Below are 60948 nucleotides of genomic sequence, written 5' to 3' on the forward strand. Positions count from 1 at the left end.
AAATCCTGGAGCTCCCGATTGCTAGGTAAGTCAAGATAGGACCTTGGATAATGGCTCTTACAGGAATCTTTATCATAGAAATGCAAAGTAGTTCATTAAAAATTCAAATTACATGGGGTGCCTGGGTGGCTCAGTGGGTTAAGCCTCTGGCTCTTGACTTCAGCTCAGGTCCGGATCTCATGGTTGGTAAGTTCGAGCTCCACATCGGGTGCTGTGCTGACAGTGTGGAGCCTGCCTGGGATTCTCTGTCTCCCTAGCTCTCTGCCCCTGCCCCGCTCTCACTCTTTCTCTCAAAAATAAATAAACACTAAGAAATAAATAAATTAAGGGTGCCTGGGTGGCTCAGTCCGTTAAGCATCGGACTTGGGCTCAGGTCATAATCTCACGGTTTGTGAGTTCAATCCCAAAATTGGGCTTTGTGCTGACATCTCAGAGCTTGGAGCCTGCTTCAGATTCTGTATCTCCCTCTCTCTGTGCCTTTCCCCCACTTGCACTCTCTCTCTCTCTCTCTCTCAAAAATAAACATTAAAAAATTTTTAAAAAGGGGGTTGCCTGGGTGGCTTAGTTGGTTAAGTGTCCGACTTCAGCCCAGGTCATGATCTCGCAGTCTGGTGGGTGAGTTCAAGCCCCGCATTGGGCTCTGTGCTGACAGCCCAGAGCCTGGAGCCTGCTTCGGATTCTGTGTCTCCCTCTCTCTCTCTGCCCCTCTCCCGCTCATGCTCTGTCTCTCAAAAAAGAATAAACGCTAAAAAAAATTTTTTTTAATTAAAAAAAGAAAGAAAGGAAGGAAGAAAGAAAGAAATTGAAAACATTCGAATTACATCCAATGCCTTAGTACTGGAATTTTCTTAAGCCTTGAGACACACACAGCATCCTTTCTGCTCTTCAAACAAGGAAAAGGCTGACGAAACTTGTTGGCAATGGAAAGATCATTTGGAATTTGTTCCAACGTGAGCGAGAAGAAGGCTGTTGAGGAGGCTTTCATGGCTAGTGGGGTGGTGGTCCCATGCACACAGATGGGCAAAGAGAGAGGGGGTCCAGGTTCACGGGAGAAAATCTCTTGAGCTTTGGACACAGAGTATAAGGTGCCTTTCAAACTCCAACAGAAGGTGTGGAAGAAGCGGCTGGTCACACGGTCTCTGCAACTGGAGACCCACATGTCACGTGCGCTGGGATGTGGACATGAGAGCCACACGAAAGGAGTCAGCTTAGAAAGGAGCACCAGAGTGAAGAGCCTGGACCCCAACCTCGGGGAGCTTGCGTGTTGAAGCACCAAACAGAAAATAAACTTGCGCAAAAAGCCCGAGAAGATGCGGCAAAGAGGTAGGATGAGAACCAGCGGGGTGTGGGGGGCAGGGAATTCAAGACAACACCATATTGTGAGAAGGAGGGTCTAGTTATCACCCGCAAATTCTGCAGAGTAGGGTGGAGGCTGCAAAGCGCCCTTGGCCTTGGAGTCTGGAAGCACAGATGGCCTCTTAGGCGGTGGGTAGGCTGTGTGAACGTGCAGAAAGTGGAGGCACCACGTGGGAGAAGCCGGTCTGCAGAGGGTTGGAGCTCGAGGGTGCTTGCTGGAGGGAGAAGCAGAGTAGGGGAGGGCACTTGGAAAAATTAAGTTGGGAAAAATGCCTGTGCTTAAAAAATGGGAAAGAATCCACAAGAGAAGGGGAGATGTTGCTTTCTTAGCAGTGGGAGGGAGGAACCCAGGGGAAGGCGACCGTGATACAGGCAGGTTTGTTGTGAATGTTTTGCTTTAGGTTTATTTATTTATTTGAGAGAGACAGAGACCGTGCAAGTCGGGGGAGGGACAGAGAGAGGGAGAGGGAGAATCCCAAGCAGGCTCCGCGCTGTCAGCACAGAGCCTGAGGCCGGGCTGGAACTCACGAAACTGTGAAGTCATGACCTGAGCCAAAACCAAGAGTGGGACGCTTAACCGACTGAGCCACCCAGGCGCCCCGGATACAGGTAAGTTTGGGGTTGGGAAAATAAGAGTGTGCCTGTGTGAGGGCTTCTAATTCCTATGTGATGCTGGAGGTGGGGTCATCTGCTGACAAGGATGGGAGGCAGGGGGTTGCTGGTCTGTAGGGAGCGGAGGTCTGGAAAAGCGCCTTGTAAGGGTAAGATCACACACTGAGTTGTGAACCTTTTGGGGTTGCCGGCGGTGGTAAGGATTGGACTGAGAAATGAAGGTTAGAACCCAGATCAGCTCTGTGATCAGCCACGTGGGCCTTTTTGGAAAAAGCCCAGATGACCCTCCCTTGCTTTGTTTTCTACCATTCTTTGTTTTCAGGCTTTAGTAGGTGGAATGGTTCCCCTCCCCGCCCCCAACACACACACTCAAAGCTAGACTCACATCTTAACCTCAGAACCCCTGATGTGACCTTATTTAGGAAAAGGGTCTTTGCAGATGCAGAGATCTTGAGGTGAGATCATCCTGGATTACCCGGGTGGGCCCCAAATCCGGTGACAAGTGTCCTAATAAGAGACGCAAGGAAGAGAAACACATAGAAGGAGAAAGCCCTGTGGCAGCAGAGGCGGAGACATGAGGGACACAGCCACAAGCCAGAGACACCTGCAGCCACCAGAGGCTGGAAGAGGCAAGGAAGGATCCTCACCTGGAGCTCTGGATGAAATGTGGCCCTGCCTTTCAGACTCCCGGTCTCCAGAAGAGTGAGAGAACACATTTCTGTTGCTTATGCCCCTAAAGTCATGGTACTGTGTCATAGAAACCACTGGAAACTGAGACACAGGCTTTTCTTTCCCCAGCGGAGCCAGTCAAAACCTTTTTCCAGCACTCCTCCGTAAAGTTGGTTTAGACTTTCTCCTCTAAACTCCAAGCTACTCCAGACTCTCCCCTGCCGTTGTCTTTCCTGGGTGTCTTACAGCTCAGATGTGCTGCGGGGGACTTTCTCGGGTCACCCTGGTTCTGGGTGCTCGGCACAGCATCCCTGGGGCTGTCAGCGTCTTCAGTGAGGGCGTCCTTTTAGAAAACACAACGCAGGACAGTCCATTGCCCGGTGTCTCCCCAGGACAGGGCTTTGCCTCAGGGCCAGTGTTCTCCCACAAAGGGGACGAGGGGTGGATTTGACTTCTCATTGATGTGTCTCCCGGCCTCTCCAACTCCAGGACACTTAACTCTCTCTGCCCCGAGACAACCGAGGATGCTTCGTGCTCAGCTTTGTGCTTTAAATCTTGGGACCCGGAGCAAAGCTTTCAGAATTCCCTAGCTCACGTACATGGACGGGGTCAACGTACGCCTGGAGATTTGAGCCCTTTGGCCGCTGCGGTGACCAGCGTGGCCTGGTTGGCCTGGGACTATCCTGGCTCAGCACTCAGTGCAGGCAAAGTGGCCCGTGTGCCATGGAAGGCATCGTTTCCTGTGTGCTCTGTGGTGCGGGGAGGAAAAGCCCAACCTTAACCTTAACCTATATCCCCCTTTTAATTTCAAAAGAGGCACATTTCCGTTGGCGAGGAGGCCCCTTTCCTTTGTGTCATTCCTCTCCTGGCTCATCTCTAGGACTCTGGAAGGCAGCTGTGAAGTCCTTTCTTTCTTTAAAAAAAAAAGGTTTGGCTTTTCTCATTGTAGTAACAGTCCATCATCATGGCAGCCATTCCAGACAACAAAGGAAAGAAATTAAATTCACCAAGAATTCTGCCCCCCAGTGATGATGGGGATGGTGATTGTGGTAATCAGCAGTTACGGGGAGCTTACGGGTCCGGTGCTCTTCTAAGCTTTTTACATATATTAGCACGTTTCTTCAAAACATCTTCAAAATAATCCCTCTTTACAGATGAGGCAAACAGAGGCACTGGGTGTTTGAAATGAGTTGCCTATGGCCTCAAAAGTGCTGTTTGATTTTTTCGGGTTCACATTTCCCCTTCTAATGTTTAGTTATTTTGAGAGAGCGCACAGCTGCAAGTGGGGGAAGGGCAGGGAGAGAGAGAGAGAGAGAGAGAGAGAGAGAGAATCCCCAGGAGGTTCCACACTGTCAGCGTAGAGCCCGATGCAGGGCTTGAACTCACGAACTGCAAGACCATGACCTGAGCTGAAGTCGGACGCTTAACCGACTGAGCCACCCAGGCGCCCCCAGGTACATATCTTAAAATACTGCATAAAGCAGCAGGGATCCGCCTTGGGTCTTAGCCTTCAGCAGCTCCTAGATCGCATCCCCTCAGGGCACTGGTGTCCTTTGGGCTACCTTTGAGTGTCCCAAGGAAGAATGAACGCCAGGGGTCCTTTGCCCCCGACTCACTGCCACTTGGGCAAGTGGAGAGCACTTTTTCTCTTGTTCAGTTTTCCATTTCCACCCTCTGGTTTCCTTCGTCAATCTTTGCCACATTTACATGCTCCAATACGACATTAAGTGGTATCGAATTTGGTGCACATAGCGTGTGGAGTACTTGAAGGTTTCACGAAAGTTGTGTTTCACGGGGTTCCAGGCAGCACACCCCAACTTCCCAGCGTGGTCCATTCCCCCAGGAGGGGGCTCACGGGTGGGGCCTCATCCCGAAGCCCGGAGGAGTGTCCCTGGGCTGGTCCTCCCGATTCCTCTGTCCTTTCAGGCCACCCTGTCACCTGTGGGGCCTGGGGAACGAATGAGAGTGGTGAGCCTCCCGGCAGAGCTGTGGAGGGAGGCCCAAGCATCCTCCCTGCCTTGTCCCTCTGGCTCCTACGGAACACTTTGTGCCCCTCCCCCACCCGGCATCCCGGGCCCCAGGCCGAGGTTAAGATCCTGCCCCTGTTCTGTTGTTCTCCAAGAGCGGCCTGTCTCTGGGCCCCCTCCCCCGCCCAGATGACGGTACTTTAGTGACCTTTCACATGAGTACTTCAGGCCTTTGTGCGGAGCGATGGGTCCTCCTGCTCCTTCTGTGGGAGGACACAGACGAGGGCATTACGACTCTCAGCCCGCACGGCGCAGCACGGGTGATGAGCCATCGGGGACCCTCGCAGCTCCCAGGAGAGGGTCACAGCAAGAGGGGGGGCCACGACGGGGGTCCCCTTCTTCCCAACCTTCAGGGTGACCACAACCTTCCACTGTGTGTGTGTGTGTGTGTGTGTGTGTGTGTGGTATTACCTGCCTCTGTGTGTGTGTGTGTGTGTGTGTGTGTGTGTGTGTGGTATTATCTGCCTCTGTGTGTGTGTGTGTGGTGTATTACCTGCCCGTGTCCAGGGTAAGGCCCTGCTTCCCCAACTACAGAGTGGAGATTGCGGTCTGCTTCTGCTTCTGATTATGACTTGACCGTGTGACTCCAAGAAGTCATCCTATTTCCTTACACAGTCTCAGCTCTGCATTTTCCCTTTTCTCCAGGTCCATTAAGAAAGTGAGTTAAAAATACTCTCAGCTCCCTGGAGAAAAGTCCCGTGCACAATCCAGACTGTAAAAAAATGCAAACTGTAACACCATCACGAACTGTGTTACAACCATTACTGTTCCTAGATCTTCTTGGAGCACTCTATCTCCTCATGCTTTGATAGACTATTAAAATAAAAAGAGACTGGACACCTGGGTGGCTCAGTCAGTTAAGCGTCCTACTAAGGCTCAGGTCATGATCTCACGGCTAGTGAGTTTGAGCCCCAGGCGGGGCTCTGTGCTGTCAGCTCGGAGCCTGGAACCTGCTACCGATTACGTGTCTCTGCCTGTCTCTGCCCCTCCCCCACTAGTGCTCTGTGTGTGTGTGTATATCTCAAAAACAAACATTAAAAAAATTAAACATAGAGGTTCTTCAAAAAATTAAAAATAGAACTACCCTATGACCCAGGATTGCACTACTAGCCATTCATCCACAGAATACAGGTGTGCTGCTTCAAAGGGGCACATGCCCCCCAATGTTTATAGCAACGCTATCGACAATAGCCAAAGTATGGGAAGCACCCAAATGTCCATCGATGGATGAATGGATAAAGAAGATGTGGTATGTATATACAACGGAGTATTACTTGGCCATCAAAAAGGATGGAATCTTGCCATTTGCAACTATGTGGATGGAACTGGAGGGTATTATGCTAAGCGAAATTAGTCAGAGACCGGCAAATATCATACGACTTCATTCATATGGGGAATCTAAGATACCAAGCTGATGAACAGAAGGGAAGGGAAGCAAAAACACCAAAAAAACAGGGAGGGGGACAAAACATAAGACACTCTTGAATACAGAGGACAAACGGGGTTGCTGGAGGCATGGTTGGGGGTTGGGCTAAATGGGTGAGGGGCATTCAGGAAGACACTTGTTGGGATGAGCACTGCGAGTTATACATCGGGGATGAATCACGGGAATCTACTCCTGAAATCATTGTCGCACTATATGCTAACTAGCTTGGATGTAAATTAAAACAATAAATGATAAAAAACAAACACAACTCATTATGTTAGACACTTGAAACCAACAAAAATTAAATATAAAATAATAAAAGAGAGGACACGAAATAATGCCAACCACATGATCCCAGCTTTGTAAGAAATAAAAGTATATGTTCTAATTATGTATACACAGAGAAACCAACTGGAAGGAAACAATTGTCAATGTGAACAGGTTATCTCTGGGAGGTGGGATTACTCATGCTATACATTTTCTTCTTCTCTCTAGTTCAGCGTTTGTTTGAACTTAACACGAACCTGCATCATCAGGTTAGAATCAAAAAGAAACACTAATTACTGTTTTTTAAAAATGCTCATCTATAGTCTGCGTGAGTTCTAAAAGACCCTGGAAATGTTCTCTCCTCCTATTCTGTTTGAAAAGGAAACAGTCACTGCTTTCCTGGAAACCCGGGATGGATTGTCTGAGAAGGCGTTTCTGACCTGACATCCCCTCGGCCTTCAGGTGACCGCAGAAAGGGACTGGAGTTTGCTGTCCCACCACCTGAGGCGATCAAAGGGAGAAAGGGCACGTTCTCTTTGCCTCATTCTTCTGCCTCTGAACAATCTGGCAAGTTTGTTTTGGCTTGCCACTCGGGGCTCTGTGCTAGAGAATGGGCAGAGGAGGTCTCCAGCTGAGTGTGGCTGCTGCAACTTTGTGACACCTTTTGTTGTCATTCCCTTACTCCCAAGTCGGCTTGGTCCACTGGTACCATGGCCAGAACCTCACCTTTGCCCAAAGGCACACAGTAAAGGGGGGCATCTGGTTAAGGTTGACTCTTCCACGTCTGGTAAATAGGTGACATCCGCCCAGCCCGCTGTCGCAAGCAGCCCTTGGAAACCTGAAGTGTGCTGTGTTCGTGTCCATCTGGTACAATCTCCTCCTCCGTCCAAACAGACGGAGCTCATATTATAAGCTCATATTATAAGCTCATATTATACACAAATTCTACAAACTGCCCAGCAACCTGTTACAGCATCTTTCTCTGACTCTCTCCTTCTCTCTCTGATCAACTAAAGCTTCAGATTATAAGGATGAGAATTTTGGTCAATTCCTATTTGGTTTTAATATTAAAAGCAACTTTGTGATGAACGTCTTGATACGTAGATCCTTAAGCCCTTGTGCTATGCCTATTTAGAGTAAATTCTTTGAAAAAGATTTGCTGGCTCAAGGGTGAGATCATTAATCATTCATATAAGAGCATATAACATATACGTTATATAATATACAATACACTATACAATATACAATATGCAGCATCATAATGATGTATGTAATTTTTAAACATGTGTATTTATTTATTTTGAGAGACAGAGAGAGCGTACAGGTGGAGGAGGGGCAGAGAGAGATAGGGAGAGAGAGAATCCCAAGCAGGCTCTGCACTGTCAGCACGGAGCCTGATGCGGGGCTGGAACTCACCAACTGTGAGATCATGACCTGAGCCGAAATCCAGAGTCTGATGCTTATCTGACAGCCACTCAGGTGCTGCTGATATATGTAATTATAAATTATAAATTATTATTTTTTTCATATAAATTTTTATATGTAATTATTTTGCAAACATTCAAAATTTTATATTTACTATATTATGTATATTATATTTATTACACTATATATATGTTATACATAATTAAACATAATAATATAATATAATAAAATAGAAATTATATATATAATTGTATATTATATATATGTATATGTATAATTTGCTAGGGACTTTTATGAACCAAAAGTTTAGATGTACTCAATCCTTGGGCATTGAACAGAGGTAATCCTGTCTTTTAGACACTACACTTAATTTTTTCACTCAGGTCACGGATACTTCTCCCAGGAATTCACTGAATGAAAAGTGCCTCTAAAACCTGCAACAGGTTTATAGCCCCCACACTTCTTATGAGAACTTTCTTTCTTTCTTTCTTTTAAATTTTTTTATGTTGATTTTTGAGAGCGAGAGAAACAGAGCATGAGCAGGGGAGGGGCAGAGAGAGAGGGAGACACAGAATCCCAAGCAGACTCCAGGCCCTGAGCCATCAGCACAGAGCCCGACGCAGGGCTCGAACTCACAGACTGTGAGATCGTGACCTGAGCCAAAGTTGGAGGCTTAACCCACTGAGCCACCCAGGCGCCCCGAGAACTTTCTTTAAGACGGGGATCGAGAAAGCAAGCAAGCCTTCCAAAACAAAGAAGGAAGGAGGGACTAGCCTATATTGAAAACTAATTGGCTTGGAGTCCACGATGGTAACACAGATCTGGACCTGAGTAGGGAGGAGGTTGCCTTTCACAGGAGTGAAGTTTGGACTTCAGGTGCTGAGCTCCCACAAGAAGCACAGATGAGAAAGTAAGACACTGGATTATTCCGTCCGACACTATTTTGTTTTGTTTCTTCTTCTCCTTCTTTTCCTCCTCCCCTTCCTCCTCCTCCTTCTTACTTTGACGCCAATCTGATTGTAACTACTCCGTTCTTGTGACCTTTTGCACCTTTTCCTCCTGTAATTCGAAAGAATAAAAAAATTCTAGCGTCCCGGAATAAAGATAACTCCTCGCTCCTTCTTGCTACCTAAATGCGATTGGGGAATAAATACAGTGCACGTTCACAAGAACAGTGAAGAATAGAAAATTGTTTAAGTGGCCAAAGAAACTTTATCCTATTGTGTTGCAGGCCAAGCTATGCCAGCTATATGTAAATGTAAGCAGTGGTCTGTGTTCATGTGTCCACTGTGAAATTGCCATCTGAATTTAATTCTGCCTTTGTGATTAAATCAGGCCATTACGTTTAATCTCACTTAATAGTAAGAAACGTCCTTTGTTGTTTTCTATAGGCAACATATTCTGCCCCTAACATATACAGCTTGGCATTCACACTTTGCTATTAATCCCCGATGGCTGATAATTGCTTCAACTCCAAGCCCTCTGTCCAATTCACAAGGGGCTGATTGCAACTATTCTTTCCCTATACATTAATGCACTGTTTGGGTCTTGCTTCTTTGGCTCAGTGAACCCCATCAAGCTGTCCACATTTTCTGGGCATGTGGGCGTATTGTGCGATGTTAAATTAAATTCTGTGTTGACCCCCCTACACGCCAGAATCTATTAGACCCTGCAACTTAGCTGATTGACAAGCGGACTACTTTTGCAGGAGCGATTGCATTATTGCCGCGATGCTGTTTCATTGATCCTCCGTTTGTCTGTTTCGTGATTTCTCCGGGAAAAATTATCAGACCCCAGGGGAGCACCATTCATTGCTTCAGGGTTTGAAATGACTTTCACCTTGATTTATTTCCCCCCAAATGTTGTTTTAGGTGATGAGAGCTAGGGCTCCCTCCACCTGCTATGGGGTCCCATGAATTGCTCAGGCATAGATCTCTGAGGGCAGAGCACCGGTTGGTGGAACAGCCTTCTCTCTTTCCTTTTTTGCAGCTAAGGTAACAGATACGGCTAATTTCAATGTTAAGCTTTACAAAGAAAAGAGGCTTTCTTTTCTGTCACCCATTCATTAGATGGGCGATAGTTGCTAAGCTTTTTATTGTGCTAATTTAGGAATACTGTCATTATCAATTGACTTTGTGGTTCCAAAAGTATCATTAGCTGCTTGTGTTTCATTCAGATGAACCAAAATAGAGTACCTGGAATTTGGACAGTGGCTGCAGCACATACATAACCATCTGGTTCGGCCAATAGTTTGCCTGGCTTTATCCAATTTCAGCCTCCCTGCTGCTCCGGGGGCTCTTGGGAAATCCATATCCCTATTGAAAACTTTGCTTTCTGATTACGAAAGCAACCTCATGAAAGTACTTTTATTCTTGTCTAGTACCTAAGTATGATCTACACGATATATACTTACGTAAGTAATCATCACATCCAGGGAATTACTCACGGACAAATCTTAAAAGTTCAGAAAAACTAAAGAAAAAAGAAAAACCATTCCAAATCCCACAGATAGGGCTGCTGTTCTCATTTTGGTGTATTTTCGAGATACGCTTTCCATCCCGTAACTTACATGTATTCGAATAGACTCAGTGTATACAAAAATACATACACGTAACTTTAAAAAATTTCCAAAGGATTTTATCATGGTAAATGTCCAATAATTGAGGCACCGAAGCACATGTGCCACAGGGTGAAGACGTTATCTTATTTGTTAAATAAACTTTTCATTTTGGGGGCGCCTGGGTGGCTCAGTCGGTTAAGTGGCCGACTTCGGCTCAGGTCATGATCTCACGGTTTGTGAGTTCGAGCCCCACATCGGGCTCTGGGCTGCCGGCTCAGAGCCTGACACCTGCTTCAAATTCTGTGTCTGCCTCTCTCTCTGTCCCTCCCCCGCTCTCACTCTGTCTCTGTCTCTCTCTCAAAAATAAATATTAAAAGAAATAATAAAATAAATATTCTCCTACATCATTAAACGTTCCTGTAAAATGTCATTTTAATGTTATCTTTTTTAAAAAAATGTTTAGTTTTATTGATTTTGAGAGAGAGAGAGAGAGTAGGGGAGGGGCAGAGAGAGAGGGAGAGAGAGAATCCCAAGCAGGCTCCCCTCTATCAGCACAGAGCCCCATGTAGGAGATCATGCCCTGAGCTGAAATCAGGAGTTGAACCCTTAACTGATTGAGTGACCCAGGCGCCCCTAATGTCATCTTTTTTTAAAAGAGGCAGCTAAAGTAACAAGTATGATTGCTCAATGAGTTAGGTTCTAACTTTTGATAGTGTACAATCGGAAAGCTGCTTCCAGAAAAGCTCCGGTGACAGGGCAGGGTGTGGGGGGCATCCCAGGAGCATCCCTACCCTCCAACCTCAAATCTGCTGTGGCCATGCGATGCCTGGGGGGGCATCGGCAGCGGGGCCTAGGCGGGCCTCTGCAAAGGAGATTCTGTGCGTGAGCAAAAGGAGTCCAGGTGTTATCATTTCTAACCTTTATGGGGTTTTTTAAGTTTATTTATTTATTTTGAGAGAGACAGAGAGAGCGGGAGTGGGGGAGGGGCAGAGAGAGAGGGAAAGAGAGAGAGAATCCCAAGCAGGCTCAGCTCCGTCCGCAAAGAGCCTGACATGGGGCTCGAACTCACGAAACCTCAAGATCATGACCTGAGCCGAAATCAGGAGCCGGGTGCCCAACCGACTGAGCCACCAGATGCCCCAATATTTAATATTCTTATAAAAAATTTCCCCCAATGACTTCATGAAATTGTATCCTATAACTTTGTTGTAATTATTTAACCCCATCTCACATTTTTGGACATTTAGGGTGTTTCCAGCTTTTTCTTATTCTGAAAGGGCCAGAGATAGTTTTTATTATAACATTTTTTCCTATTCTCGCCTATTTATATTTTCCTATTGTATTTTTTCTAGAATATAATATAATACAATACCATATACTTTAATGTAATGATTAAGTGTAACTGAGTGACATGTCGTATTCTTTCCTCGGGAAAAATCATCAAAAACAGAATTAAGTAGTGAGATCAAGGTTGCCCTGTTATACCTTTCCCAAGTGGTGTTTTGCAAAAGCTACAAAAAAAAAAAAATCACATTTCACTGCTTTTGGTAGGGAAACCTCTGTGGAAGTATAATTCTCAGAAGAAAAGAGGAATCCTACCACGGTTTTGGGGATTCACTGATTAGAAGTTTCTGTTTAGTCAGCTGGGTAGCTACCCAAGGGCTCCCACACAAGGAGATAGGTACGTGCACGCCTGAGGTGCGGAACATGAACGCCGGTTCCCAAGGAACCGCCAAAAGGACTTGGCCAAAAGGAGATCAAAATACAAGCAAGGAGGTCAAGAGGGTTAATCATAAATTGTCATTTGGCAGGTCAGCCATCACATTGCTAGAACGGGTTATCAAACAGGTTCAGAAAACACGAGCAAGTAGCACCTGGGGGGCTCAGTCGGTTAAGCGACCGACTTCAGCTCAGGTCATGATCTTGCGGTCCGTGAGTTCGAGCCCCGCGTCGGGCTCTGTGCCGGCAGCCCGGAGCCTGGAGCCTGCTTCGGCTTCTGTGTCCCCTTCTCTCTCTGCCCCTCCCCCGCTCGCTCTCTCTCAAAAATAAATAAAACAGGGAAAAAGAGAGAGAGAGAAACCATAAGCAAGGTAAAGCAGTTAGAAGTAACATCATACTGTTCGCGTCCTCATGCGGTCCTGGGATTCGACATCGCAGATAATACCGCTGTGGTGTCAGCTCTCAGTTTCAATAGTTTTGAGCTTGATGCCTGTGTGAGTTCACTCTCATTGATCTTAACTGCATTACCTCTAATCGATGATGACACCTGCTATCGTATTGAGTAGGAGCCGGTGTTTTTAGTTCTAGTTTACTTTACGCTAAGATGTGGGGTTAGACATATGATTAAAAAAAAAAAGACTCCTAAAGCATTTACCGGGTATAAAAAAAGACTTTGAGAAATCCTCACATTTCTTTATTTCAGAACATAAAATCGGTAGCCAGAGGAGCTATTGGTATGGGGCTCGATATTTAAATTCCATCAGAGAGATTCCTTAGAAAACTGGGAAATTGTTTCATTTCTGGCAGGATTTTCTTTTCAGGTGCGCACCCGAACGGAGCGTTCGATTACGACTGCTTTTCACTCCTCGACTCTAAGAGCGCCCCTTCCTCTCTTTCTCCACCCACCTCGGTCCTGTTTTCCCTTCCTTCTCCCTCTCACATTTCTTTCAGGGTTTGCGTAACGTTCAGGCACAGAGGAGGCCAAGAGGTAGGTTTAGATCCGATCGCTGTGCAGGAGGAATTATGAAGGGGGGAGAGAGAGAGACAGGCAGTCGCCGGTGCCTGAGTGATCGAGAGAGGTGTCTGGGAGGAAGCCACACCTGAGCCAAGCCCTGAAGGGTTTGTAGGGTTGTGGCAGATGGAGGAGGACAGAGATGCTGAGGTTGACAGGCCGGTGGGAGGAAGTGGCCAGGATGCGGGCTGCGGGGAAGGGAGGGGTTGGCAAGAATGTTACCTAAAGGTGAGAGAGGACTTGGGGAATAGCGGGGCCAAGGAGCTGGGAATTCTGTGTGTTTGGCACTGCAGCCTGCAGGGATGGGGCTCATCGGCCTGACAAATGTTAATGAAAAGCTCTCAGCAGAACGCCAGGCGTGTATTGGCCAATATGTTGGCGTGTCGGAGGCACTCCCGAGCTTTCTGTGACAGATGGAGAAACCCCCAACCAGGTGTAAGCGTCAGCCGCCCGTGTCACCCAAACACAGTCTCACAAAACACCCGGCTAAGGCACTTGCTTCCACCCAGCTGGAAGATCATTTTGCCAAGATAAACTTTGTCTATCGTGAGCCTGTTCATATCATTGAAATGACATGGCGTGATCTGGTCTGCTTTTGTGATGTAAATAATACCTGCTTTAAAAAAAAAAAAAAAAAAAAGCCTTGCAGGGCTCTATACCCCACCCCCCCCAGTCTCTGAGAAGCGGTGTGAACAGACCCCAAGTGATGGCTGGGGGTGGAATCTGAAGCCCCCGGCCCCGCCCCTGCCCCCGCAGGCCTGTGGGGAGCCCTTTGAGCCCCCCTTCCCTCCCACCTCTGCAGGCCTGCGGGGAGCCCTGTGAGCCCCTCTCACACCGGGCCTGAGTGAGATCAGTCATCAAAATAAACGTGTGTATGTTTAGGGACCCACAGACCAACTGGGAGCGTTGTACCCACCCCAGGAAACCAAGTGAGAGGTTCGAGGCTCGCTGGGTCATGAAGCACTTACAGCTCATGCAAGTGCTGTACCCACAACCTCAGCTTTGTACCCACAAATTGCAGCGACTTATCGTGGTCTCCGTAATCCCTGCCAATCTCCAGGCAGGAGAGGAAGGCAGCGCTGGGCTCTCCTGGTAAAGGGAGATGGATGAAAAACAGGGGCGCCTGGGGGGGCTCAGTCAGTTGAACGTCCGACTCCAGCTCAGGGCACGATCTCGCAGTTATGGGTTCGAGCCGGGCTTCGGACTCTGCGCTGACAGCTCGGAGCCTGGAACCCGCTTCAGATTCTGTGTTTCCCTCTCTTTCTCTGCCCCTCCCCACTTGCGCTCTCCCTCTCTCTCAAAAATAAATAAACATTAAAATTAAAAATAAAAAAAAAATAAAAGGGAGATGGCTAAAAAATAAAAATTAGAAAATTGGCATTAACTTTCTCCTTCTTTTTTAGTTTACAAATGCTAAGGTGAGGCATTGTGGGTCCCTACCCCTCCAGGGAGCATATCAGCTATTGTTGGCTGAACCTGTTATGGCTATTCCCAGGGTAACTCCTTGCATACACACAGGCTCCTGACTCCTTGCACTGACTCCTTGCATACAGACAGGCTCCTGACTCTGCATACACACAGGGTCCACCCTTCTGCACGGAGCTGGGGTCATTGCATAGGGGTTTGGAGGAGCCCCAAGACCCCAGGTTTTGCTTTGTGAAAAAGAAGTATCCATAATTTTTATACCCATTGTCTTAACCATCCCCCCCATTCCCCGATCTGGTCACTTCCTGCAGGCCACAAGACAGCTGTGCACCCCAGGTTACTTTGAAATGGATGCCTCCATAAATAAGACCCAAGATTGAGTTTAAGAATTTGGTTCAACTGAAAAATGTTAAGTCGGGAAGGAAGAAAGAAAGAGAGAAAGAAAAAAGAAAGAAAGAAAGAAAAGAAAGAAAGAAGGAAAGAAAGAAAGGGTGAAGGAAGGGAGGAAGGAAGAGAAAGAAAATAGAAAAAGAAAGAAAGGAAGAAAGAAAGGAAGAAAGAAAGAAAGAAAGAAAGAAAGAAAGAGGAGGGGTGGAGGAAGGAAAGAAGGAAGAGAAAGAAAATAGAAAGAAATAAAAAGAAAAAGAAAGAAGGGAAGAAAGAAAAGACAAACCGAGTTTAAATGTTGGAAAGACAGCCCAAGTTTACAGTTTAGCAAACCAGTGTTGTCCCAGAGCATCAGTAAGGAAGTTATAGCAAGGACTGAGCCTTGGTATTTGTCATGATCACTTGGGCTTATGCGACTAGTACCACCTATTTATCCATCAACCTGGGGAAGATTTGTGAACTGAAGACAGAGGCACAGTTTAAAGGGATTGCAGCTCTCAGCTGCTGTCAGCCTGCACATTTAGAGTGCGGGTCGTAAGCCCAGAGACCTCAAAGACCAGATGAGGGGCTGGGGTCGCTGGAAGGGATTTGGAGACTGTGGCCTGACCTCTAACTCCTGGGGCCATGCAGAAACTCGGCTAGTGTGACCATATCTGCCAGTCTTTTTCTGGATGTAACAAACTGATTTTCATATGCTGGCAACTACTAATTCATCTAAAACAGACAAACAACACATCCCTCCAGCTGCCTTCGCCCTACGGGCCACCTGTGGTTTGGAATGACCGTGACCCAGTCATTCTCAACCAGGTGCGCTCATCTGTGGAGTTTTAGAAGCCACACACATGGGGCTCTGGGGTGGCTCAGTTGGCTAAGTGTCCACGACTCTTGATTTTGGCTCAGGTCATGATCTCACAGTCATGAGATCAAGCCCTGTATCGGGCTCCACACTGAGTGTAAAGTCTGTTTGGGATTCTCTCTCTCTCTCTCTCTCTCTCTCTCTCTCTGCCCCTCCCCAACTCATGTGCAAGCTCTCTCTCTCTCTCTCTCTCTCTCAAAAAAAAAAAAAAAAAGATAGATAGATGATAGATAGATAGATAGATAGATAAAAGAAACCATTTATATGCCCAGCATATACCCACACTAAAATTCTTTGGGAAGGAAAACTAGACATGTGCCTGGTGTTTTTAACACATTAATTTTATTGTGGGAAAATACCCGTAACATAAAATTTACTATCGTAACTATTTTGAAGTGTCGAGTTCAGGGGCGGTAAGTTCATTCACACTGTTGTGCAACCCTCACCATTGTCCACCTCCAGACTTTTTCATCTTCCCAAACCGAAACTCTGTCCCCATTACACACGAACTCCCCCTCCCCCTCCCCCCAGCCCCGCCCCCCCCATCCTGCTTTCTATCTCTATGAATTTGACCCCTATAGGTACCTCATGTTAAGTAGAAGTACAATATTGTGTCTGGTTTCTTTCACTAAGTGTAACGTCTCCAGGTTCATCTGTGTTGTTGTATGTATCGGAATTTCCTTCTTTTTTTTTTTTTTGGGTGAAAAATACATTGCATTTCATTTATCCATTTAGCTGCGGATGGACATCTGGGCTGCTTCTACCGCTTGGCCATCGCGAACAGTACTGCTACGGGCAAGGATATATAAATGTGGGTTGGAGTCCCTGCGTTCAATTCTGGACAGGCCAGAGGATGACAAAGCCCCCTGATGATTCAGAACTCAGGTGCTCTTTTAGAAGCTCTCTCATAACTGGTCCCATATCTGCCCTGTGTTTCAGCCATATGACCTGTCACATCACACTACCTGACTGTTATAGGTGAACAGCGAGTCTGGGTGCTAGACTCCGCTTAACCAGACAGATAAGGAATTAGCCAAGGGAGATTGGCTAGCTCATCAAATCAATGCGGAGGCTGAGGAACATCCCGGGCAGGGGCATCTGATTGACGTTGCTTAGACCACAAGCCCAAGCTCTGGGTGCCCGGGGCCGGGTAGAGGGAATATACTCGACCTGGGGCTTCCAGAGTGGCAGTGGCTGGAGACGCAGCCCCAACAGGAAGGGGATTCATGGTCATTGCTAAGCTGGAGCCAGCTGTACAGGCTTACCCAAACGCCTGTGTGAGCCTCTTCCCAGCTCTGGCTTCAGGGACATCTCAGCGGTGGCTTGGACTGAGCCATGGTGGGAGCCTTTACACCAGGGGAAGGAGCAAACACAACAAATCAGGGCTCGGTTTTCTTTCTTTTTTTCTTTCTTCTTTTCCCAGAGAGCCAGAGCGCACCGATGGCTCATATACCAGACAGCCAAGTGACATGTGTCAACTATCCAGGGGAAATAATTAGTGATTTCTGCAAAAGAGGTTACTGAGCTGAGTTGAAGGAAGGACAGAGAGAGAGAGAGAGAGAGAGCATGAGCAGGAGTGCGAGTGCCCATGAAGTCTGGATGTATATTCGCAGGGGTAAAGACAGCTGAGAACGGTACCATCCAATAGAAGTATAATTCAAGCCACATACGTATATGGAATCTTTTCTTTCATTTCTTATTTTATTTATTTATTTATTTATTTATTATTTATTTGTGCTTATTTGTTTATTTATTTTTAAGAAAGAGATGCAGGGCTGGCACATGAGGAAAAAAAAGAAAAGCTCAAAAGCACATCACGTGTCCTCATTCGTTTTACTTTCCAAGTGTCTCTTGTGCATTTAAGCATCGTCTTTTAGGGTGTTTGGGTGGCTCCGTCGGTGAAGCTCCAACTTTGACTCAGGTCACGATCTCACGGTTCGTGTACTCAAGCCCCGCGTCGGGCTCTGTGCTGATGGCTCAGAGCCTGGAGCCTGCTTGGGATTCTGCGTCTCCCAATCTCTCTGTCCCTCCCCTGCTCATGCTCCGTGTCTTTCTCTCTCTCAAAAATGAATAAACATTAGAATGTTTTGAAAATAATGAACATTGTCTTTTCATGCCCAGACCTAACTTTATACTTTTTATATTTTCAAATACCCAAACTTAATCTTATATTTTCCACTTTCTTCTCTACACATATAGGTGTGTACAATGTTAAATTTTCTGGTAGCCATGTTAAAAATGAAAAGAAACAGGTAAACTTAATTTTAATAATACATTTTATTTAACCAGTGTGTTCAGAATATTTCCACATCAGCGTATAATCAATATAAACGTCTTAGTGGAACAGTTTACATTTTTTTCTTTACACTAAGTGCTCAGAATGCATGTGTGCCTTTTACGCCTACAGCACACTTCCATTCGTGGCTTTACATCAATAGCCACGTTTCAACTGCTCAACAGCTATGTGTGTCCAGTGGTTGCCACACTGGACATTAGAGGCTTAGAGCAGCTCAGGAATGGTGAACTGGGGTCTTCAGACCATCCCCCAGTGGTGGGTTATGAAGGACAGATGTGTTCCTCTCTTATAGATGTGGATATCAGAAATCCCAAAGTCGCATAAAAGTGAGTTATGTATGCGTGGGCCATTCTCTGGTTGATTCAGGCAGAAGGTGGGTCATTTAGTACAGATCCTATGTTACGAACGAACCATAAATATTGCTGGGGATGTTGAACATAACCTTAAAAACATGAGCATGCGTGGAGTGAGACAAGAGGGAGAGAGGAGACAGGACAGCTGAGTCCCCTGTGTGAGTGCAGGTGGCAAAGAATTCTTACAACCTTGCCAGACTGGTTCTCCCCTCTTTCCAGAAGACATATCTACAATGTACATCTGCCCGGTGAACGACTAGACCCTGTTTACGCTCGTGGAAACAGGTGCTGTCTATATTGTCACTCGGGAGGTTTCCTTGGGAGGCTAATTTGACTATGGCTGGAAGAGTTTTTCTAGGAACAATCTTAGGAAAGTCCTGTACACGTGCAAAGATATATAAGCAAGGAAATTCATTCGAATAATGAAAACAAAGAGAGTGCTCGGCCGGGAGGAACTGGTGCAGTGATTTACCGTACGTCCATCCTGTGGAACACTCGGCAGCCACTAAAAATGAGACCTGTGTGTGTTGATAGATAGATGATAGATACATAGATAGATAGGTAGGTAGATGGATAGATAATAAGGGACATAAAAAGAAAGCCACAGTATATCTATAGTCACAGAAAGAAAAAAGCAAGTTGCAAAACCAACTGAATCAAACACCACTGGGGCACCCGGGTGGCTCAGTTGGTTGAGCATCCGACTTTGGCTCAGGTCATGATCTCATAGTTCATGAGTTCAAGCCCCGCGTCAGGCTTACTGCTGTCATCACAGAGCCTGCTTTGGATCCTCTGTCCCCCTCTCTCTCTCTCTGCCCCTCCCCTACATTCTTTCCCTCTCAAAAATAAACAAACATTTAAAAAAAGAAAAAAAAACGAAAGAAAAAATAAACAAAACACCCTGAATAAAACACCATCTTCGTAAGAAGGCAAAAAATGGTTTGTTTGTTTTTTTCTGCCTAGGCATCGAAAAGAAAATTTCAAAAAAATACCACCGGGTTACCCGAGGGTGCGAGGCTATAAGGGGAGGCTTTAGGGAGGGCGGTTTGCCTTTTTTACTTTATATACATTGATGATGTTTGAAATTTTACAGTGAGCATGGGTTGTTTCTAGAGTCATAAGAGGACATAAAATAACAAGTAGACATACTATATTTTACAAAAAAAATACCCAGTGCCGTGGAGGCTATCAGGACACACGTTCTTAGGCCCTGAGGGTAAGAGTGTAAATCACTCCTATCTTCCTGGAGGGACCTACTTGCCAACACGCCTTATCGACGTGATGGCCTTCGGGGTGTGACCCCACCTCTAGGGATCTTCCTGGGATAAACCAACAGAAGGCCTGCAGACGTGCGCACAAGGATGTTCATTACTTCGGGACTTACAGCGAGGGGAGAAATTCACGTTCACTCACAGGGAGTTACTTGGGTCAGTCTCAGAATAGACGACGACACAATCCAGGCCAAAATGGTGATGCACCAATGTGTTTGTTGGCAGAGAAAGCTGTCCAGGGTCTATTGTCAAGGGAAGAAAGCAGGTTACAAGACAGTTTGTATATTTCAATTCTGATGTGTATCATGCATTGGCCTATGTGTATAATACTTCTGTTGAGAAGAAAATCTATAACAATATATAGCAGGGTATTGCTTTCTCGGAGTGGTGAGATTATAGACAATTCCGATTTTCTTCTGCATTCTTTGTGAAATGGTCTAATTTACGTGCCTCATCTAATCCTTTTATTATTTCAAAAAGTCACGAAGAGCTCGCTTAATTTTTCTTCCAGCCAGTTTCAAAATTTCCCTGTTTCTCTCAGAAGTATTCTGAGGTATATGGAGCGCCTGGGTGGCTCAGTCGGTTAAGCGTCTGACTGCGGCTCGGGTCGTGATCTCACGGTTCGTGAGTTCGAGCCCCGCATCAGGCTCTGTGCTGACAGCTCACAGCCCGGAGCTTGCTTCTGATTCTGTGTCTTCCTCTCTCTCTGACCCTCCCCCTCTCATGCTTCGTCTCTCTCTTTCTCTCTCAAAAAGAAATAAGCGTTTAAAAAATTTAAAAAGGAAGAAAAGAAATATTCTGAGGTAGAAATCGTGTATTAGCCACCTTGGCACCTGTGAGCTATTATCGTGCTGTGTGGGGCAGGGGCTGGGACCCACTGCCTGTGAATCTTGTTTCAAAGGCTTTTAATACTGTTGCAGTTGCTGTGAACCAGGGGAGGTCGTCTGACCTAGGATGGCCAAGTATAATTCACAAAGTCTCATAAGGGCTCTTTTCAAATTTTGTGTGTGTGTGTGTGTGTGTGTGTGTGTGTGTGTGTGTGTGTGTTCTAATTTAAAAAATGAACTTAAACCAGTTTTTTCTTGGGTGGGGGTGGTCATTCCATTGGAAGAGGCTACTTGTGCCCACATTAGAACCAAGCATGGCAAACATTTTCAAATGCATGTGTTGATTTTAAAAATCTGACCCGTGTAACATTGACTGCATTCAAAGACTCGCAGACAACCACGACATCAAGGATTGGCTGTCTATCCCTTGTCCTGCTGAACCATCTCCCAGCGTTGAGGGTTTGGGCCGGAGTGTGTAAGGATCAGGCATTGATTGCTCGGAAGACAAAACACCTTTATGTTACCCAGTTAAGCACTGGGGTGATGTGGGATCGTGTTCCAAGACTCCTTATGTTTAATGTCCAAATGTGCTCTGATAGGGCCACCCCAGGACTCCCTGCACGGAGTCACCAGGCTTCCAGGCCAAGGTGACACCCCTCCAGGGGGAAAAAGCCAGGACTAAAGACCTGGGCCCAGCCCAGGGGGCCCTGCCCCCTCCCCGCAGGGCTTCAGACATCGAGGCTGGAAGTTATGCTCAGTGGGGCTGACCACAGGGCACCGGCTCAGTCCAGCTCCACACGCGCCTTCCCCCTTGTTGGGCTGGATTCCCTCTGCTGCCCTCCACTGTCGACCCCAAGCCCTTAGCACAGGCCAGGCACCAAACAGCATGCCCAATAAAATGCTCACTAACAGTGCTGACCACTATTGCTGCGGCTGTGCTCACGGGCACCGTTTAATCTGAGGAGGTAAGCACCACTATTGGGCCCATCTTACAGATGAGAATATAAAGGCTTAAAGAACTCATGTATAAACCTGCACAAGGGAACAGACAGCTAGGGAGGGTAGAGAAGGGATTAGAGTCAACGCTGCCCCCTTACACCCCTGTTACCTCACCCCCACCCTGGGATCCCGGCCGGGAACGACACTGTGGCCTCATGGGTGACATGGGAGTGGCCTTTGCAAACCGGGAGGGGGTCAGGAGGCTTGCCTCCATTGCTGTGCTGGAGTCTAGGGGAAAAAAAAAATCAGGGACGCCAGTCCTGTCTGTATTTAAGCCTTTCATATTTTGTTCATCATGTATTTCCGCATCAATTTTGATTTTTAAAAATGTTGTATTAAAATATTCTTTACTGTGTTAACTGATTTTTTTTTTTTTAATTTTGCTTTCAAAGAAAGTGCCACACTGGCCCCACACTAATCTGGCCCTCCTTGTTTCTCGATGCTGTAGTTCCTCATAAGGCCGAAGTAGCAAAAAGCAGGTCTAATCTGTATTTCGCTTCGTGAGACGAGTTTGCTTACTGAGACTATTTTGTCTGTCTGTGCGTTGTTGACCGGTTGAAGAAGGATGAATGTAGGTAATAATTATAATGTATATTATAAATACGATAAGAAATAGATGAAAATATTATAATTATAATATATATTATAAAGAATTATAATTAATGAGTTTGAAGCAAACATAATTACTATTGAAAACTCAAATATTAATAAGACTTCCTCCCTCCTTCCCTCCCTCCCTCCCTCCCTTCGTTCCTTCCTTCCTTCATTCCTTCCTCATTTTAGCCAATGCTTCTATCGAGGCACATTCCTGCTCTAGAAATCTGCTTTAGGCACCATCCCACGAACACAGACACTATTTTGAGACCTGATGGCCGTCCTGGCACCCGGCAGGCAGCCACCAGGATAAGTACAGAGGAGGCCTCCTCAGCCCCACCCCTGTCTCACTGGCGGGAAGGGCCAGCACCTTGCAGGGAGCCTATCCCAGGCCCAGCTGAGTTCTCTTCAGCCTCGGTGCCCAGAGGATGACTCAGTCAGTGATTTCATTCACCCAGCCTGGTGTTTATGCCACTCGCCACAAAATGAGTTGATACTGTTTGGAGCTGTCCTGAGCTGACGCTATGCAGGGCAGGGGGGGTTGGGGGGGGTGGAGAAGCTCATCCAGTCAGCTTGTGGCCTCTGTGACCAAAACAGCCGAAATGTTGTGGCTTCTGAGGGACTCACTGTCTACTAGTCAATAGGTGAGGAGGAGGAAAATCCCAGTGTCCTCCCTCCCCCTCTACCTTGGAGAAGCATTTTGGCCTCCGTGGAGGCTCAGAGCTTGGAAGGACGAAGCTAGCGTTGGATTCCATAGAAGAAACCCCACAAAGGACGCCAGCAGGTGCAAGTTACAGCCAGGAGGAGCGGGGGGTGGAGGGGAAGACAGCTTTGCTCATTTCAGACAGATTTCTATCTGGCACCATCAATGCCGTTGCCCTGGGCCTATCCATAAATTGCAAGAGAAGACGGAAATGGTTGCGAGCCCGCCATGGCTTTCTAAACAACCATTCGCAGTACACAGAGTCATGTAAGTCACGTATTTCTAGACAGTGGAATGAATTGCATGGGAAAGAAATCCCCATTACAACAGGCGCCGTGCTAACGGTTCACACGCAGTGCCCCATTTGTGTCCCGTGAGGAGGGTCCTGAGACGACCAGATCTCAGAGATCCAAAGGCGCAAGTGGCCCATTCAAGGTCAGGGGGCCAGCGAGTCGAGGGAGCACTAGCAAGGCACAGCCAATGGGCAGTGCACATCAAGGCTTCACGGGGAAAAGAAGAAAGGAGGGCAGGGAGGAGGATGGGAGAGGGGACCGGAATTCGATCGCCCTGGAACACAGCACGGGTTCCCAGGAGTGGAGGGAGAATGAAGTGATTCCTTTCTCCTGTCTTTCCCGTGGATGGGGGTCCAGCACCACCAGCAGTCTCTGCCCCCCCCCCCCGCCCCCTCCTCTCCCACCCTGCTGCCCAAGCAGGCAGGTCTGTGATGGGAGCTAATGACTCTCCATCTGAGTTGCTGTGGGTCTGTGTGAATATAAAAGACCAAAGGTCACCTTCTTGGTGCCCTCAAAGCCCTTAGAGCCATGGATTCCACGGTCACGAGTGATATCAAAAGTTGTCTAGGGGCGCCCGGGTGGCTCGGTTAAGCGACCAACTTCCGCTCAGGTCATGATCCTGCGATGTGTGCGTTCGAGCCCCGCATCGGGCTCTGTGCCGACAGCTCGGAGCCTGGAGCCTGCTTCCGATTCTGTGTCTCCCTCTCTCTCTGCCCCTCTCCTGCTCACACTCTGTCTCTCAATAATCAATAAACGTTAAAAATTTTTAAGAAGTTGTCTAATATAATTTATTTTATTATTTTTATGGGGGGAGTTTTTTTTTTTTTAAGTAGGCTCCACGCCCTACGCGGGTCTTGAACTCACAACACCAAGATCAAGAGTCACATGCTCTACCGACTGAGCCAACCAGGTGTCCCTAAAAGTTGTCTACTAGAGGGGGTGCTGCGGCGTCCAGCTTTTTTTTTTTTCTCCACTGGCGGTGAGTGCAGTGAGAATTGTGGCGTTTACCTCCTGGCCACGACTGTCCCTGACGGAGCACAAGACTGTAAAGAGCCAAGACTGTGGGGAAAAACATCACTAAAACTGCCAGGGGCAAGCAAAGAAACAGAACAAAGACAGTAATGACAGAATACTCCCCTTAACCGGTAAGGTGGAGAAAACGACAACAAATTATCTTCAAACGTTTTCTTTACCCATTCTTCATCTGCGCAAAGTATTTCTTAAGGTCTGAATTGGACGATACTTAACGATCACTACCGTGAAAAGCTTTTTTTTTTTTTCTTTGGTTTTGCTTTTCGTTTTTTGCCTGGATGCTCACTGTGATGGAAGGACCAGGGGCACATAATGTGTTCAAAGGTGCAGGCTACGTGGCCACTGTCTTCTGCCCCAGCCACATCCCTGCGTCTCAGTGCTGTCTTTCCTTACATCGGCCACCACCAGAGCTGGAAACATTGGAAATGACTGTGGGCTGGGACACAGTGAAACCTCGCCATCACATTGATTAGATGCGTTCCGAGTAATATCGACCTGATGCAAAGCTGGAAGAAGAGGCAGGTGGGAGAACCACAGCCTTGACTGCTGAGGAGGAGGAAGGGAATTTAGGGAGGACGACCCACGGGGGCCGGGGGGCGGGGAGAGGGCGTCTCCCTCTTCCAGACAAATCTTGATTTCTTTCAGCGTCTGGCTTCTATGACCTCCCTCAACCAGCCTCCGCTTCCTGAGCGTTTACCTCCTCGTGCTTCAGTGTTCTTATCTGTGAACTGGTGTAATCCTCGTGCCACGAAATGAAGTCGCGCATGTAAAATGCTTAGGCCACTGCTTGGCCCCTGATAAACACAGCGTTAGCTCCGGCCAAGGCCATTATCATGGGTATTCCTAGCTGTGATACGCGCCCACCTCTGCTATGAGCTGGTCTACCTTCCCACCTGCCTGCCCCCAGCTGAATGAGCTTCTCCTTCTCTTTCTCGTTCCCCAGATGAGTGTTCTACTCTGATCTTGTTAGTTTGGAGTCTCTTGGTTGTTACCACTTTGTCATTCTCTAAGGAGGTGCCCGGATTCCTTGGGACACAACCGCCCTTCCTGATCCCAGGGCTCCCCACCTCCAGCGAGCGTTTTCTCCCCGGGTCCAGTCACCTACCTGTGGCTGGTGCTTCCCGTGCCGCGCCCACCGTCAGGGGTGCCCTGTCCTCTATCCCGGGGTTTGGTGGCGGCCAGGGCTTACACTTGGGAAAAAAAAAAAAAAAAGAAAAAAAAAAGATGCTCCCATTGTTGAGAAAATCGGAGCCCATCAGCATCAGAACACCGAGCGTCTACGTGGAAACCCTGAGGGACCCCGCAAAAGAGAGAGCCCCCAAGACACTGTTTTCCCTTTCAGCCCGCTGGCCTTGCCTGTCAGGTCGCTGCTCCCTTGCCTTCTGCAAGTTTTGCTTTCTGAAACCCCGATGACAAACATGTGCCCATCAGACGCTCTCTCTCTCAAAGGATTTGCTTCGCCTCTGCCGCTCTCTGTCACCGGTCTAGGCCTCCCTCGGGGCTGGGGGGCAAGGCTGCCGGAGAAAGTTCAGGTGACCGAACTGCGGCCGGGCACCTGGCAGGGGCTTGGCCCTGCGGCTGCCTTTTCTGGATGCCACTCCGTAGGGGCAGACCGAGAGCCGAGCCAGAGACGCTGGAAATGGCCAAAGGCCACAGATTTTCTAGGAGGCGGGAAGAACGTGTTCGTCTCTTGCCACAATTGCTGTTTCCGGGACATTCTGGTCCCACCAAGGCAAACCAAGGAAGTAGCTTCTGCCTCCCCAAAGCAGGTACTGGTCCCTGGCTACCTGTGTGGCCTTAAGCCTGTCTCCTGAATTTCCCAGGCCTCAGGTGCCTTATTCAGCGGGGAGGAGGGTGGACAGATGACCCCGGAGTTCTCTCACTCCATGAGCACTCTGTGGGATTTAGAGATATGATCTGGCACTTGTGGCCTTTGTCCCAGGCAGGGGCCCACCTGCATGTTCTGTCCTCTGTGGTCATTGACGAAGTCTGAGTGAGGGAGAAATGCACTCCCTTTGCTTTCAAGCCAGGTAATCCTCCCCCTTCCCCCCCCCCCCCCCCCCCCCAGCATCAGGCAGCCTGTAGTGTTTAAGGACGTGGACTATTGACCTGATTGTCTTGGGCTCACAGCCTGAGCTCTGGCCCTTCGGTATTAGCCGGACACAAAGGGGAAAGTTCTCTGATGGGGCAGCTAATCCCATGTGGACAGAAAGAATTTGGCTTAATTTCTGATCAGACATCTCAGCTTTTCTGCTGGGCTTAGTTAGAAGGGACGGAATGGGAAGTGCTTGAAGCCATCTGCAAGGTCTCCATCAATAATGAGGCTCGTCTGTGTGTAGATAGAGGAATGGCTTTCTACTTTTTTTTTTTTTTTTTTTTTTTTTTTTTTTTTTTACATCTTCAATTTGGTAGGAGAAGCTGGGCACTGCTTGGAAAAAAAAAAAAATATTTCCCTACAACTAAAATCTGCTTGATAAAAGTGAATTTGTAGTTTTGGAAAAAACACGCCATTTTTCAGACGTTTGCTTCTTGAGCCTACTTCGGTAGAAGCGGTGATCTCCTTATTGAATGCTTACCGAGTGTGCAGAAATGGAAGGGATAGTGAATGAGCCTGACGGTGCCTTCTCGAAGGGGTGCACTTTCCCAATAGATGTGCTCTGCGCCATGGTGAGAAAAGGCATCGGTTTTTCATGGCTCTTCCTAAACATCACCTTGTTCTCAACGAACATCACCTAAACATCACCTTGTTCTCAAGGTCATGGAGCGTTCTTGTGTGGCAGAAAGAAAAGCCTTTTCTCTTGCTGGCTTCTAGGAGGTCTGGCTAGCAGGCTGGGGCTCTGAGTATTGACCATTAACATGGACCCAGCCCCTCCTGCATACCAGGAAAGTCCACAAAGGCTAGGTGGGTGACCCGAACCAGACGGGCACGTGAAAGCAGTTTTGTCGATAATCTGACCTTTGGAAGATTGACGTGCTTCCCATGCTTGGAGTGGCCCTCTTCCTTCATGGGGACATTTACCGTCTATGTTTCTCAAGGTGACATTTTCATACCTGCCGTAATCCATGTCCCTTAGAGGAGAACATCTGTAAACAGACCATCACTACGGGCTAGGTCAATACCATGGTGCATTTGGTCTGCTGTTTACTGATTGCTCACCTGGCCTCCGTACGTATACGGATAACGTATACGTATACGTATAACAACATAATGTCGCAGGGCCTCGTGTATTTACCCCTTACGTTTCTCTCACTCTAATCACTGCGATTGCGTGTTGGTGTTGGGCTGGGCGCAGGGACCCTTTGGGCAGCTAGTCACATGTTCTTTCTCATCTTGCTTCTGAGGCCCGATGTACTTTTCTTAAGGAGCCTGCCTTATTCCTTTTCTTCTTTCCCAACCTCTTCAAAGAGCAGGTTAAATTGGTTCCTTCTTCAAAAAGCTCACTCTGGCTAAAATCAAGTGAGGTGGGCACATCAGCTAGCCCCCTTACACATGGGACACGGCACTGCAGATTTGATCCAACAGCTCCACACTCTATAACATACATGTCTAGGCTTAAACGCTGCACCTGCCATAGAATTTGTTGAGAGGACTAACTTTGTGTTATTGACACTGTATATAATTACCTTTTTCTCCCCCTGTTTCATTCTACGGGACTCTTGAATACTCACTGATGCCATTTTTCAGGATGTAAGCTCCGTATAAGGAGCGAGGCTGCAAATCTTGCTTGGTGCAATGGCTAATAGATGCTACGTGCAGGCAGAGAACTTAAATATTTAAGCCATGGGTACTCGCTCCAATTTATAAGTAGAGATAGGAGGGAGACCAGACACCCGCTTCTCTGCCCTGAATGTTCCTGTGTCTTTTGGAAATGCTTTTTGGAATGATGATGGCATTTAGGTCATGGAGTTGGGACTGTGGAAAGAACTGTTTACTTCCAATCTCTCAGAATGGTTTGTTTTGTTTTTTTTCAGGGAGGACCTGATTTGATTTTGATTTAGTTGTTGATTTTTACTTTTCCTTTGGGACCTTGTCAAGCTGCGAGGTCAAGCCAGGACGGGCATTAAAGAAACAGAAAACCCGGATTCAAATTTACTTATTACAAAAGCCTGTTGACTTTTCTGATGGTGGAGTCTAAGAAGAATGAGAGACGCTTTCCCGAAACGGGTTGGTGAATACAGCTCCTTTCTCTCATGTCCTCTCCTGCTTCCTCTGTAAGGAAACAGACATTTAACTGAAATGGTGAGGAAAGCAATTCGATCTTTCTAGCATTCCGCACCCCCCCCCAAACACGTTCTCCGAATGAATGCTCATCACCCCAATGTGTGTACATACCTCAGATAAACCAACATGGATAAAATTAAGTCACCCCATGGGGTTACTTTCATTTTCTGCAGGTTAAAGGGGACACCTTCTCCTCTCTTAAACCTCTGCCTTTAAGCAGTGGTTGGATTTCATCAACAACTACGAAATGTTTAAATATTGCATGGGAACAAATCACTATTCAAGGTTCTTTGCAATATCACCGATCACACAGAGGAGCTTTTTCACCTCTCAGAATAGAGCGATGTCCAAGGTCATGATTTCAGAGGAGACCACTCCAAACTTATATAAAGAATGGGGGAGAGCCCATGTAATACATGGGAGAGCCATGTATGATACTGTTTAAGCTTCTATCCACTGAAATAGAAAAGGTGGATTTTTGAGAAAGATAGTAACATACAAAATAATTTTACGATCAATGTATTTTTAACCTCATTTTTAGGGGCACCTGGATGGCTCAGTCCGTTAAGCCTCAGGTCATGAGCTCAGGGGTGGTGAGCTCAGCTACACAGGGCTCTGCACTGACAGCAAGGAGCCTGCTTCAGACTCTCTGTCTCCCTCTCTCTCTGCCCCTCCCCTGCTCTCTCTCTCTCTGTCAAAATAAAGAAATAAACATATAAAAATGAATAAATAAACTCATTTTTAGAGGAGGAACTTGTAGTCAAGAGACCCATCTCCCAAACCTGGCTAAGAGCTAACTCCACCCACTCACCTTCGGTGGGGTCCTTAGATTTCTGCCTGATGCCTGAACTTGACAAGCAGTCGCCTGTTCATTGAATTATTTTCCAAATCAGGAAGCCAAGTTTAAAAACTCTGGAACCCGGTCGTATTTAACCACCGACTTCATCCCCGGGTTCTGAATCCATCCACCCACCGGGGCATTTTTCTTAACAAACAAATTAGCGGGGAGGGGGGAAATGTAAGGTCTTTAAACATTTTATTTTGTGGATTCTTCACAGAGCAAGAAAACAACGTTAGAGATAAAATAAAATGCCAGTTAAATTCGGCTACTACCAACAACCAAAACCTTAAACACAGAATTCAAAGCAAGCTGCTGAAAGATCGTAAAATAATCTTGGGTGCAATAATTTGTTAACGTCTGTAACAAATCAAGACGGGTCATCTATGCAGTGTTTCAACTGTAAAGCTGCGAGAAGGCCTGCCCAGAGCGCTTTTCAAGGACCCCTCACGCAAAGGGGCAGCCCAGAAAGCGCCATCCCGCCATCGCCGCCACCGCAGCGGGGACCCGCCAAGCCGCCGCCTGTTGGGGGGTCAGATCCTCCTCCCGCGTCTTGAAATGAGAACGTTAATTAGCGATCGTGCTTTCGGACAAGACGGGCGGGCGACTGCGAAGGGCCTTGTTACCTATATTAGACCTATTTAGAGACCGCCGCCTGCGTCAAACGTGCTTGGTTTTTGTTTTTAAGCAAGCGCAAAGGTTGGTTACGCTACCTTTGGGGAAGGGGAAACAAACTGGTGAATCTCAAGTCCTAAACGGCCTTTTAAAGAAGATCCCAGGATTTAAGAGCGAGTAATCTCCGCAACAAAACCCCTGGTTACGCGATTCTCAAAAATCGCACTCTAACAGTCAGGGTACAAAAGCGGACCGACTGCCCAGCCCAGCACCCCCAACGACCCTGGCGTTATCATCGCCGCCTCCCGCTGCACCGCGAGGCCAACCGTCCGGCCGCCGCCGAGGGTCAGTCCTTCTGCTAAGCCCGGGACCGTCTGCGCGGACTAATTGGTTATTCTCGGCTTCCTGAGGTCGGGCAGCCTTCTCTGACAGGCCTTGGCTGGTGGGAACCAGGGTGCCTGTGGCCTCCGGTTGGGGAGAAGGAAAAGAACTCTTTCCCTGCCCTCGGAGAGCGGCCACTCGGTCCCCTGACTTGGCAGGTGTCGCCTCTTTGAGCCTTGGCGCTGGGACCGGCCTCCTGACTCACCCAGAGCAAGCCGCGCTGTGCCTGAAAATCCGCGCCACCCCCCACCTAGCGCACGACTCCCAGACCGGGGGAGACCGACGCTGGGCAAGAGTGGGGTTGGGGGCGCGCCCCTGCTGCCCAAAGAAGCTGGAATCCACTCAGAACCCCAAACGGCCCCGACGCTCCGTCGAACACCCGCTCGCGTCACTTTCATTTCCCCAGGGTGGGGGCGGGGAAGGGGGCGCCCCACAGTCCCATCCTCTGGGCGAGAAGGTTGGAAGTGTCCTCCGTGCCCCGCCCGGCTGTCCCCGGGTGCGGGGCGCGGGGGCGCGGAGAAGCGGGGCGGCAGGACGCCGGGCCGAGGTAGCGCCCCGGGCCCGGGCGGGCCCTCACTTGGAAAACTGTGCCTGCACGGCGGCCAGGCCCAGGCCGGCGGGGACGAGGTGCGGGAACTTGCAGACCGCGCAGGTGCAGAGGCCCGGGCCGGCCGCGCCGCCGCCCGCGCCGCCGCCGGGGAGCGCGAACTGGCCGCACGGCGGCTCGTCCAGCGCCAGCGACAGGTACTTGGCCGGGCGCAGCGCGTCGGGAGGCCCCACGGCGCCGGGCGCCAGCAGCACCGAGCCGGGCGCGGCGGCCAGCAGGGGCAGGCCGGCCAGCAGCAGGCGCGGCGCCGCGGGCCCGGCGCCCTCGCCCAGCGCGCGGCGCAGCTCCTGCAGCGAGCTACCCAGCAGCAGGATATAGTTGCGGGCGAGCAGCAGCGTGGCGATCTTGGAAAGCTTGCGGCCAGGCGCGCCCTGGCAGTGCGCCGCCGAGTAGGGCAGGATGACCTCGCGCAGCGCGTCCATGGCCAGGTTCAGGTCCTGCATGCGCTTCCGCTCGCGGCTGTTGATCTTGCGCCGCAGCTGCTGTTGCTGCTCCTCTTTGGCGTCCGCCCGGGAGCCGCCGCCCGCGTGCGCGCCGGGCCCCGTTCCGCTACCCAGCTGCTCGGCCGGCGCCTCCGGCTTCTCGCGCGCCGCCTTGGGGAGGACGGGGGCCGTCGTGGAGGAGGAGGACGTGGAGGAGGAGGAGGAGGAAGGCGGCTGCCGGTAGCCCACCAGCTCGTACAGGGAGGCCCCGAGCTGCACGTCTCCGGGCCGCTGTGGCCGCAGCATGGTCGCGGGGGCCGCGTTCACGCGCGCCTGGGAAAGCGCATAGTACATCTGGGGGGCGGTGGGGGCGGCCGAGGGCGCCCTTCAGTAACGCCCCGGGGTGGGCCCTGCGGCAGGCCGCCCCTCCCCGCGGGCCTGCGCGCGGGGAGTCGATGGCGGGGCTGCGGGCCGCTTCCGACCCCTTTAAACCGGCTTGGGAACCTGCGGGGCCGCGGGTCGCTGGGCGCAGCCAATGGGGGCGCGAGGCCGGGTCCAGGCGCGCGCTCATTGGCCGCCCCGCCTCGGGCCGGCGCGGAGGTGCCGCGAGCCCGGCCCTGGAAGGTTATTGGGAGCGCCAGCGAGGGAGTCACCGGACGGGACCCCAGAGCGGCGGGAAGGGACCGCGCCTTTCCGGGTGAAATGCGGTGGCGCCCGGAGAACGGGTTGCACTGGTGAGGCCAAAAGTCGTGTGCCTACCCCCTCCTCCTCCCTGCCCCTACTTTATTGTGCATATTCCTTTTATTTAATTGCAGTCCTGTATGAACACAACGCTACCTTAACCATGGTAACGTACACATAGGGTTGAGTCCGGTCCCATTGTCGGGCACCCAGGCACAGAGCTCTTCATCTTGCAAAACTTGAACCCGGTGCTCCTTAGGCAGCGAGTCCCTACCCACCAGTCTGCAGCCTTGGCAACCACCCTCCTTCTGTCTGGGCATTTGACCACTCTAGGTACCTCATTTAAGTGCAATCCTGAAGTATTTGTCTTTTAGTGACTGGCTTGTTTTATTTAGTACAATGCCCTCAAGGTTCACCCATGTTGCAGCACGTGTTCGAATTTGCTTCCCTTTTAAAGGCTAAGTGATGGTCGTGTGTGTGTGTGCCATACTTTGTTTACCCATTTCTCCATGGAGGGACGGATGCGTTGCTCCCACCTTTTGGCTTTTGTAAATAATGCTGCGGCGAACATGGGTGGAACGTGTTTTTGTGGTTTTTGTGGGTTTTGTTTGTTTGTTTTGTTTTGTTCTTTGTTTTAAATGAGTGATTTCCTGCCAGGTCTTGAGGACTAAATTTCTGGGCTCAAGGACTAGAAGAATCAGAATGGCTGCAACTGGGGTCTCTGTCTCCCCGCCCTCGGATGGACAGATCTTTAAGGGATTTAGGAGCTTTGGGGGTCATCTTTCTTTCCTACCTGAAAGGGACATGTATTCATCCTATCCGTGACTCCGCTCTCTAAGCCTCACTCTTGTTTAAGCAAAAACACAGAAATCAGCCTCTTATCAGAAACAAACAAACATCCACCCACACACTCGTATCTGTTGAGGGTGGGACTATATCTTCCTCTTCCCGGAATAGCACTACTTGGCGGCTATGGATATGACTGCAGCCTTTCGTCATAGCCTGGGGAAGAGGGCCTTGGTATCTAAACCTCTGTCATCTGCTTAGCCCCTGTGGCCATGAAAATCTAAAATAAAACCAAGGTAGCATGGCTTCCAGCATCTAGTAGTTCCAGGTGGCTAGAAGCCATCTATAGGACAGCACAGGCAGAAAACATGACCTCCATCACAGGAAGTCCTGTTGGACGATGCAATGTCAAGGGACCAGAAAGAAAATGGGCTCCTCCACCTTGATCCTCTTTGGGGTGAGAAGAGGGACGTCTGTCACCATGGGGACTATTTGCCTGGGCTTGCTGATTTCAGGGCTGTTCCCATTTTCTTCCACCAACATTTGCTCCATAGGCTCACCCTGATTTCTGCTTCCGACCCCCCAGCTCCTGCTCTGCCTGTGATATCGTGTCCATGGATCGGTTCAACCCCAATATGACTTTCTTCTTGAAGCCTTGATGATTTCTCATGTTTTCCCCCCTCTCATCATGTTTTGACGAACCATCGATAGCATTTCCCTTGACCTAGGTTGTTAGGTGGAGATCATCTCTGCATTTGGGTGTGATTGTTTGGGGGGTGGGGACCGCCTATTCTCTTCCATATCCTTCCAAAGTCCAGCCCAGTGCTCTGCAACTACCGTGTGTCCAGGGGGGCGTCTAGGGATTGGTCTGAAATCTCTCCAGCTCACAGGCTGTCCCTTGAGATGTTCAGACTCCCAGCATGCTTTGATCCAAGAGTTTCCTGTGGGTTTCACAGCGAGGGAAGGAACCTGGTAGGAGCCCCTGACCCTCAGGAGGCCTTGACTTGACAAAATGTTGCAGAGGTCGCTTGGGAAGAGAGACGGGGGCCTGGGCAGGAAGGAGAGAGACCAAACAAGTCACCTCACAATTTCCAGGCAGGTTAGTTTAGCAGCTCACTAATCATTTGAAAATCATTCTGCTTTTCGAAGCATTTTTACAGACACCTGATGATTCTCGCAGGAGCCCTGTGAGCTGGGCATTTTTTAAAAAAATCCCTGCTGTAGGGGCACCTGGGTGGCTCCGTCGGTTGAGCGACCAACTTCGGCTCCAGTCGTGATCTCACAGTTTGTGAGTTCGAGCCCCGTGTCGGGCTCTGTGCTGACAGCTCAGAGCCTGGAGCCTGCTTCGGATTCTGTGTCTCCCTCTCTCTCCAACCGCCCCCCCCCCCCCACTCATGCTCTGTCTCTGTCTCAGAAATAAATAAACGTTAAAAAAAAATTTTTTTTTTTTTAAATCCCCGCCGTAGATGGTGTAACTGAGGCTCCCGGGGGGTAGTGGGTGTGTGGGGTTGACAGCGTGCCTTCAGACAAGAGAGGCAGAGCTGCACCATTAGTGGCTGGCTTCTAGAATTCCCTCCAGCTGGATCAGGCTTCCAGCAAGCCAAGAGGAGGCCATGATGGGGAGGGTTGGCGACTGGGGTAAAGGATGGAGGGCCAAGCCTGGGCCAAGCCAGTATTGACGAGTTGATGGATTCCAGCCAAGCCTCAGGAGAGAGGGCCTGTGGGATCATGAACCCTGACCAGCCCCCTCTGGCAGTGCTCATCTTCACCCTGAGGACCCCCTCTTTCCTGCAGCTGAGGTACCATCCTGGCACGTTCCTCCTCCGTCCACATGCTAGGCAGGGGCTCTCGGGCTTTCCCCTGCCAGCAGGAAGAGGAAGTGAATGAGAAAGGGAGATCTAAAGCCTGGGACAGAGTGGCCCATACAGCACCCTATACATTTCCCTTCCAGAGGCAAGGGCACCCCGGGAATCAAAGAGCTGGAAACATGCATGCCGCCCTCCCCCGCAGAGGGCCTCTCTTTACTGGGGGTGTCCCTGGGGGCTTCCTTGAGCTCTTGACCTCACCGCTTGCTGTCTTGGGAAGGAGAAGTCCCGTTCCCTGGCCAAGGACACCGTCAGTCGGACATGCTGGTCAGTGAAGTGCTCTCCAGAGAGCCCGACAAGAGAGCTCTGGGTGGCCGTGCGGGCCCAGCATGGGCACAGGATTTGGCGCTTGTTGAAACTGGTGACTTGGATGGCCCCTTCTGCTGGACCGGAGCTCCAGTGGCATGCAAAGTGTGACAGCTGGCAAGGGCCAGCGAGTCATTATAGCTCCTGGCAGGGGCCCCGAGGGCCGTCTCGAGGGGAGGCAGCTGCTGTGGCCTCCCACATTCAGGACATACTTGGGGAACAACTTGCGTCCACCATAACAACCACTCTTGTCCTTGCCTAAAGGGGCCTTGTGTGTGTTTGTGTCGGTGACTCCTTTCGCCCCCAGGGAGGTGTGTGTGTCGGGCTTCCTTTTCCTTGCACAGAAACCTAAAAGGTCTCCCGCCCGTCCTCTAAGCCCGCTGGCCACCCCCGCTCTGGATCAAGAAGCTCGAGCGTTTGGCATGGCAGACAGTGGGGACCCGGAGCCCCGGGGAGTGTGTGTGAAGGGAAACGTGTGTTTGGGATATAGCACCATCCACCTCCTCCGTAAACACAGACTGTGCCTCTGCGAGGCCTGCCCCCCACTCAGAGCCCCCTGTCGTCCCCGGGGAGACCGTCCTCTCGGAGAAGGTCAGCTGAGCGCAAAAGGTTTGTCTTTGCTGCAATGTGCCGTTTACACTGGCTGGAGCTTGGACCTGCGATCCAACCAGAGGGTTCGCTTCTTAAAGTGCTACCGTCTTCAAAGACGGGCAAAATTCTTCGGAAAGTTGAGGTTTCAAGCGAGTTGTTGAAACGCACACCGTCACGATGAGACGTGGCCGCCACCGCTGAAGGCACCGTGTAGTGGGTTTCATCCCAAAACAACTGTGTCCGGAACGTGGAAGACAGGGCCTGGCGGGGGGGGGGGGGGGGGGGGTTGCTGCGGGGAGAGGGGCCCTCAGGTCCTTTCTGGGTGGAAGAGAGCAGTGGTAGAGAACACGGGCGGGAGCAGGTGGATCACCCTCCGGTAAGTGTTCTTGGATGGAGCAGCACTCCTGAGAGACGTTTCGTTCCCACTCCCCTGCGGACCATCTTGGCAGAATTTGTGTTACACTTAGACACGGTTCAGGTCAAATAAAGATTCCTGCCGGGAAAGAAAACTGGAAAAGATCGGAATTTTGTTCGTTTTCCAAAGGGAGCACCGGTTGATCGAGTTGTTACGAGCTAGCAAGATGCTCATAGTGACCCTACCGTGTCATTGTCACAGTTATCCTCCCTTCCGGCGTGGAAGCACGTAGGCGGTAGGACAGTGTTCTCTGTTCTGGTTAAAATGCCACCTGTGATCACTGGGTAGTGTGTGTGTGTTTCACAAATACTATAGGAACATCTATTTTATTTTATTTAAAAGTTTTGTTAAGATTTATGCGTTTTTGAGAGAGGGAGAGGGACAGAGAGAGAGGCACACACACACAGAATCGGAAGCAGGCTCCAGGCTCCGAGGTGGCAGCACAGAGCCCGACGCGGGGCTCGAACCCACGAACCGCGAGATCGTGACCTGAGCCAAAGTCGGACACTGAACTGACTGAGCCACCCAGGCGCCCCAGTGTTTATTTTTGAGAGAGAGAGAGAGAGTGCAAGGTGGGGAGGGGCAGAGAGAGAGAGGGAGACAGGATCCAAAGCAGGCTTCCTGCTGACGGCGGAGAGCCCGATGCGGAGCTCGAACCCACGAACCACGAGATCATGACCCGAGCCGAAGTCAGACACTCAACCGACTAAGCCATCGAGACCCCCCAAGCTTATTTATTTTTAATAAATGTCATTTGAAGGCCCGATTTTAATAAACTTTACTACTTAAGATTATTTCTAAGTCTAAACTTGTGACTTTTCTTTCTGTATGTGGAAAAACGTTGAAAGAAAGGGGAAACAATTAGACGGCATCGGAGTATTTTTCAGACTCCTTTTTAGTAATAAAGGATTGGTTTGGCTGTTGGTGACAGAGCTCAAGCAGATGGACATATGGGATTTGGGGGTTTTATTGATTTTGTATTTTTTTCAAACTCAGGGTGACCTAACAGAAATAGAAATCCTCATTGCTTTGGGCAGACCAAAAATATTCTCTGAGTCTCCCCAAAGTCAGGAGCTGAAGCCAAATGTTCCAAAGGCTTCCATTGATACAATGAAAAGAGACAATTTGCTTGGAAGGCTGTGGCTAATTTATAACACAATGTCCAATGTCATGGTTAGTTTTGTTGCAAAAATTTGGCAGTTTAACCTAGAGTCTCAGGCAGCCTGAAAAGATGCGAGCGATTCTGGCCGCAGCATCTCTCGCTTGCTAGATGTTCCAAATGGTTCAAACAAGCCCTTTCATAGAGACGTGGGGCCAAGTGTGCTCAAAGGAATGAGGAAAACAAAGGTGGCTCTGAAGTCATTTCCCCGCACTGGGTCCAGCCATCCGGTTTCACTCTTTCCCCATTGAACGGGCAGGAAGAGTGGGGATAAAGAGAACAAATAGACCGATGTGTTTGGGGAGAGAATGGGGAGAGGCCGGGGCGCTGAGCTGCTAAACTTCCATTCTGGGGTTTCAGAAAGGAGTGAATGATGAATTATAGAAACCTGAAAGGTAATAAAATATGGGTCACTGAAGCGCTGAGGCCAAGTTCCTAAAACACCTGCAGAGACAGAAGGTTCTGGAAGTCAGTGTGGCCCTGCCGTCGTCCGGGCAGGCACCCTGCCTGAGGCACAGAAGGGGACTGTTCAGAAGCTCACCTGTTGTTTTCCCGTTGGCTCGCAGTCCTTCCCCGGCTGTAAGAGCCGGCGACTGGATCTGACTCCAGATGAGACCACCGGGGGAAGAGAAAGATCTCTTTCTCTTAAGGAGACCGGAGCCGGGAGGCCACCGCCTTCCTCTCCAGAAGGCGCTCTGTCTGACCTGGAAATATTAACTTGGGTGGTGAAGGCTATCCACGTTACACAGGCACATCTCCTCTGCTATAATATTCTGAGGCTTTTCTGCTCAAACTCTCAGCCCCTTTATGTCTTACAAAGAAGAGTCCTGAGCCTGAGGTTGGGGATAAGAGCCAGCTGCCTTAGCTGTACTCCTCTGAGCCTCAGTTTCCTCGTCTGTAAAATGGAAAGAATGGTATTTATCTCCTAGAGTGGCTAGAAAGGTTAGAAGGAAATAGAAGTCACGGGCCTTGTCCAGAGTGGGGCACATAGTAGCTGCTTAGTAAAATGGCCACAGTAGCTGGTATTTACTGAGCACTGGCTATGTGCCAGGTACCCCCCAAAGACACTTCTTTTGTGCTTTTCATTCAGACTCAGGTGGCGTCCCGGTTTTGTGTCCTTTACGTACATGTTTCCTCCCCATCGAGGATCTGGGGGGGTTCTAGCCCCTTCGGTCCCCGTGCTTGCTGAACACCGTGGATGTTCTGCTCGTGTGGCTCTGTTTCAGAGACACCGTCCTGGGCCCACCGAACCAAAACGCAGCAACATCTTGCCGAAGGAATGACAGAAGTGTGACTTCAGTCTCATCCCAGACAGCATCCGAGAGAGCTGTAGCAGGCACTTGAGGCCAGACTACCTGGCTTTGGCTTGTGTGAGAAATTTGGACACAGAGACATGTAAAGATGAAGGGAAAGATCCTGGTGATACTGCTACAAGCCAAAGAACACCGGACGTTGCCAGCAAATCACCAGACGCTGGGGAGAAGGATGGGACAGACTTGGAAGGAATGAGCCCTGCTGACACCTTGATCTTGGACTTCTGGCCTCCAGAACCGTGAGACAGCACATTTCTGTTCCTTAAGCCCCGCCTCGTGTGGTACTTTGTTCCAGCACCAGAACTGACTGCCTAAGCTCTAAGGTGACCCCTCCTCTGGGGCAGTGGGTGGCTGGAGGCCAGGCTCTATAGTCAGACCAGGGCAGGGGGGTCTCCCACTCAGCCTCCCCCTTACAAGCTTGTGAACTTGGGCAGGCTCCTTGACCTCCCTGTGCAAGGTTAACTCACTTGCAAAATGAAACTCATGACTATACTTCTGTTTACAGGCACTCTTTAAAGCAAAGATTAGATGGCTGCCTGCCTCACAGTAGTATGGAGCTGTTCTCCGTAGCTTGTTGGGTGGTTTCCAGAGATAATGGGGTCTCGAGGCAGGACTCTGCTCTGGATGAAATTACCTCGGGGTCTTGTTAAACTACAGATTCTGGTTCAGTGGGTGTGGTAGAACCTGAGATTCTGTGTTTCTGTCTTTTTATTATTATTATTACTATTATTATTATTATTGTTTTTACCTTTTTTAACATTTATTTATTTTTGAGAGCGAGAGAGAGAAAGCAAGGCGGGGAGGGGCAGAGAGAGGGAGACAGAGAATCCCAAGCCGGCTCTGCACTCACAGCGGGGGGCTCGATGCAGGGCTCGAACTCAGGAACCATGAGATCATGACCTGAGCCGAAATCAAGAGTTGGATGCTTAACCGAAGGAGCCACCCAGGAGCCCCTGAGATTCCGTGTTTCTAGTAAGCTCCCAGATGAGGCTGATGCCCGTTGGAAGACCGTATTTTGAGTAGCGTGTAGCAAGGACCAGGGTGAGTCACCTGGTCCCAACTAAGAAACTGAGACTATGTGAGAATAGCGTTTTTAAAAGGAGCTCTCTTTCCTCATCACTTGGGCACATGGACGTTTGGTGAGGTCTCCACCATGTTTAAAGCAAGAGCAAAGTTGGCTATGGAGAAAAGGATGGGGAATTGAGCAGGGGTGGCTGCCCTACAGCGAGGAGGTGAGGTGGACAGATACAGATGGATGGACCTGACACCTGGGATTTGTCCTGCTCAGGAGGGAGGTGGTAGATAGATGGGATGTGGGGGGGGGCAGGGTAGACAGGATGCGGGTCAGAACATGGGCCAGGCCCTCCTTCTGTGGGGCCCTCCGCCCTTCACTCTGCCTGGAAGCCTCAGCCCCCGTCTTCTCATTGGGCTCTCGGAGCAGATATGAACCTTCTCAGACCACCCGTCCTAGTGGCAACCCCTCCCAATGGCCACTGTCACTCCCGCCTGCTTGATTGTCTTGCTGGCACTCGCCAGCAGCTAAAATGGCCTCGTCCTGTGCTCGCTTTGGCAGGCATGCATGCTAAGAGTGGCACCATACAGAGAAGGTTTTCATGGCCCCTGCGCAATAATGACCTGTGAATTCGTGAAGCTTCCATTAGAAAAACGACAAATAAGATAAAAAATAAAACGACCTCGTCACTTACTTGTCTACTTATTTATGCACGTCTGTGTTCTTCCACTCCGGAGGGCAGACTCTATGGGAGCAGCATTCGCCTCTGTATCCTGGTGCCTTGAACGGAGGGTGGGCCCCTCCTTGGTCCTCAGTGAATATGTGAATGAATGAGTACACGGGCCCCATCTAGACAGACTGACCAAGTTCGCTGAATGTCTGTGCAGAGCCCTGTGCCAGGTCCTTTAGAAAGCGTGGGCTCCCTGCCTTCTGGTGATTTATAATCCACCTGAGGATATGAGGTACCCATGTGGACACCTGACTAGCAGCGTCAGATGGCGAGGCTTGGCTGAGCAAGGAGGCCTGCCTCTGGGGGCTGGTAGAGGTCATCAGAGCTGCCCTAGACCAGAGTACCTGGGGTCTTGTTCAAGTGCAGAGCTTGGGTCAGGGAACCGGGGTGGAGCCCGGTTGCTTCTTTGGGATGCTGGGGGGAGCTTCGTTATGACCTAGTGCTCATTCCATGCTGACGCTGCTGGTCTTAGGACCCTGGAGCAAGGGTTGCTCGAAGCTGAGGCTTGGAGAAAGGTCTGGCAAGCAGAAAGCAGGGCGGCATTAGGGGTTGAGAAGGGGCAGAACTCCCAGGGTAGGAGGGACTGGGAATGCGCTCTGATGGCTGGAATGGTGAATGGGAACAGGATGGAAAGACAAACCAGGAGCAGGGGGTGTGGGAAGGGCAGTAAGGGAAAGTCCCCCAGCCACCGTCACCACGGCATACACCCCTCTCTGCAATTTTTAGGAGGGGTTCCTAGAAGAATTGAGACACGGTCCCCGCCTTCCTCTGCTCTGTCAACGTTAGAACATGTTTTCAGAAATGTTGCAAGCCGGGATTGCCCAACAGGGTCTTGGGGGAGAGGCAGAGCAGGCTCTATGCCAGACGTTGCCGAAGGAAGAGTTTGTGGGCGGATGTTGTGCCTCGGCGGCTGCATGGCCAGTCCTGACCACCTGGGATGGGCACGTTGGCTTCCGAGGGATACCCTTGCGCTTAGTTTTTGCAAACCGCGTTCACATCTGTTACCTCATTTTAGCCTTACTGTACCCCTATTGAAGTTGGGAGGGCCACTGCCCGTTTTGCAGTTTTGGAAACCGAGGCTCAGAGAGAGAGGGAGTCGGGGCCAGCCCACTATCACTGGATGCAGAGCCCGAACTAAGACAGTCAGGGGAGGATTGCTCCCTGTTTCTTTCCCTTGCCTCCATGCTCACAGATGTGAATATGTGCACAAGACCCGCAGCCTTCCACCAGAGACAGCCCTCCCCAGAAGTTGTGGACTGACGGTCTCTTGGTCAGCAGAGTTCTCTTGCTGTGACAGGATCCACTCTTGCCAAATGGCTGCTGGAATGCCAGAGTATTCTAGAATTTCCTGAGGGTGGGTTTGGCCTCCATCAGCTCCCCCGCCCTTCCCCCTTGGGAGAGAAAGGGGTGCAGCTGCGGAAACTGGCAGGACTTCCCACATTGCCTGGAGACTAAGGTCAGGGCCAATTTTATGCTCCTTCGTCCCCTATTATGACCTTTATTTCCCTGGCACACGGCAGCTGCTTGTGCCCAACGGAGGCGATGGGAAGTATTATATTGTTCGTAGCACTCCAGAGGAGTAGTAATACCATACCCACTGACTTGATTCTTCCCGATTCTAACCGCGGGTCCATTGAAAGTGGTACAGGGCATTTGGGGCAAGTTTTCACTTGCTGTGATAGAGCGGGGACTTGCCTGCATTTCTAGATCCTTGCATGCTCATCAGTAAAGCAGGGCCGATGGCTTTTTACCAAAAGAATTGAGGCAGCTCTCACACTTCACATCTAAAAGCCTGCTGTGCTGAGAATACCGGGGATTGGAAAGGAGCACTGTGGGTACCAGCCTGGATCAAAACCGTGCCTCTGGCGGGGACAGTGGCTTCCAGTTTGCTCCCTGCACTGAGCGCGGCTGGAGCGAGCGGGCCACTCCCACTGGCTGCTTCCCCACGCCTCCGTTGTGTGCTTGCTCTGAGTGGGTGTAAAGCAGAATTGAGGCAGAGGGGCTTGCTCGCTGCTGCTGGAATGTCCCCCCGAGGATGGCGTCTGGGGCACCCCTCTTCTCTGCCACCTTTCCCCTTTACAGAATTCCAAGGCTGCCTCAGTAGTGTGGCCTCAGGGTATGTTCACGGGCCTCTGAAGGTTCACACCATACACACCAGCGGCAACCAGCCCAGACCCCATCAGCCACTTCTCTTTGCAGGCATCCGCTAGCAACTTTAATTGTTGCTCTCTTCCTACCCTTTTCCTCTCCAGCTCCTCTCCCCACGATTACACCCAGCCCCAGCCCGGGCCCTGAACTTGCCTCCCAGAGCATCCCTCTGCCTTCCAGCTGACAGAACTCACCCTCTTCAGAAGATTTCTCTCTCCTCTGCGAGTGCCCTTGAACCCATCACCGTATGTCTCCGAGTCAGATGCAGGGCATGGGGCATCCGGGGTTGGGTCTCAAGCTGTGTGGCCTCAAAACCCAGCCTCTTCTAAAATCAAGGCAAGAGGACTGTCTACAAACAGGTTCTGGGCCCTGACCAAGTGCCCTGGGTAGGATTCTGTGTGCCCCGTGCACCGTATTGCTCCCCTGGTCTTGAACTCCCCCTGTTCCTTCTGCTGAGATGCTGTGTGGACATGGGAAACATCACACTGAGGCTACATCATAGTTGCACATCTGTGACAGCCTCTGCCCTAAGGAGGAGATGCTATCGATAGGGGAATTAATTGGTCATCAAATCCTAATCTTTCCAGTTCCCTGTGGTCATGGTCTGAGCCAGAACCGCCTCTGAATGCTCAGAATCAGGCAGCTTGCTCTGGGCCCAGGCTTTAAGGGCCCCACTCCAGTTGTGCTCTGGCTGTATCTCTCTCCATGGGGAGGGGAGTGCCTGGGGCCAAGGGGATGTGGCCCCTAGAGCTCATCCCCTCCCAGGCATGTGCATGAAGCCTGTAGATGGGAGCGGGGAGAGAAGGGAAAGGGATGCAGGCCATGGGGCCTTCTTTCTCCTCTTCCTCTTGGAGCCTCCCATGTTAGGATCAGCCTGGTCCAGCCCTTTAGTTTTCACTGTCTTCCGGACAAATGAGCAACCCTCAAGCTTCCTCCAGCGGAAGGAAGACCACTCCAGCCCTAGCTCTTAACAAAATGTAAGTCGGGTCAGGTCCGTGCTTCTCGTTCAAAGCTTCCGGAGGCTCTCTGACATGCTCAAAACGAAATCCAAAGACCCCAAAGCTCTACCCAGTCCTCCCCCTGAGCTTTTGTGCTTGGAAACCGGCGACCATTTTGAACTCCAGCACCTTTGTCAGAGGGCCACATGGAGAGAGAGGCCCTGCGACGACACGGGGCTCTGGCTGCCGCTCAGATGCCTCGTCCTGCTACCCTCCATGCCCTGCAGCCCTGCTCCCCCTGCCCAGTTACTGTGCTCCAGCCACACAGGCCCCATGGACCTTTCAGCAACATCCAACCTCATCCCTGCCTCACACCGTTGCTTTTGCAGTTGCCTCTCCCTGGGGCACCCCCAGAGCCACAGGTTAGTCACATTGCTGCAGGTCTTCTTATCCCAGATCCCTTCCCTGCCCTATAGCCCTATAATGACTGGAGCCCTTTCTCTGTGAGCTTTGTTTTCTGTCCTACGCAAAGTTATATTGCGAATATTTTGTTCTCAGGGCCTAGGACTTATGAAGTCCCAGGTAAGTACTTTTAGAATGAATGAGTGAGTGAATCCCAGCCCTCATGTTCCTTCATCGCCTTTATACCGTTTTTCTGCAAAAACACACATCTCTGCCACACATCTGTTTACAGATGCCTTTGCAGATTTGGGGAAACTGAGTGTCCATAGTGGATACGGTAACAGAGCCCTGCTCCCATTCTCTGCTTCTCTTTTCCCGTGTGGGGCATGGGGAGCTCCCACTGACCACTATCTTTCCTAGATTACTACACAGCCTCAGACAGACAGTGCTTGCCTGCAGTCGGCCTCTGGTTATCACTGGACGCCAAATCCTGCGGGAGGCCGACTCCAGCCTGCTGTGAAGACGGCCAAACCTTTCCCTTTCCTTTGCTGGGCCTGTGCTAGTCCCCACCGAGAATCAGCACACTAAACAGCTTCCCATTTCTCATTTGGGACTTCCCCCTGGGACTGTTGTTATCAGGCTTGAGCAATTGCTTTCATGCTGCAAACTGCTTTTGTTCACTTTTGCACTAGGGAGAGTTTTCCATTCTTGGCAGGATGGTGCTGGTCAGTGTGCGTCCTTTGATAGCACCCTTGGGTGGTGGAGAACAAGCTACGAATCTTCAGGGTCTGGAGAAATAAGAAAGCGGTGCTTTCAAGCTGTGAAGTGTGGAGGTAGTTTATTCTACCGCAATATGAAATTGACATAACCCCAACGCTTGTTTGCACATAGCTCTTGTCTGCATACTCTAACTGGGAAAAATATTTCCATGGGCCTGACCCACCCTTGACCACATAAAACAGGAAGAGCTCTCTTCCCCTTTGGGCAGGGGCCATGGATCCGCATCGGTACTAGATTCCCCTGAATAAAATGGAAACCACGAATAACAGTAGCTGAAACAAGATACGGTTTCCCCCTCTCTCTTATAAAAGAAATCTAGGGATAAGCAGTACCAGGGCCGCTGTGGTGAGTGCCTCTAGCTGTTTGTTCTACTCTCTTAGTGTTTGGCTTCTACTCTCAAGATCACCTCACAGTCCACGGTGGCTGCTGGAGCTCCAGCCATTAGACCTACATTCCAAGTGGTAGGAAAAGGAATGACAGAGGGCAAAGAAGCACACCACCCAGCCAAATCAGCATCCTTTACATAGCCTTTGGTCTCATTAGCCAAAACATATCGATCACAGGGCTAAACCTCGCTGCAAGGGATGCTGGGGAATGTAATCATATGGCTCAGCCCCCTGTAGCCCTAAATAAAACCAGGATTCTGGTGCCAAGGAAGAAGGGGTGGTAATAAGCGGCCAAGTGAGGATGAAGTTCTGATAGAGCAAGAGGAGGAAAAGAACAGCACAGTAGAGGGGACCTTGTCCCGAACGGCTGCAGAAATAAGCTGGAACCTCGGAGCTCTCTGCTCCCTCCCACCCTGTGGGCTCTGCAAAGCCTGCCTCCCTGGTCTGCTTGTTTAGCCTCCTTCCTTCTCAACGGTGTCCTGCAGGGACTTCCTGCCATCCTAGCTGCTCCCAAGGAAGCAGGTGCTGCCCTGCGGGGTTCTTGCTCCTGTGGGCCAGGCAACGTCTTTGTCTTGGGTCATATCAGCCTCTCAGCTGCACCTGCTAAGGAAAGGGGCCCCAGCCTTGCAAGAGCCTCTCTAGTGCCTGGATTTTGTCTTGATTTTGATACACGTGTGTACGTGCAAGTGTTGGGCTCCTTGTGTGACGTTCTAGGGAAACCACAGGGTAAGGCCACACTCTGCAAGACTCCCCCTGAAGTGAGTTACCCCCCTATTCTTCAACTTCCTGGGCTATTGCTTCTTAGATGGGACACAGGGAGGCAGAGGTGGCTTTGAACGGGAGAGGGTCTCTCTCTCTCTCTCTTTCTCGACCTGGTTCCCTTAGATGTTGAGGGATCTACATGGGCTGGAAGGAGCTTCTAGAAGAAGAAGAAAGATGGTGTCCACCCTCACCCCCGGACGTGGCCTCAGAAAAGCCAGGAAGGCACCCTATTCAGGACCCAAGTTGAGTATGATAAACCGTATGCTGCTTATCTTCTTTCCTCCTTCTGGTATCCTCAGGCTTCTAGTAAAATCTGCTTGAAAGGCCCCACGTGGCCTCTGCCATTGGGTGGGAATGAACAGAAGACTGTGTAGCCCTCAGTCAGGCAAACATGTGAGCAGAGGAAGATATGGTCTCTGCTCTTGCTCCCAGCTTCTCTGGATGGTGAGCAGTGGGAGGGCAAGTCTCTGCTCTTGATGTCCAGCACCTGTCTCTGCAAGGACCACCCATTCCCCCAGGCTTTGCCACCCATGGCTTGACCTCATGGCCTTCACTCAACAGGCTCGTGTGAAGGGCCTCGTGTGATCCCGTGCATCCTCTTCCGTATATGTAATCGAACCTCACATGCGGGAATTTGTGGGGTCATTGCCAACGTCACAAAATTAAGGTCCTATTAATAACACTTTTTGCATCTTGGTCTTCTCTCCCATCCCGCTAGAATCCTGCCAAGTCACGGGCAGGGCTAGGACTCACCGGCTTGAGTCACGTGGCAGTCGGTCACCTGAAAGGGGAGGGAGGAAAAGGGAGGGAGAGGGGGCCATTCCGGCCAAGGAAACAGATTCTTCTCACAGGCTAACCCCACACATGCATGAAGGGAATGCCCAGGGAGCTTGTCAAGCCCAGCCCAGGGACCTCTGCCCAAATCTGAAAAAGGGAAGGGGCAGGGACTGTACCCCATGCTGTTCTGGGGGTGGCGACTGGGGGCAGAGGGCCGGAGGCTGCTGCCGCCTGCCCGCGAGGCCATCAGGAGGCCAAGGACTGCCCTCTTTTCGGGGACATCTCTGGCTGCCGGTTGGCCTACAAGACAGTCCGCCTTCTCTGAGCCACCAGGACCGTTGATTCCCGAGGGGAACACGGCCAGACCCCCAGGATGGCCAGGACCACCAAGGGTAATGAAACTTCTGCCCAGACATGAATAGATGTAAAGTGACCCACCAGGGGAATAAAACTTCCCTCTCTTTACTGTGGATCGTTTTGGGGAACCAAGCGTTATCTGGAGGACGGCGATTTCATTTAAATGCCAACTTTGGCTGCTAGAAAGAAAGATGCAAGTCATGGGGCATGTGGGTGGTGGGGGGCATGAGTGAACATGTGCCCTGGGCAGTTAGACCCAGCCGGGCCCCATGCTAAGCCTTTTACCCAGGTGGCCTCATTTCATTTAACAGCCCCACGAGGTTGGTGGTGGTATTATTATTCCTCCTTTCTCAGGTGGAAAAACCGAGGCTCAGAGAAGTGAGTTGCCCCCAGCAAGTCTGACTCACGGGAAGGACTTGATCTTTTAACAGTATCGTCCAGCCCTGGAGACAGAAGAGGCTCCTAGGCCACAGCTGGGCCCGATGCCATGAGCTCCCACCCCTTTCCTAGAAAGAAGACCAGGGAGGGACCCTGTTTTCTGGAAATGGCGTCAAACTCAAAGTGAAGAGACTGTCTCCGGCTCTGCCATGCCCGTGACCTCTCTGAGCCTCCGTGTCCCTACCTGTGAAACGAAGGGCTGCCCTGGGATCCTTCAGGGGTCTTTCTACTTGATGGATCTCTGATAAACTCGTTCACACACAGAGGTGACAACTGAGAAGTCTCCTCGTATTTTTTTTTTTTTTCCTACAAACCTTTGCAGTTCAGCTCTCTGGATATTTGAGACAAGCAAGGAAATAGAAAGTTGGGAAATTATTGGTTGGGAGGCAGATGGATGGAGGCCCTTCAGGTAAACTCTGAGGTAACCTCATGCATGGGGCTGCCCAGCTTCCTTTCACGTGTCTAAGAGATTTGTAGACATTACGAAGGTTAAACATGGCTAGAGGGTGATCACTCTTATTAACAGTAAAGACAAAATGGCTTTACAAATCTCTTACACCTTTGGAATATGCCTGAAAACCGAATGGCACAGTTTGTCAAGTGTCCCCGGTGCAGGTAAGAAAGTATGGGACAGTGTAGAATTATGTGGGATGGTATAGAACAGAATAGAACAGTGTAGAACACTCTGGAACAGTCTGGAAGAGTAGAGGACTGGGCCAGTCCGGGGGCCGAGGCTCCTGTCCTTCTCTTGGATCGGCCATGTGACCCTCGGAATCTCCCGACCCCGTGTGCCTTGATTTCCTCCCCTGCATGCTGGAGTGATGGTAACCTCACCTGCTGACCTCATGGAGGCAAAGGTAACAATGATGGGAAACACTGACAGAGCATTCAGAGAGGCCTGCCTTGTTGGAAGGGGTTCGTGTTCTCAAAAAAGGACACCAAATCCTCCTTTACACACTGAGGGTTTCTTCTAGGGTAATTATTTAATTCACGAGAACCTTCTCAACAGAAATAGGTACTTGGATTGACAGCCCGTCTATTTTCCTTCGTTCTAGGAGAGTGGCTATCCAAGACTGACTAATCCAAGACAAGAAACTCATTGGAGGCACCAGAGGTGGCATTCTTAAATTGTTCTCATCGATAGAGTCTGACAGTTTTGGGCTTGTGGGGGGGGGGGGGCAGAGTGAAGTGATACCCTCTACACCGCTCTCGTGACAGCTGCTTCACATTTATTCATTCTCTGAAACAACTTTGGATAAAATGAAAATCAAGTTTTGTTTTGTTTTCATCTGTGTGGAGACAACTTCCCATCCACGGGTCCATCGTGCAGCAAATGTGTTTCTGCCTAGGAGGAAGAACCAATAAAAACGCGACCCTTCGTAAGGTTGGTTCAGCATTGGCTGATTATGAAGGAATTGCATATGCCTTATGGAAGCTCCTCCTTGTGACACCTGGGAAAGGTGGGAGTTTTCCAGAAGTTGAGATTGAGTAGTGGGTGCCAGGTACAATTGGACGGTGGTGGTTAGCATCCAGGGTAGGATCCGCCTGACTCCGAGATCCAAACGCTTCCTTACTCTTTGCCGTTCACTTGGAATCAGAGCGTCAACCCCGGGCCGACACAGGTGGACCTCTCTCCTGGGGGCCTTAATGCCAAAGCTGTCTAGTTACTGGAAGCATTGCCCTGACGCCTGGTTGATAGTATGCCTTTCTTCAGAGATCCAGACTGGAGATTCCTGGATTCCCTACACCCTGTTCTAAAAGGGGGAAAGAAAGCTTGCCAAGGATGGGTGGGAGCTCTCCAGCCTCCATGGGGCTGAACTGAGGACCGGGCATCACAAGCCGGCCTCAAACCATCTTCCTGCTTATGGAGCCATCAGAGGGGTTGTGTGCCCCCCTACCTCATCCCCTCATTGGAGTACTGGGCTGGCCCCTGGGGGTCCTGGATTCCAGACTTCGGTTTGCCACCACTACCTGGGTGATCCCAAGTCATCACACCTCTTGGGTCAATGCTTCAAGGGGTTCAGCTGTCCTCTTAGGTGGGTCAAGTTCTCACTCTTCAAAATAGGCATATTTTTGGAGACTTCAGGCTCCCCCAGACTAACCCTGTGTAACCGTAGGAGATGAAAACAGACTGTCCCTCTCCATCCGAAATTGATTTCACGATATCTTAGAGGTCACCGTGGATGCTTGGTGGGGGCCACCTACAAGATCGCCCGCCATAATGGCTTGCTCTTTAGCAGCTGATGAAAAGTCAGAGAGTTTCGTATTTTCACAGGGTCCACAAACCCCAATATCTCGTCAGTCTGGGGTTGGGGGTTAGAGCAAATGGTGCTTTCTCATTCTCTCTGAAACAGCGTGTTACGGAAGGAATCGTGCCCCTCCAAAAATGATATGCTGAAGTCATCACCCCCGGGACCTCAGAGTGGGACCTTATTTGGAGATTGTGTCTTTACAGAGGTAGACAAGTGAAAGGGGGCCATTATGAGGGTTTTGAGTGCAGTGTCCTTACACGAATGGGGAACAGGGACTCAGATAGACGCACAGAGAAAAGGAAGACAATGTGAAGACACAGGGGGAAGCCAGCCATCCACCAGGCAAAGGGAGAGGCTGGGAACAGGCTCTCCCTCGCAGCCCTCAGAAGACACCATCACCTCAGACTTCCGGCCTCCACAACTGTGAGACAATGCATTTCTCTTGTTCACACCTCCCCACTTTGTGGCACTTTGTTGGGGCAGCCCTCGTGCACTAATACGTGATGGGAGATGGTTTGTCGGCAAAAAGAAATTGGACGTGATTCTAAGAGGGGGTAGTGCCCCATGCTCATGTGGCCGAGTACAGAGGGCACATGACACTGGGGACCCAGGGACATTCCACCCTCCCTCCCCAGTTTCCTTTCCTGCTTTTTTCAAAGAGAAGGTGAGACATAGGCTAAGGCTTTTCCCCACTTGGTAGTGCCTCCCACCTTCATTAATTTGAAGTTATATTTAAAAATTGAGATGTCAAGAATTTAAGTTGCCTTTATTTTTTTTTTTTTAATGTTTATTTATTTTGAGAGAGAGGGCGTGAGTGGCAGAGGGGCAGAGAGAGAGGGAGAGAGCTAATCCCAAGCAGGCTCTGTGCCCAGCGCAGAGCCCAATGCAGGGCTCAATCTCATGACCGTGAGATCACAACCTGAGCCGAAATAAAGGGTCGACACTTAACGGAGCCATCCAGGCACCCCTAAAATTGTCTTTAAAATTAGCCGAGTCCAACTGAGCCTAGAATTGCTTGATCCGGGTCGGGAACTGTCTGGAACCGCCCAAAAGATAACCTGCTTTTCCACCGCTGGAGTTTGCGACTCCCCAGCCACATCGTTCTTTGTGTTAAAAAACTAGGGTGCATCCGGCCCAGCAGACACAGACCCACCCTGTTCCCGAGGAGAAAGCCAGCCCTGGCCTGGCAGTTGCAGGTGACAGTCCTGACCAGTCCGGGAGCCGATGAGAAGTTCATAGGCTGTTAATAAACTGGAACCAATCGGTGAATGCAAGCTGACCGTGCCGGGGGCCGGCTGGGGCCACAGGTCCTTGGGAGAACCCACACTTGTGTTGTGTTTATCTGCATATGGGCAGAAGCATGAAAGCCCCCGGCCCCTCTTGGTGTTTGTTACAGTGAATAGACATATGTCCCTCACACTAGCACGGGGAATATCTAATTAAGCTACACAATGATGGCTTATGCCCGGGGCTGTCACAAACAAGGCTCTGTCACTCTCCTCGGAGAACCACAAAATGGGAATTTGCTTTTAGGGCATGATAATGAATAAATTTGAAATATATTAAAATTGATTTAGATCCCACACACCTCCCCTTAAGAAAAAACAACGCTAACAAATGCTATTTTCACAAAAAAAATATTTTAAATCGCACGGGGTGGGGGGTGGGGGGCAAGGGGCTGGGAGCGGTCGTGGTGAAGGAAAGCTCCGGTGAGAGGCTGGCTGGTTGAGGACAGCGGTCGGTGTAACTTGCTTTCCCGTCGCTTTCCGTGAACGAGTTAGGTCTCACGGACGGTTGGTTGTGTTTTGCTCCCACATTAATTAACAGAAATGATTGGCATATCCTGCCTGGGAGCCAAAATGTTTAAGAGTTTTTAAGGGGCTGAATATGTTTTTCTTAATGTTAGCCTTCCCTTCCCTTCCTTTTTGCTATGGATGGGACTCACAGGCAGTTTTTATTTTCTTTACCACTGAGTCGTTTGAGTACAGCCAACGGAAGGACCGTATCCTGGTGAAGTCTCATGTTGTGGCTTTAAAATGGACCAATTTTTAAGAGAGGGACGTTCTTATTCTGGTCGAGCACCCAAGAAATGATTTTCCCTGCCTTCCTGCTGCCAGGACCGAGAAGAAACTTTGTCCCCAGAGGGGGAAGCAGGAAGAAGGGGAGGAGTCACACGGCCGGAAGGTGGAAAACTTGAAAACCACCTCAGAGAGTCTTTTGTGACCGAGAGCAGGACCGGCTACGTAATTTGCAGGTCCCAGCGCAAAATGAAAATACGTGCCCCCCCCCCTTGTTTAAAAATCATTAAGAATTATGGGCATGCCTGGGTGGCTCAGTCGGTGAAGCGGCCGATTCCCTAGCGGCTCAGGTCGTGATCTTGAGGTCGTGAGATCGAGCCCCATATCAGGTTCAGCTCTGACACTGTGGAGCCTGCTTGGGATTCTCTCTCTCTCCCTCTCTGACCCTTGTTCTCTCTCTGTCTCAGAATAAATACATAAATAAATAATCATTAAGGATTTCAAGACAGTGACAGCAGAGCCTGAAACTAAGTGGGGGGCTCTCCTAAACCCGGCCCCCATGGGACTGACTACACAGGTTGCACACCCACGAAATCAGTTCTGCCAAGAACCATTTTTTTTGTCCGCAACAAGAAGAAAGGGAAAGAGAGGTAGGAGACGAGAGGAGATATTAAATCCTAAGTTTTAAAAACTTTTATTAAAATTTTTTTTAATGTTTATTTATTGTTGAGACAGAAAGAGAGTGAGCAAGAGAGCGCGTGAGTGGGCAAGGGGCAGAGAGAGAGGGAGACGCAGAATCCGAAACAGGCTCCAGGCTCTGAGCCATCAGCCCAGCGCCCGATGCGGGGCTCGAACTCACAGACCGCGAGAGCATGACCTGAGCCGAAGTCGGACGCTCAACCGACTGAGCCACCCAGGCGCCCCTAAATCCTAATTTTTATATAGCCCATGAACCCAGAGAAGGTCTTCAGCTGATAAAAAAAAATGGAAAATGGAGCCCCAATGAATTTTGTTCATCCTCACTGGATGAGTTTGGGGAGCATGGCAAGACTGCCTACAGAGATATTGTGTGCTTTTCTCGCTCCAGGTCCGACCAGCCTTTTCTTTCCACCCCAGATTCTGTCAGTTCAGAGACCTAGATCCTCCTAGAAACTACACACCTGACGAACCCATCAGAATTTGGGAGACAGAAGTTAAAGACGGAGACATCCTGCCTCCTCTACAACACAGAAAGTACACATCTTGAGTCGTGTTCGTCCAGATGTCGAGACCCATGGCTGTAACCAGCTCTTGCCTGGCTGAGCAGGTGGGGTGCCGTGGCTTGTCTGTGTCGCATTTGCTGCATCCGTGTGACACACACAGAGAAGAGGTGGCCGCGAGGTCCCTGCTCCTCTGCCTCGGACCCCTGCCCGCCCCACTCTCTGTGGGCCCCTTTGTGCTGGGAAGGGACCCTCTCATGGCTCTGCCCACGAGCTCACGTCCATGGGAAAATGGGTTTGTTTCCTGCAGGGTGGGGATGTTGGAAGCAACCTGGCATATATTTGTTTTAATTGTGGTTAAAAGACCACATAACATAAAATGTACTCTCTTCACCATGTTTAAGTATACAATTCAGTAGCGTTAACTATGTTCGTATCGTACAACAGATCACTAGAAACTTTTCACATTTGTGGGGTTTTTATGCCAGTCCCCATGACCCCACAGGCCTTGCACGGCAGACACCCAGAGGGGAAGAGGCTGTAAACACAGGAGACACTTAATAAATGTCCTTAAGTGAACAGGGCCACACTAAGCTGTGTAACTCAGGCCTCGTTTATGACGAAGCCAATTCCCTTGGCCCCAGACAAAGTTTGTGACGTGATTTTGTTGTTTCCTAGTGACTGTCCATTTACAAAAAAAAAAAAAAAAAAAAAAAAAAAAAAAAAAAAAAAAAAATTGGCAGTCTTTGGATTCTTTATTCTGATTTTTCAGGCAACTCTGAATTTGAATTTCTAAACAATCTAAACGTGTCATATAGAAACCTTAAAACTCACAGAGCCTTAGCAACCTCTCAGCTAGCCCAGAGCTTACTTAGTTCAGTGCCTGGTATACAATAGATGCTTCATAAATATTTGATGAATGGATGAGTGACAGAATGGGGTTTCCGTATTAACGAGGAGAAGGAAGGATAAAGGAGATCAACGTGTGGGATCTCGAAACCTCTCTTACGCCAGTGGCCTCAGCCCTTTGCCAGAGATCTTGGTCCATGCAAAGCTGCTGGGGCATCAGGGGCAGTATGCAGGGACAGGAGGGACAGAGGGTGATCCCAGGACCAGGTGACCAGAGACCTCTGACCTGGGAGGATTCACCTTTGGAATGAAAGGCAAGAATCTTTCTGGAAACAGAAGAGGTGGGGCCACCTGGGGAGGACCCAGGTGAGAGTGGGGCAGCTAGAGAGGAGGCCAGTGTTGCTTAAAAGCAGCTGAGGGTCGGGTGCCAGATGAGGAAGGAGGTTGGGTAACGATTCAGGCGGGGTGGGTAGGGGCTGCAAAGCCTCCTGGGAGGAAGTGTTGCAGGGAGGGCAGAAATCGACAGTGGCCTGGCTTGGGGGCATCTGGAAAGAAATCAGGAGGTGGGGGTGGGGCAGCATTATGAACAAAGCAGGGACAGGCACCAGAGCATCTGGGAACGCGAACCTGTTGGCCTCTTTGGGCCGAAATAGAGCGGGACTTGGATGTTTACACACATCCTTTCCAAAAAAAATGAGAATAGAGCCTAAAATCATTTGCAAGAAAACCCTACGACGGCAGCCTAGAAGGCATGAGGTTTGGGCAAGAGAGCACCCCTTACTTACTCAGAGACAGTGTGGCCGTAGCTGGGGCGGCTTCTGCGGCTGAGGCCAAAAGCAATGCAGGAAGAGGCAAAACTCCAACATTGGCAAATTGTCATGTTTTTTGTTATTGTTGTTGTTGTTTGTTTGTTACGGTTCCTCTGCACTAAGGACAAATGGTCCAGTTCCAATGATGGAACAGAAGCTGCTTCTATTTCTTCTAGATGAGTAGGTTGGTAACAGTGGAGCAACTCACAAGGGAGGGAAGCTTCATTGTGTCCTTACACCCCCCAGGACCCGGTGAGGGACATGGGACCCAGCCAAGGAGAGGTATTCGGGCCATACTTGCTTGCCACGGCCGTGGGATTTCCGAGCACATCACTGGTCAAGAAAGTTTGAAAGAACACTTGGAAAGTCGCCTGCTAAATGAATTGACAATATGTGCCCATGGGCAAAGCATGTCCTTCCCTGGGCCTCAGTTTCTTCATCTTTGAGATGGGGTCACTGGAGCAGCCCAGTGGATCAGAGTCACCTGGTGATTACAAACATACCCATTCGGGGACCCAGCCCCTGGCGGTGTTGACTCATTAGATTGGGGTCCGGCCCAGCACAGATGTTCGGAACAAACCAACCAACAACCCAGATGATTTTGCTGCACAGCCTGATGACATTTGCGAGGGACGACTTTAGGGGGCAACCTGTCTTACTTCACAGGTCGAGTTGACTTTCCTCTTTCCGTCATCAGAAGGACGGGGGAGTTCTCTGAGCAGAGCACACCCAAGTGTGCACTTTTACCCTCCCCCAATGCCATGCCCAAATCCAGTCCAAATCTTTCAGGACCAGTTTGAATCCTTCCTGAAGCCTCCCCACCTTTCGGACCCGTGGCCCGATCTTTCTTTTTCCGTCCCCTAGAGCATCCGCAGCATATCAGGTGTCTCATGCGGGTAGAGCAGCATTATTCAGTGTCATCATGCACCCTGCTGTCTCTTCCCAGAAGGGCATGGACCTTTTGGGGGGACCCTTGTCTGCTCCCTGCCCCGACACCGTGATTGCTGACTGCAGTCGGGCTGCTCTGAGGCGGTGGTGGCCGGGTCAGCCACCATCACAGGATGGCTAATCATCACTTTGCTTGTGTGGGTTCAGCTCAGTTAGCGTCTGGTCCCCCCCGCTTTCCGGGGCGGGGAGCAGCATGAAACATTTTATTCATTTTAGTCACCTTCATGCAAATCTCCTGTGCATTTCTTCCTCGCGACTTCATTAGCCTGGAGGTCAGGGTGAGGTTCGTCCCACGACTTGATTAGATTTCTCAAATGGTCGGTATTTTTGGAAGCTTTCTGCTCTGATCTGGAAGAGACTCTGTGACAAGCCACTCTCCTGGTAAGGGTCTCATTGTTAACAATGACCCATTGTTAGTTATAAACTCTCATCCCAGGAAACAAAATGGAAAGGAATGAACGCTCTGAATGAGGAACATACATATGGAGAAAGGCGGGGATGGAGTTGGGGGGTGGGGGGCAGCACCATATGCCAGATGGAGAACGCCTGCTTCTACTGTATCACGTTTCCTTGTTTTCCAGTCTCCTGATCTCTGCCGTCTCCTCTGTTATTGTCTTGTAGTCCTTTTAAAAAATCATAGTAAGTGTCAGCTATTATGTTGACACGACCGGGCAGGAGAACGCCTGCCTGAGAAGTTTCAGAGAGAGAAATACTCTGCATGCCATCTCGCATGTTTCTGAATCTGGCGCCTACCCTCACTTTCTTGAAAGAGTGTCCCTGAATTTCGAGGTGACTCAGCCAGGTGTGCTGGCAGTGCCTCTAAGTAAAACTCCGTTTTATCCATTGGCTCCGACAAGGGCCCTCCTGGATGTTTATGGTGCGGATTAAGAGCCACCGGGCTCTCTCTATTTCAGAAATGAGGCTTTTCCAGCTTGTTGGCGGCTCTGAAATAGGCGTGAGGCAGAAGTCTTCTATCTGCAAAGATGCGCCTGGGCAGAGACTCCTGTCACTGATTTTGCCCTCACTTTTCCCTTGAACTCTCAGTAAGTCAGCACCATAAGTCACGGTGGGAAACAGAGTGTGTCTTACTAAGATTTTAAGGGGCGGTGGGGGGGGGGTTGTTCTCTTGTCACTTGGTAAAACAGATCCGTCTCTGCGCTGAGCAGCCTTTGTGGCCCTCCTTTCTCTCTCCATCCCTTTTCAGGGGAAACTGTCATCTGTTATGCTTTAATTATGTGTCTCTGAGGATGTGTCAGCCCGTTGCTACTCTCAGGGATTTTAATACTTCCTCCCAGTGTACCGTGCACATCTGATTTCCCCCCTAATCTCATAAATCTCCTTCCACCAAATATTAATCCAGTGGTGATTAGCTTTCTCTGTGCCCACCTCTCACAACAGTGGAATTTTTGTACGGCATGTTCCATGGGAGCAGTGTCTGTAACTGCTTTGAGCAAGTCCTTGGTCAACACTGTCGAAAATAATCATCAACTAAGTGCAATATGGTATCCTGGATTGGAGACCCTCCACTCCTTGGAACAGACAGAGGATATTAGTGGAAAAGCGGAAGAAACCCAAACAGAAGCTGTGGCTCCGTTAATATGTGTAGCAACGTTAATTTCTTACTTGTGCCAAATGCTCCAAGGGACTGTAAGATATTAACATCCAAGGAAGCGGGGTGAAGGGCACATAGTAACTCTCTGCCCCATCGTGGCAGCTTTCCTGTGAATCTGAAATTATTTCAAAGTGAAAAGTCGACTTAAAAATCAGTATTTTTAAGTAACAGAAAATATAGCGGGAACATGTATACTTCTCACTATGCCAGCACAGCATCATCTCTGTAAGTCTGGGATCTTAAATCCCACGTCTGCATGATCTCTGGGCTTCTGTTTCCTCATCAGTAAAACAGACGTAAGAATAGTCTTAGAATCAGTACAGCTGGAACAATGCCTGGCACATGCTCAGAGCCCAATCAATGTGAACGTTTCTTCTTGAAATTTCACTAAATTCAGTCTATACTTGCTGAGTCATATCCCTGTGGGCTGCCTCTTCATTGTAAACAGTTCCCATGTAGGAAACCAAACCAATTAAGCTCCTTACATTTTTGGATCTACCTTCCTTGGTTTCAAAAAATGTTCCAGAGACATCTAAGCCAAGTCACATACCTTTCAATCTTCTCATTTCTCATGGTTCGGGGGGGCAAAGTCTGTCACTGATAGGGCATTCTAAATAAGAAAGAGGTTTAGCACAGTGAAGGGTTCAGATCCAAAGGCTCGTGTGGCTTTTTCCTTCTCTGCTTTGCTATCTGAGCTCACAATGTGAGTGCTAAATGGAAGAGCAGGGGTTCCCAACTGGGGGCAATGTTGTCCCCCAGAGAACATTTGGCGATGTCTGGAGGCGTTTTGGGTTGTCCACTGGGAGCGGGGTGCTCTTGGCATCTCGTGCCCGGAGCCCAGTGATACTAACAAACATTCTACAATGGACAAGACAGCCCCCATGACAAATAATTATCCAGCCTGAAGTATAACAGCGGTACACTGAGAAACCCCGAGTAGAGTAGCTAACCATTTTAATGAGCCAATAGCACTTTCCCAGTTGAGGTTGTATGAAGTCGGTCTCCCCTCCACAAAGAATGTGTTTACCTGTGGTAGATCCTGGGAAAAACAAAGAACTTTCCAGATGGTCATCAAAGACCATGGGAAAGTTTTTGTTGATGGTAGGTATACCTTCTAAAACAGACTTTGGAACCCAGGTCTTCAAATATTCGAGTGAGGGAAGAAATGTGGGCAATTTAACGAGGGTGTCAGCAAAGGAAACACTATGTGCTTTTCTTGACTACTCGTAAGTTATTAGTGCTAGTGATTTAGGCGGGAGGCTAAAAATGAAGAGGGAAATGAGTTTTATGAAGAGGATGGAAAAAGCCAACAGCATTGTGGGTGTGGTAGGTGAGTTTGGGAGGAGGTGAAGAATAAAGCATGGTGATGCCAGATGGCTGTCTTGAATGTCCATAACAGATTGGCCAACATGGCCAGCTCTGCGATCCTTCCAGAGTTTAATAATCTTGAGTGGCATGGAATGATGGTTTTCCTTGCTAATAGAGTCAATGCAAATAATGTTTTATGGTAAAAGACATACTTCTGACTTTAAGGAAATCCTCTGCATTTGGGGCCTGGCCATATTGTATTAGTCTAGGCAACAGAAATACAATCTGATGATGTACCTGGTGAAGCCTGACTCCTAGAGCATTCTGCAGCCTCTTTCTAGACCTAACCTCTCTAGTACAGTAGCCACTAGCCACATGTAGCTATTTAAATGAAAATAAATTAAAACTCAATAAAATTTAAAATCTCTTTTCTCAGTCACACTGGCCACATTTCAAGTGCTCGATGGCCACATACAGCTAGTGGCTACCATACTGGATAACGTAACTATAGAACATTTCCGTCACTGCAGAAATTTCTACTGGACAGAGTTGCTGAAGTCTAGCACCTTCCTATTGCTTGACCAGACACTCCATCAGGACGGGAACTTGCCCAACAGGGCACAGTGGAGCCGTGGTCCATCAATAGTACCCATTTTAATACACCAAGAGAGCCCTGACCTGGAAATTCAAGAAGCACGGAGAGATGGCTGATGGGAAATTAATTCTTAGGCAGAACAAAACGTATAAAGGCAAATCTAGAAAGAGGAATGTGTAGGGGGCAAAGAGTGAATTGGGAAATAAGGAAGCACATTTTAAATTTTGATTAGGCAGGGGCGCCTGGCTGCCTCATTGGTGGAGCACGTGACTCTTGGGATCATGAGTTTGTGCTCCACGTTGGGCATAGAGGTTGCTTTAAACAAATTTTTTTTTGAATTAAACATTTTTGTTAGGCAGAACTAGAAAGGTTCTAGGTCGCCAGTGATCCAGGCAAATAGGAATTTCAGCGTGTGTGACACATCTGGTCATCACAGTTCAGGGTCTGCACCTCGCTTCTATCCTCTTGGGTTTGGGGAGACTGGATTCCCCTGGATTCTCTGTGCCTGACGTGGGTCACGGGTTTCTTTTTCTTTTCCTCTTGAACATACCAGGAGCAAAGGTGTGTTTCAGGGTCAGGCTCCTTTCAGGCTGAAAGAAAAAGACGTGTCCCGGAATGAGCTCCAAATAGGCTACTGATTCTGAGTCTGGCTGGGGCCACACCCCTTCTCCAGCGAGGGTGCAGAAGGCTTGAAGATTAGGGAGGGGTAGCTTCTCAAAGGCTGGGCATGAACAAGAGCCCTAAGAACAGATTGGTTCACAAATGAATGGCTCTGTGGGGGCGGGAGCCTATCCAGTCCCCCTCATAGGGTGAAGAGAGTCCCTTACGGACCTCTGGACTCTGCCCTGTAACACCGTGTGAGCAGGCCAAGCCCAGAGATCACCATGGGGTGGAGAGGGCGTGTATGTCTCGGGCTTCTCATTTTAAACAAGGTAATGAATGTAAACGGTCCGAGACCCTACAAACCGACAAGGGCTATCAAACTCTACTGGTTTCGTTAACTTAAAGTTTATGCTTTCTTCACCACTCATGTGGAAATTCATTCCCCTTCCTTTAGAAAATGGATTTCAGTCTGCTATACCTAGCCTATATCCTACGTAATACAAGCTTCAGTGCCCCTCCCCAAAGCTTACCTCTGGCCCCCATGGCACTGGCCCTGTTAGTCTCATGGCCCTTCTTTTCCCAGCTTCTTTCGGGAGAATTCACACGTTCCACGTTCTGGGGATCCTCCCTGGTGTTATCAACGATACCTCACAGACTGACCTGTGCTAACGACTTGCTCTGTATTCCCTCCCAGGCAACGGACATTTTTACGGGGCTTTCTGGAGACATCACGCTCACCCCAACAATGGCTTTAACCCAAGGAATGCTGAGGAGCACACACAGCTGGTGGGGAGACAGTGGGACACACGCCAGCTTCCCGGTGTTCCCCTTGAACATCACGAAAGTTAGAGGGACTTGGAAGACCAGATGGCCCGGGGTTTGCCTCCTTGTCTGTTTCAGAGTCAGAACATAGAGGTCTGCTGTCCGTTCTGGCTCTCTCTGTGCTTCTCTGCCTCTGTGTGGGTCTGGAGTGACATCTCTGAGGTGCTGCCCTCCCTGGGCTTACTGTCATCCGAGGAGTCCTTGTTCCAAGTGAGTCCTTTCTCCGGGGACAGAAGCAAGGGGAGGAGGTGGGTGGCCTGAGCCTGAGCAGCAGTGCAGGTGGGGAAACATACAGACAGTAACTGACTCCCCCCCGTCCCGTCTCCGGCCAGCCCAACCTGACCACGCCTTTGCTTCAAGGGGCAGGGGGGAAGTGAGAAGCGCAAAGGTGGTGGCCAGTGTGGGCTTTCTTCCCATTTGCAGAGAATGCAGGGATGGAGGGTGTTAGAGTAGATCTGGTACATTCCACTTGGCTACATGTTTCCAGAGGAGTTTCTCTGGAGCCTTACTTGGTCGTTGCAAAAAGCTGGGTTTTGTTTTCTTTGTGTTTTGTTTTGCTCTGGGGGCGGGGTGACTTTCTCTCTGCAGTGATTCACTGAGATGTGGGGAAAGACAGAAGACAGGCCCTCAGAGGGGAGGGGAGAGAACTTTACAATGATTAAAAGCGTGAGCGACGTCCGTGCGCTAACGTGTGGGAACAACAGAGCGTGAATCTCCCGTTTGCGCACTTTCAACCGCACGAAAAGAACTTGTCAATTCTGTGACATGGTACCAACCAACCAACCAACAACGCCCCCCACCCCCCAGTAATTATTCCTTTACACCTCTGCTCTCACATCAAGCCCTGTATGTGCAGAAGGGACAGGGCCCGCCCCCGCCCCCCGGACAGCCAC

General features: G+C 49.7%; 1 protein-coding gene and 1 non-coding gene across 2 annotated transcripts; one reads left to right on the forward strand and one right to left on the reverse strand.

Moving 5' to 3' along the window:
- Nucleotides 1–29350: 29350 nt before the first annotated feature.
- On the reverse strand, nucleotides 29351–31674 carry OLIG1 (oligodendrocyte transcription factor 1). Its single transcript, XM_027041696.2, has one exon. It carries the CDS (start codon nucleotides 31546–31548, stop codon nucleotides 30739–30741), a length of 810 nt encoding a protein of 269 aa, XP_026897497.2. The 5' UTR covers nucleotides 31549–31674; the 3' UTR covers nucleotides 29351–30738.
- Nucleotides 31675–39867: 8193 nt separating this feature from the next.
- Nucleotides 39868–39975, forward strand: LOC113594456 (U6 spliceosomal RNA). The gene has a single exon (XR_003414842.1). It is a non-coding gene; the product is annotated as a U6 spliceosomal RNA (small nuclear RNA).
- The last annotated feature ends 20973 nt before the right edge of the window (nucleotides 39976–60948 follow it).

The sequence above is a fragment of the Acinonyx jubatus genome, chromosome C2 (genome assembly GCF_027475565.1).
Source record: "Acinonyx jubatus isolate Ajub_Pintada_27869175 chromosome C2, VMU_Ajub_asm_v1.0, whole genome shotgun sequence".
Taxonomy (NCBI): domain Eukaryota; kingdom Metazoa; phylum Chordata; class Mammalia; order Carnivora; family Felidae; genus Acinonyx; species Acinonyx jubatus.

Bases quoted from the DNA above. Each gene is read 5' to 3' on its own strand.
- OLIG1 (XM_027041696.2), bottom strand. From the start codon at position 31,548: ATGTACTATGCGCTTTCCCAGGCGCGCGTGAACGCGGCCCCCGCGACC.